Below are 72,089 nucleotides of genomic sequence, written 5' to 3' on the forward strand. Positions count from 1 at the left end.
TCTAACTTAAAATGGAGTTTTAGAATTCTAGATATAGTTCAAAATATGATGAGTGTTCATATAGTAACAGTTGGATGATAACAGTTCAATGTCTAGATATTAACGGTTGGACAATAATAATTTAATGTCTAGACAGTAATGATTGGACAATAATAGTTCAATGTCTAGATAGTGATGTTTGGACAGTAATAATTCAATATCTAGACAATAATGGTTGGACAGTAACAGTTGGATAATGACAATTCAATGTCTAGATAGTAACGGCTAGACAATAACAGTTGGATAGTCACAGTTCAATGTATAGACAGTAACAATTGGGTAGTAACAGTTCAAAGTTAGACAGTAGCACTTAGACTTTTACGTGAATACTATATGTAAGAATATAAAAGAACTGAGTCATGTGAACACTTGCACGTTAAGACACTAACTCTGAAAATACACATGATATATGTATGTATGTTATTATGAGGAAATGAACATGCATAGAAAGTAACATGTGTAATGAATGAATATGGATTCTCTATAATAATCGGCTTAAAGGAATCATAACCAAAAACTTCCTTGTGATTCAGGAGGATTGGATCTTCTGTTAAGGGAGGTCATGAGACAAGCAAAACAGGTGCGTGATTTTCCCTCCTATTTGCACTTATGCAATTTAAAGTTCTTATGGTGAATGCAATTATAATAAACACCATGTTCAATGTAAATAAAGTCCAGTATATTTATAAGATTAGCTACAGCTAATGACATCCGTGATAAGATTGTCAGAAAATAAATTACAAGATTAGCTATGGCTAATGGCATCCATGATATGATTGTTCGGAAATGAATTACAAGAGTAGCTTGGGCTAATGATGTCCATGTTAGGACGCCCGTGAACGATTGATAAGACTCGATTTGTAAAGGGTATCAGTGTTTGAATGACCTAGAAAATTGATAAATATAATTGCTAAAAATGTCTAGGTTAGACTTTGCAAAGTCACCCGGTGCATGCAAGTAAATAAGAGTATTCAAATTAAGAATATGCAAATGAGTGTTAATTGGGTTTAAATGATTTACAAGCAAAATATAAGTTGATTGTTAAAAATTCTTATGGATCCGATAGAAAATTTATACTTCATTCGTATACATTATATGAGCATATATATATTTCTTTTATCAACATAATGGTATATTTATTTATGTAACATGGCCATCAAATATCTAGAAGATCATTAGTTTAAAACTCTACTTTGTCAAGCTTATGTAAATATTTAACTTAAGCATAATGGAATTAACGTGTTTATTCAGTATGCTTTTGTGTAAACCTTGATGTATTTATAAAAATCCAACTTAGCATGTAGTACATTAGTTATCTTGTAATTAACCCTTTTGAAATGTTTAAAAACACTTTTTATATTGTAAATGCTCTTTTTGCATGTTAGTATTCCCTTTTGTTTTAAATTTTATGACATAATATGTGGGCTATGTATATATTGAACTTACTCATATATATATATATATATATATATTGTGTGGATTGTATGATGGGTTGGTTGATTAAATTGATAGTAGTCAATCACTTAGAATGTCCTAAATACAAACGAAACTCTGCCGAATTTTTGGTAGATTTCAAAAAAAAAAAACAATTACCCTAAAATTAAGAGCATATGTTGGGATCTTTCAACGTTGATCAAGTCATACAGTCGGGTTTGTTACATTATAGGGGAAAGGAGGTTGTCTAGCCAAAGCCTAGTGTTAATTATTGTATAAAGATTTCACTCCTCTGGTCTTACCTCCACTCTCAACTGATTTAATTATTGGTTTAGAATTAGTTGAATTTGATAGTCTTCTCTAACCATTGCCCTCACGTGAATTTTCACTCGCCCCAACCTCATATTCTCTTTTTAACTTTAAATAATCATTATACACTTATTTTGGAGATAAAGGTAGAAGAGTGATTGTTTTATCATCTTTTACAATAGTGTATTTATTTTTAAATCCATGATGAATAACCCTCATATCAAATTGCTAAAAACACCCTAAATGTAAATGACTAGTATGCTTTGAAACCACATCACATAACATCATTAGAATATCTACCAATGACAAAGGAAATCAGCACCTGTTTAGTGACTTTCACCTTACCACATTTATTCAACTAATGCAATCTATAAGGCTTAAGATGTTTCATAGTATTCAAATTTAATTTTCTAAACAAGAGTAGTACTAGCTACATTGGCACAACTGCTTCCATCAATTCCCATATTACATACCTTGTTTTAGATGCAATATCTGATATGAAAGATGTTCTCCCTTTTTTGATGATCTACATCTTTCTTATTGACTTATGCATTTAGAACACCCCTTATAACCAAATACCTCCCCCTGAATTGGATATGCAATCTCCACATCACTACAATCCTTTAAAAGTGGAATCTCATCAACATCAAATTTATCACTTTCATATTCAATATCACTATGCTTCATGATCATTATTTTCTTATTTGCACACTAAGAAGCAATGTGTCCACTCCCCAAACTCTTAAAACATTTTATATCATGATTACACATCTCCTTCTTAGCCTTAGATGGTTCTGTCTTAGCATACACAAAGGACTTTGTTTGGATAACCCCTTATCTTTTCAGATTTAGCCTTTAAACTGATAAAAAAAAAGATGTCAAAATTGATCTATGGTTGTTGCGATGTCGTGGTCGCACAAATTAATTACCCTAGCTTAAAACACAGCAAACAAGATAGTATAGAGCAAGTAAAGGGTTAATCCCACGAGGAAGGTTCAAGTCAAATTTTTATGCTAGATGATATGTAATTTGGGGGGGTTTGGACATTATCTAGGCTAAAGCAAAACAAAACAGAAAACTATTAAACAAAATTTAATTAAATCAAAAAATTATCAAGAGAACAAACCTTGGTCACAAAGCACACATCCACCTACAAAAATCAGAACTGATCATGGAAACAAAACATCAATTTATATTCTGAATATTTATCTCTTCTTAACATTGGTTAGTTAACGGAACTGCCGTATAACTAACCTTAACCATCAAACAATCACAGTGTCCGCACTAGTAATTTTATTCAATGGTAGCCTTAAGAACTAGATAAGTTGATTAATCAAGAGAACATAATTAGTCGCAGTCTATGTTTGATTTAATTGAATGTTCTCCCTAACATTAATAATGTAGATCTGCCACAATTATTAAACTCAGTTGATTCATAAGTTCATATACCACAACTCTGATTTTGATATCAAACTTAGCAATAAATTATCTACAATAATAACTTAGAGTTCGCTCTAGCAATTAAAATAAACAATCATAGGAAAAATAAGCATAGGAGAACAAACATATTCATCATATAAACTGAAAAGAAAAGGTAAAAGTAATCTTACAGTTCTTGAAATCCAAAGGTTTTTATGTCCTTGCAACCAAGAAAACGAGTTTAGCCTTGCATGCTTGTTGAACAACTAATCAAAAAGAAGGAGGAATGCATGATTTCAGGTTTCTTAGAGGAGAGGGCATTTTTCTCCTCTTGGTTGGCTGCCTCCCTTCTATTATCTCATTCTTTTTATATCTTAGGAAACCCTAGTCTCTATTTTACAAAATAGTTCTCCCTTAAGTAGATTGTTTACATTTAAGTACTTCAATAACTATTTTGCTAAAAAAAAGAGAAATAGCCTTACATGAAATCTTCAAGCTTTGACTTAGAGGAGCTAAATTGCTGAAATAAAAACTTGGACATCGGTTTAGATGCTTCGGAACGTAATTTGGGCTCGTTTCTTCACGAAACCTGTTTGCTGGCAGAATTTAGTTGTCATCTTTGAAAAATCATATCTCCCTAATATGACATTTGTTTTGGATGAAATTTGGAGCGTTGATAGGTTTTGGAGTCAGGAATCCAAAACAATTAATTTTGCACCAATTGGACTTCTTTAGCTCCATATATTCACGTTGCAATGACTGAAGGTCAACACTGGTAGATTGCAAGATATGACTTTAAAGGCTGTGATTTCCATGCTCTTCCTTATTATATTTTCTTGCCTTAGATTTCCAAAAAGGTATGGATGTTATCTTTTTAATGCCATTGGAATTACTTCATTTTGACCTCTAGAGCTCACGCTCTGCACAAAATATCGACTGAAGGTCAAATATGTCAATTACCTCCAATTTACTCCCTTTTGCATCTTTCATCCAAAAGTGCCTTCAAAACATAAAACAAAGAATATCAAGGCATTTTATATATAAAACATAGGCAAAACACTAGTTAAATGTGGGTGAAACTATCGAATAATATAGTTGCATCAGTGGTCTTACGCTACCCCTTATGTTGATTAGTCTCTTCACTTTTATTGCCATATGTCTTATGTCCTTGAACTCCACAACATTAGAAATGTCCTTATTTTGCCCATTAATAAATCTACTCATGATGGCTTATATATCCTCAACAATATTCACTTGAATCATTATTATCTCTATCTCCTTATAATATTCATCTATTGTCTTCAAACCTTGAGTCAGATCTTGTAGCTTTAGATATAGATCCCTATAATAATGATTAAGAACAAAACATTTCTCCATGAAGACTTTCATCTACTCTCATGTCTTTATAAGTTACTTTGTATTCCTTATCTTACTAATCATAATCTAATCTCACCAAATCAATGCGTAATCTATAAATTCAATTACCAACAACTTTACCTTTTTTTCGTTTAGAATAGCTATGACAATCAAAATTCAATCAACCTTTTTCTTTCATTCTAATTAAGTATTGTGATTGTTTTTACCTTGGAAATTAGGAATTTTCAGTTTAATAAAGTCCAAGTACCTATCCATATCATCATAGTTTCCTATGTTACGGAAATTTACCCTCTGAACGAATTTGCCTCTTTATCTTCTAAAATCCCTTCCATGTATCCTAAAGTCTTAGCCTTAAAACCTTCATCCCCAAATTCATCATCATCCTCCCCAAAATCAGCCTCCATATGCCTTCAGCCTACTATCATGATTCATTCTTCTTTCAGCCCCTACTTTACGTACATCATGATTATAAAAGTTAGAGACATCCTCATGTTTTTAAACCTTCTCAAGTCTGTCACTTATATCTCTTAACACCACTTGCAAATTTGTCAACATCTACATTATACCTTGAATCTTAAGCTTTACGTCATCCTCGAGAGGGGTTGGTATACTATTCTGATATGACTTATTTATAATTGCAAAAATTAGTTAGTGGTGATAAAATATCCTCATGCCTCTCATGTTTCACTCAAATATCAGGTTTTTCACTCTAATATGCTCGTTATGCCTTTTTCCTCTCGTCTAACATTCTTTTGGCTCTTGTAGAATTGAAATCAACACTAAATAGAACTACTTAGTAGCATAATCCAAATGATTAAATATGACTCCATAAGCAAGAAAACTATGAAAACAAGCAAAAACAAAACTATGATTACAGTCTTGCTAGTAACAGGTGAATTTGTAGAAAATATAAATGACTTGAATACACGAACAAACAATAGATGCCAAATATATAAAAATGATGTAACTAGAATCCAAATATGCAAAATATGATGATAGTATTCTAAAAGATATGAAATCAATAGAAATAATACAATTTTTAAAAGCTGACACAAATAGACTCTTTACGACAAGCTTGAACTCGAATCTGGACCCCAAAGAAAACAATGTCTAAATGATATATATACATATCGATTAGGACCCCAGTAAATATATCAAGTTTGAGCTAATTCTAAGTTAATTTGATCGAATTTTACCTTGTTTAGCTTTCAGCAACATAATCTAAAACTAATCTTTTGAACAACTTTTTTTTTTTCTTTTTTTTTACTTTAATGCTATTAATATGTTTAGAGATAGTAAAAAATCAAAATAATAGTTTTTTTTTTTTACTAAGAAGATGTTGCTACTGAATTGAAGAGAAGAATATTGGAACAAGTAGTTTGATGCGGAATAAGAGAAAAACAAAATTAACATAAGGATACAACTTGATCAATGGAGCTAGGCTCTGATATGAAATGATTTGAACCCCCTGAGCACTTAGTCACATAACCCACACACAAATGATACAACTCTCGAAAAGCCAAGAAATCAGGTTTAGAGTGTGACACATAGATTACCTTGAACATAAGCACCAACACTATTGCCATCTGAAACCCTCACCCAAAAAATAGCAATTCACGAACAATGTCGCACGTGTGCGGCGGCGCAGCGATCGTCCACCCTCAAGGAAAAAACATCGGAATATTTATTCCTGGCAAATAAGGAGAGACAAGGAATTCTTGTCTCTACATGTGAAAATATGGACTGGGAGTCGCCACCTAGTATTCTGGTTACTAGGAACCCTTACTGGTCTTTAGAGATCAGGTACGGAGACTGGTTGCGTAAAGGGAAGGTATTAGCACCCCAACTACGCCCTACCTAAGGTAGGCTGCATTGTTTTGTCTAATAAAATCTAAGTCATGTTGTGGTTTCCTATTGTCCAAAATATGCATTACATGTAATGTCATACCCCGGGTTCTATTGTTCAAACAAAAAAAGAATTAAATATCTGGAATACGCATTACGTGTAATGTCATACCCCAGGTTTTATTGTCCAAAAAAAAAGAATTAAATATCCGGAATATGCATTACGTGTAAAGTCATACCCCGGATACTAAGAGACAAACAAAATAAATTTTTTGTTGTTTTTGAAATATTGGCCAATATTCTCTTGACTTTAATAAACTGGTTATTAAAGCCAAAATGCATGCTAAAACATTTTTTTGGTGTATGAAAAATACAATATGAATTTTTAGCTTTGAGACACTTGGCCGTATGCACAAAAACATTTTTTTTCTCTTTTTTTTTTAATTTTTTTTGTATTTTTGTGGAAGTTTTTGACGAAAACCGGGTATTTAAAAATCAGATTTTTGTATTTTTAACAACATAAAAAAAAATACCACCAAATATTAATCAAAATGACATAAAAACTACGCGGAAAAAAGTGTAAAATGTTGAAACAAATATTTTTTGATTTTTTTAAAATGGGCCGGATCAGGCCCAAAAATATGGGCTGGGCCGAACCTGGCCCAAAGAATGAGCTGGTTACTGTGCACATAGTAACCGGGTTACTGTGTGTACAGTAACCAGAGAATTAATCTGCGGGTTACTGTGCACATGCACAGTAACCGTGAATTAATTAGCGAGTTACTGTGCACAGCACAGTAACTCGCTAATTAATCTTCATCTGCTGCAGAACTGCATGCAGATGAAGCTGAACAAAAAAAAAAAACGACGGGAAAGGCTACCTGGAGCGGTGGTGATGTTGGCAGCAACTGATGTGGCAGGGGTGGCGGCGGCGGAACTGGCTGTTCGCGGTGGCCGGCGGTTTTCCTTCTCTCTCTCTCTCCTCTGTTTTTTTCTGTTTTCTTCTCTGCTTCTTCCTTTCTCTTCTCTGCCTTCTCTCCTCTCTTCTCCCTTCTGTTCCCCCTTCTGTTTCCTCTCTTCTCCCTCCTTTTTTTCTGTCTCTCCCTTCTCCCCTCTATTTATAGAGCCCGTGAGCATGTTTTTTTCATTGTGGAGCCAAGGAACAGGTCATGCGGCGGCTGGTCGGGCGCGGCTGTCCAGGCGTGCCTCCCTTAGTTTCGGCGGTGCGGTCGGTGGTCGGCCAATGTCTTCGGTCGGTAGGCTAGAGGGACCGGCGGTCGGTGGGCTTGAGGGACCGGTGTCATTAAATATGCATTCTTTTTCCTTCTTTGCTGCTGTGTGTTCGGCGGGGAAGAAAGGGGAACAGTGCCGTTGAAAACGGCACTGTTTAACTTTTTTTTTTTTTTTTGTATTTATTATTTTTTTATGGGGACCCAAAAATGGGTTACAACAGTTGCCCCCCTCTTTACAATACTTACGGAGCAAAGATTTGTGCATAGTAAGTGTTGTAAAGAAAAAAATAACATTGGTCTTTCGAAACTGGTCGTCTCAAAATTTGATTGACCTAAAACTTCAACCGGACCCAAAGTCCTGTGTATGGTTGGGCTAAACTGAGATTCCTTTCGCCAATCCCCTTTAACCCGAAAAAAAAGAAGGAAAGAATGTGAAGTGTGGTCTCATTGTAATGGGTGACCTACCCAGATATAAAACATGGAGAATTGGTCGCATTGTAATGGGTGACCTACCCAGAAAAATGTTGGTGAGGGCTCAAAGGCGCACTTAAAATGGAGGTGAGGGCTCAAAGGCGCACTTAAAAGGAGGTAGGGTTAGAAAACGCACTACCAAAGGGATGAGGGCTCAAAGGCGCACTCAAAATGGAGGTGAGGGCTCAAAGGCGCACTCAAAAGGAGGTAGGGTTAGAAAACGCACTACCAAAGGGATGAGGGCTCAAAGGCGCACTCAAAATGGAGGTGAGGGCTCAAAGGCGCACTCAAAAGGAGGTAGGGTTAGAAAACGCACTACCGAAGGGATGAGGGCTCAAAGGCGCACTCAAAATGGAGGTGAGGGCTCGAAGGCACACTCAAAAAGGAGGTAGGGTTAGAAAACGCACTACCAAAGGGATGAGGGCTCAAAGGCGCACTCAAAATGGAGGTGAGGGCTCAAAGGCGCACTCAAAAGGAGGTAGGGTTAGAAAACGCACTACCGTAGGGATGAGGGCTCAAAAGCGCATTCAAAATGGAGGTGAGGGCTCGAAGGCGCACTCAAAATGGAGGTGACGGCTCGAAGGCGCACTCAAAACGAGGTAGGGTTAGAAAACGCACTACCGTAGGGATGAGGGCTCAAAGGCGCACTCAAAATGGAGGTGAGGGCTCAAAGGTGCACTCAAAAGGAGGTAGGGTTAGAAAACGCACTACCGTAGGGATGAGGGCTCAAAAGCGCATTCAAAATAGAGGTGAGGGCTCGAAGGCGCACTCAAAATGGAGGTGACGGCTCGAAGGCGCACTCAAAAGGAGGTAGGGTTAGAAAACGCACTACCAAAGGGATGAGAGCTCAAAGGCGCACTCAAAATGGAGGTGAGGGCTCGAAGGCGCACTCAAAAGGAGGTAGGGTTAGAAAACGCACTACCAAAGGGATGAGGGCTCAAAAGGCGCACTCAAAATGGAGGTGAGGGCTCGAAGGCGCACTCAAAAGGAGGTAGGGTTAGAAAACGCACTACCAAAGGGATGAGGGCTCAAAGGCGCACTCAAAATGGAGGTGAGGGCTCGAAGGCGCACTCACAAGGAGGTAGGGTTAGAAAACGCACTACCAAAGGGATGAGGGCTCAAAGGCGCACTCAAAATGGAGGTGAGGGCTCAAAGGCGCACTCACAAGGAGGTAGGGTTAGAAAACGCACTACCAAAGGGATGAGGGCTCAAAGGCGCACTCAAAATGTAGGTGAGGGCTCGAAGGCGCACTCAAAAGGAGGTAGGGTTAGAAAACGCACTACCAAAGTTGATGTTGAAACAATGATTGTCAATGTTGAAAAGCAAATGCATTATGATTGATATGCATGTATACTTACCTGAGAAATATAGGCCCCCATTTCTTCATGGTGTCTTTGTTTTCTCTCAAAAGTTGTGGTTGTTGGTAGTAAACTTCGATGGCTTTTTCCACTTTTGCTTACTCGGGTTACATATTGTGATCTTGACCTCTGGGAAGAGTTTGATGTCATCATACATCTTTGTCCTTCACCGTTTATCTCATGAGTTGCCAATTTTGCCCGACATTTTCTTTAGAAAAGGAATCATGGAGCCAGCCCTACCATGTGTATTTGATTGCCCCCCAGCTTGATCATGCCCCCCAAGTGTTCAACTTGGGTTTGGTTTGGGGTGAGGATATGTGAAAGTAAATTTGGGTTTTTTGTACAATGAAATGTTTTCATGCAAAATTTTTGGAACTTCCAAGTTATTCCAATCACAAAAATTATTTTGACATTGGTTCAAAATAAACTTGTTCTAAAAAAATTCAAGTGATTCCTATGGACAGGTTTCTTGAAGTGATGAAAGATTTTTGCTTTTGGTTAAAGATGAAGATGACATCTGGTTGGTCACAAAAGGTTTAAATGTCAATTTGAGGGTTATTGAGAACCGAATTGATTCAAAGCATTTATTTTATTTGCATGAATAATGATTTGACTCGCATGAGAAAGCATTGCATACCGATCCAGATTGCTTGCCTTTGATCGGAAAGGGCTTGATTAGGCACGTAATGTAGGCTTGGGCTTTTGGTTATGAAGAAAATGATATATGTAGGCTCAAAAGGTGTTTAAGGGACTTTAAGACTAAGGATCACAAGTGCTTATATCCCAAACTCTTTTGTTCATACATTCCTGGACCTTATAATTGATTTGTAAAATGGTCCACGGTGCCCCCCAGTATTGGGCTTGGGCTCTCTCTTTGTTTTTGTTTTCTTCATTTGATTTTGAGCATCATTGCATTTGCTTTGTTTTTTTGCTCAAAATTTTTGGATCCTTTGGATTTTTCTTCATGCCCCCCTAGCTTTGTATGGGCGCCTTTGATGATTGAGAATTTTCTTTTATGCCCCCAGTATTGTTTGGGCACTTTCATTGTTGAAGACTTTTTTATGCCCCCAAGAGTTATTTGGGCACTTTCAATCATTATGGATTTTTTTTTGCACTTGCCCCCCAGTGTAGGGGTGTGATCCTAGCCAGGGTTATTTTTTCAAGAAAATGTATTAGGCTCAAAAGGGGACTGCAAATGATATATTTCAACTTTGTGAAAGGATTATCAAAGATAGCCTTTCTTCATCTCAAATGCATGCATTTAGGATCGGTAAGCCTTGCTTTCATGCGAGTATGCAATGTGATTTATTCATGCAAATAAAACCCAGCTTTTGGAGTCACTTTTTTTTTTTTTTTTTTTTTTTGGTTTTTTTTCTAGGTGTATGGTTACCTCTCTAAGGAATCACCTGAATTTCCAGAACTCGTTTGTTTCGGACAAAACGTCAACATGATTTCTGTTTTTGTACTAAACTTTGAATTCCCAAAAATCCTCACATGCGATCATGCATAGTTTTGGAAGAAAAAGGGGAATGCACCACAAGATTTTGGGCGTGATGGTTTCATGCTTAAAGGTTATGCTCAATGTGTTATTTGCATGAAACAACAAAAATGAAGGCATGTGATGAACACAGCAAAACACATGATTTTATTAACAAGAAAGGCTCAGTGGACAAGGAAAGTCTTGTGGAATTTTTTAGCCAAATTACCAACAAAAACTAGAATAGGTTGAAACAAAAAATCAAGTTTTTCGGAGACATGATCAAACTGAGGTGGTTATTTTGGCAGAGAAAGAACAGGCTCCATTCTGCAACGGTGATGCAATTTCCCTTCAAATTGTGTTGAGGCTCTTGATCATGTGGGCCCTCAATGTCTTCAGGTTGAGTCTTTGTTGGGGCTTGAACAAAAATGATAGGTCAATTGGAAGGACCTTCACCAGAGGCATTTCTCCATATATGCTCGAGTAAGCTAGAGGTGAGTCAAGCTTTTATTCAGAGACTCCAACTCTTCGTGCAAATAGGCATCACGTTGAGCACGCTCTTCATCTTCCATGTTTCTTGCTCGAAGTCGGGTGTTGTAGATTTTTTTTTTTTTTTTTGGACCTATATTTCAATCTGACATGTATGCATGTTAAATGTATGAACATGTAATCTATATGACAAACTCGCCCTTCGAGGGGTGACATATGGTCGCAAATCTTGTATGATGAAACAAGAATCTTGATTCTTGCACAAACTCTACAATGAAAATTTTCTGAGCGACGGTTATTGTGTCAACCAAAAGTCTGGAGTTCAAGATGCTTCAAGAAGGGCTTGCTCGGATGCAAAACAATGTATACGGAGCATACATCCTAAAGGCTGGTTTTAATCTTTTTAAGTGAGACAAAAGGTAGGTTTACTATTTGGTCTCTAAAAAAAGGGACTCTCGTTGTCCCAGTGATCGCCCTCGTGGAGGCAATATGGGGGCTTGTAGGCAATGAGATGGTACGTGTACCAACCATTACCAGTCTAAGCACTCAACGAAGAGTTGGGGTTTACACAAACTTAAACCTTGACTAAAAGTCGTAAGGTAAGCTGCTAGTCCCCCTCCTAACCTGAAGCTTGTGTGTGCTTTAAAAAAAGTAACTATGTGATGCATGAGATAAATATGTATAAAAATTAAAGCGCACAACTAAATATGAACAAATATATAAAGAAAATGCATATTTAAAAATAAACACGCAAACCACAACAAAAAAACACAATCATCAGACAAAAACAAAGCTTAGTCCACAAAGTCCCCAGTGGAGTCGCCATTCTGTCGCACGTGTGCGGCGGCGCAGCGATCGTCCACCCTCAAGGAAAAAACATCGGAATATTTATTCCTGGCAAATAAGGAGAGACAAGGAATTCTTGTCTCTACATGTGAAAATATGGACTGGGAGTCGCCACCTAGTATTCTGGTTACTAGGAACCCTTACTGGTCTTTAGAGATCAGGTACGGAGACTGGTTGCGTAAAGGGAAGGTATTAGCACCCCAACTACGCCCTACCTAAGGTAGGCTGCATTGTTTTGTCTAATAAAATCTAAGTCATGTTGTGGTTTCCTATTGTCCAAAATATGCATTACATGTAATGTCATACCCCGGGTTCTATTGTTCAAACAAAAAAAGAATTAAATATCTGGAATACGCATTACGTGTAATGTCATACCCCAGGTTTTATTGTCCAAAAAAAAAGAATTAAATATCCGGAATATGCATTACGTGTAAAGTCATACCCCGGATACTAAGAGACAAACAAAATAAATTTTTTGTTGTTTTTGAAATATTGGCCAATATTCTCTTGACTTTAATAAACTGGTTATTAAAGCCAAAATGCATGCTAAAACATTTTTTTGGTGTATGAAAAATACAATATGAATTTTTAGCTTTGAGACACTTGGCCGTATGCACAAAAACATTTTTTTTCTCTTTTTTTTTTAATTTTTTTGTATTTTTGTGGAAGTTTTTGACGAAAACCGGGTATTTAAAAATCAGATTTTTGTATTTTTAACAACATAAAAAAAATACCACCAAATATTAATCAAAATGACATAAAAACTACGCGGAAAAAAGTGTAAAATGTTGAAACAAATATTTTTTGATTTTTTTAAAATGGGCCGGATCAGGCCCAAAAATATGGGCTGGGCCGAACCTGGCCCAAAGAATGAGCTGGTTACTGTGCACATAGTAACCGGGTTACTGTGTGTACAGTAACCAGAGAATTAATCTGCGGGTTACTGTGCACATGCACAGTAACCGTGAATTAATTAGCGAGTTACTGTGCACAGCACAGTAACTCGCTAATTAATCTTCATCTGCTGCAGAACTGCATGCAGATGAAGCTGAACAAAAAAAAAAACGACGGGAAAGGCTACCTGGAGCGGTGGTGATGTTGGCAGCAACTGATGTGGCAGGGGTGGCGGCGGCGGAACTGGCTGTTCGCGGTGGCCGGCGGTTTTCCTTCTCTCTCTCTCCTCTGTTTTTTTCTGTTTTCTTCTCTGCTTCTTCCTTTCTCTTCTCTGCCTTCTCTCCTCTCTTCTCCCTTCTGTTCCCCCTTCTGTTTCCTCTCTTCTCCCTCCTTTTTTTCTGTCTCTCCCTTCTCCCCTCTATTTATAGAGCCCGTGAGCATGTTTTTTTCATTGTGGAGCCAAGGAACAGGTCATGCGGCGGCTGGTCGGGCGCGGCTGTCCAGGCGTGCCTCCCTTAGTTTCGGCGGTGCGGTCGGTGGTCGGCCAATGTCTTCGGTCGGTAGGCTAGAGGGACCGGCGGTCGGTGGGCTTGAGGGACCGGTGTCATTAAATATGCATTCTTTTTCCTTCTTTGCTGCTGTGTGTTCGGCGGGGAAGAAAGGGGAACAGTGCCGTTGAAAACGGCACTGTTTAACTTTTTTTTTTTTTTTTGTATTTATTATTTTTTTATGGGGACCCAAAAATGGGTTACAACAAACAATAAATCTAGGATGACACCACGAAAACAATTGTTTTTTGATAAATCGATTCAGTTTGTTAAAGGGCTAAAATATGAGAGAAACTCACATTCACACACTTACAAAAATAGATGTGACAATCTAAATTATTATTGAGCAAAAACATGAAAACTAAAACTGAGGTTACAAATGTATTTTTATATATGTAATAACCTAAGCTAAACCCTAGAATACCCAATATGTGAACTTGTATAAGGCCCACTTACAACTATACCCAATCCTGTAATTAAACTAGCCTAAATATTGATAATCAAGCCCAAAACATGAAAATAAAAATTAAAATAAAGGTCTAAAGCATGCTACCATAAATAATAAAGAAAATAACATAAAAGTCTATTTCCTAGCCTAAATAGTCCCATTGGCTAAATAATCCTTCCTTGTAGCTCTAGGATCAATTTTGGACTTTAGGAATTCCAAAATTTGTTAGATGTGCTAGCATAAATTACAATGAGAAGAAGGGAAAAAAAGAGTCCAAAGGCACATCAAAGCTTTGAATACGACATTATCATTGCAATAAAAAAGTTCTAGACAAGATGAATCCAACAACATCGAGAAGGATCACTAACGACGACCAGAGTGAGCCGCACTCTCTCTCCAAAGGCAAATGAACAATTACAATGAAGAGATAAGAGAGATGAGAGAGAAAAAGAAAAAGAAAAAAACCTCAGAGACACACAAAAGTTTTGATTACGACACCATTAATATTATTAGAAAAATCTTAACAAGACGAGTCTAATGACAGCAAGGAAGGTCACTAGGGGAGACAAGAGTAGGCCACACTTAGGGTGGCTCGCTTGCATTTACACTAAGAGTGTGGTCCACTTTGGTTGCCCTTGGTTATTTTTCTTGGTGTGATTAGACTTTTTTCATTCAAAACCTTTTGATTGTATTAATGATATCATAATTGGAGTTTCGGTATGTTTACAAGGTTTCTTTCTTTCTTTATTTTCTTAATTTTCTTCTCTCTTAACTATTCACTTGCCTTTTGGATAAAGAGTGTAGCTAACTCCAATCATTGTTAATTATTATTTTTTATATTGTTGAATTTATTTTATTGAGATCTTTTTTATTATACCAATAATATTATAACTGGAGCTTCATCATACCTCTTGTGTTATTTTAACACACACACACACATATATATATATATATATATATATATATATATATATTGCGATCTAAAATTTATTTATTTCTTTTTTTCTCTCTTCTTTGCCCATTGTAATTTGCGTGAGTCCCATTTAACAATTTCTTAGAAAAATATTGCGTTTCTCATCAATAATTACTTTATTTTCCAATCATGATATATTTCGAACTTTACTTGTTGCTGCGTTATTTGGCCAATTTCTATTTTCTTCTGAAATCTTTATTTACCTTTTCTATCTTCCCTTCCTTTTTCCATCTTCCCTTCTTTCTTTCTAGGTGATAGTATACAAAACGATGCCCTCTCGATAAACACAGAGATCACTTTATTTTGTTAATGTCTCTCCCCACCAAACGCTCAGCCTCAGCCACAGCAAGCGCTTCCGCCTCAAATAATTTCGTTCCAATGAAGAAGGCCAAGTCCCAGGCCGCCTCCGCCTGTTCTCCTCTCGACCACAACAAAAACGGCCTCCATCACTCTGACGATGTCGTCTTCGATCCTTCTTCCATTTCTCTCGACGACGATCTCAATCTCGTCGACTACCGCACTCCTCCCGCCGCTGCTAATTTATCTCGCAAAAAGGCCACCCCTCCACAACCCGCTAAAAAGCTCGTAATTAAGCTCGTCAAGGGTAACAACTGCTCAATTCGCTTGCATGATTAAAGGGTTTTGCTTTTTATAAACCACTAAATTAATGTGGATAACATGTTGGTTGTGGAGAGTAGAATTTGTTTGGATATTGGGATCTCGGTACTGCATAGCTTAATTTGGTTGTTTGATTTCATTTTAGGAGTGAGCTAAGCAATTGTAAACGGAAAACCCTATGTTTTCTTTCTATTTTGGATCTGGGTAATTAATTGCAGTTAAATTAGCTTCTTTCGGAATTTGTTATTTATACAAATTGCTGCTGCTAAGGATTTGCACCTTGGTTACATGAATTCTTTGTAACTTGGAATGATTCTATATTCTTTAAGGTTGGTTTTCTACATGCACACATGTTACGTCAAAAGCTTGGAAATATCTAGTATTGATTTTTTCATTCGATTATATGTCGGGGTAACATCACTTCTAGTTCTCATTAACTAAGCTCTCCCTCTCAACACTTTTTCTTGAGCCCCCACTCATCTAGCTCAATTGTACGAGCTCATTTTCATGCATGAAAATAATTGCAGATTGAATGAATTTTAAGGAAACAATTTGTACACATTAATGCAGTTGATGAATTGGCGTGTCATTCTTCTTTAATGAGCTTTTTTCTTCTACTTCTGGTTTTCCTGTGATTATGAATGAATGGGATTGGATTTAGTAGCAGTATTGAAATCTAGATTCTGAAATTACAAATCGTAATAAAATTTTGTGCCAGGTATGTTCCACCTGTAACTGATTTTTTTTTTTTCATGAAGCTAAACCAACTCTGCCTGCAAATTTTGAGGAGGATACATGGGCAAAGCTGCAGTTAGCTATTAAGGCTATATTCTTGAAACAACCAGCTCCTTGTGACTTGGAGAAGCTTTATCAAGTATGTACTCCTATGTTTCTTTCTCCGTGTATGATCTCTACCCTTGTTTCAACTCAATGTAGCAATTTGTCAATGCGAATGTGGTTTTTATTGGTTTTGGCATTAATCATCCTTTTTTTTTAGGCTGTCAATGATCTTTGCCTGCATAAGATGGGGGGAAATCTCTATCTGCGTATTGAAAAAGAGTGTGATGCACACATATCTGCAGCATTACAATCCTTAATTGGTCAAAGCCCGGATTTGGTGGTCTTCTTAAAGCTTGTTGAGGAGTGCTGGCATGATCTCTGTGACCAGATGTTGATGATTCGTAGTATAGCCTTGTATCTGGACAGAACATATGTGAAACAAACTCCAAATGCACGTTCATTGTGGGACATGGGTTTGCAGCTTTTCCGAAAACATCTTTCTTTGTCTCCTGAAGTTGAGCACAAAACTGTCACCGGCCTCTTGCGAATGATTGAGAGGGAAAGGTACTTCTAAAAACTAAGATATTAGTCTTAACATATATTTCTGGTTTCTAGTTTTCTGTCAATGGGTTCCACATGTCTGGGAAACTTTAATGTCCTGTATGTGTATGGGGTGCTTTAAATTTCTTTCAAAGCTAATTCTACAATTAACTGCGCAACTTTTAAGAGTCAAGTTTGATGAACCATTGTCAACACATGTCTGGAATGCAGGCTCCTTGCAAGCTGTAACGTAAAGACATGCTTTCATTCTCCAATTGGATTATTGAATATGGAGTGACAAAAAATGAATTGTCAAAATAAGTGAAAACTAATCTGTAAATCAAATTGAAAGTAAAACATCCACTCTTTCCCATAGATTGGAATAAGGAAATTTGTTTTCTATTACGATATTGGAGGTCAATCATTGGAGTGGTCACAAATCTTGCAAATGAGAACTTTGTGACATTAGATTATTGGAGTGTTTTGAAGTATCATAATTTTTTTTGCCATCTTGGACACTTCATAGAGATCCTTTTCTTGTGATTGCAGATTAGGTGAAACAGTTAATAGGAAACCCCTTGGCCATCTTTTGAAGATGTTCACTTCACTAGGAATTTATGCAGAAAGTTTTGAAAGACCATTCCTTGAGTGCACATCTGAATTTTATGCTGCCGAAGGCATGACATACATGCAGCAATCGGATGTTCCGGATTACTTGAAGCATGTGGAGGTGCCTTTTGTTTCTCCTCTGATATTATTCAGGATTAAAGTAGTTATGAAAATCAATTTTAGTTTTAGCTACAGCTTTTATGTCATTTCTGTTACTTAATATTTGTTTACTGCTGGAAAATTTGGTGGGTCACATATTCCTGCAGTCAAGATTGAATGAAGAACAAGATCGATGCAAGATTTACCTTGACTCAAGCACTAAAAAGCCACTAATAGCAGCTGCAGAAAGGCAGCTACTTGAACGCCATACATCTGCTATTCTTGATAAGGTGCAAATGCCCTTTAGTTATACATAGCCTCCTTGTAAAGAGCAATCTATTTGTGTTGCTTGAATACTTATTTGTCTCCCTGATCTGTCCAGGGGTTCATGATGCTTATGAATGGACATCGGATTGAGGATCTTAAGAGGATCTACTCACTGTTCATAAGGGTCAACGCCCTTGAATCATTAAGGCAGGCCCTTAGCATGTACATCCGAAGAACTGGGCAGGGCATTGTCATGGATGAAGAGAAAGACAAAGATATGGTTTCCTCCCTGTTAGAGTTTAAGGCCTGCCTTGATTCAATATGGGAAGAAAGCTTCTCCAAGAATGAAGGATTTTGCATCACCATAAAGGATGCATATGAGCATTTAATTAATCTTCGTCAGGTTAGTCTATTACTCTGTTGGTTTGATCTTAATTGGTTGCAGTACTAGATCCTACTATTAACATGTAAAAGTAAGCTTATCACCTGTGTGCTGCATGAGATTACTGCAAAATCTTATTAAAAATTAAAAATATCATTAAAAATAAAGTAATTGAAAATTTCTAAAAGAAGAAAAAAATGAAATACTTTTTTGCATCCAATTTACAGTAGATTTCAGATAATCAAACCCCACAAAAAGTTGAGTTCAAATCTATACTAAGCTTTCACCATTGTCATGTTGGAAGAAAATGAAAGGACAAATAAAATAAAAGGTAAATGATGAATTAGGAAAGTAGGCAACACACAAGTGAATGACAATGCATACCTTTTAGAAAGACTAAGTGGACAAAAAAATATGAATGAAACTAGCTGGAAAATGGTAGGCTTGTTCAACTTTTTGTTACATGCGTCCACTGATTATGCATTGAACTTTCTTGTTAAAAGCAAATATTAGATCTTAAAAGTTATGCAGGTAAGAGAGGTAAAATGAGAGCCATTGAAATTTTCAATGAATGTCCTAACTCTCTTGCTGAAAACACTTGAAATGTAATAAAGGCAGGCTTAAACATATTTGTTAAGAAGTGTCACCAAGTTTCTTATCTCTTAGTTTGCAGATTTTCTGAAACTATGACAAATCTTCTCTGGGTTTCAGACATATCTGAAGTATTTGAATGGTGGAATTTTCAATATATACATACCTATCTGAAGTAGTTAATGGTAGAATTTGCAATAAAAATGGAAATATTAAAGTGATCAGAGTTGGATTAAGTTTTCTTTAAATTTAATTGTGCAGTTATTTGCACTTGCAGTGTCATTCACCAAAATGACATATTATGAATTGTCAGAATCAGACTAGCGTTCAATGAAAATTGATATTGGGATAATACGCTGGTCTTGTATCAAAGTGATGCATTAATAATATGCCTCTCCTTTCCAAAAAAGTCCCCTGATATGATTTACCCTGTAATATCTTTCTTGAGATATCATAGGGTGAGATTCTCCAAGTACTGTGTTCGGTATTGCTCTCAGCTTCATTTAGCTGCTTTTGGTTCTTAACACAGTGTTTGGTTAAGGTGCTTGTCTTGGAAAAAAGAAAAGCACTAGCCTCTTTATAAGGGCACCACTTTGTTTTTGGATCAAAGCAAGGTGCCCCTTTGTTCAACCAAAAGCAAAGCAACTTACTGTTGGGTCTGTTGAGTAAAAATATAATATTTTTAATACATAGCAGTTACCAAAATTTGCCATTTTTGGTGTCACTTTCATTTCACACCTCAGCACACTAGCCACACAACACAACTCGTCAATACCAAACAGGCCCTACAAATGCTTATTTATTGGTTGGCAAACATTATTGATAGCACTAGGTAAGTTAAGTGCTAAGGGCTCTTGGAGCGTTGTATACTTGAACAAAGCAAGGCACATGCCTACAATACCTTATGTATGATAATTTATCTTTTCCTTTTTTCTTCTCGGTTTCTTGGGAAAAAAAAAAACATCAAAAATCATTCTATCCTTTGCTTACAAATCTTGTTTTTCCTTTCTTGTTTTTCTTCTTCTTTGTTCTGTTTTCGTTCCTGGGATTTATATCTAGCATATTATTAGATGTTTTGCATGTATGCATACAAGCAATGAAATTTCATGCAACTTGTATTCTTTCTGTGCAAGGAGGTTGTACACTTTCATTATGCTCTCATGATGATTCTCTGACATCAGAAAATACCAATCATTACTCATTGTTTGGAATAAGACTAAGAGACAAAGCTATAGGATGCAGTGTGGTGATTTCTTGTTGAAGATATAAATAACATAACCTCACACTCCACACCAAAAGAAATGTATATTATTCTTGATAGTGCTTTCTATATTGTTCCTTTTTTTAAAAAAACTGTGTTTCTGCTTACAATTGATTTCATCATGGGAATGTGTATCCTTGAGGGTTCCTCTATTTATTGGAAAAATATGTTTGGCACATGCTTATTTATCTAATTATTAATGTCAATCTCAGATGATGAAATTCCATAAATCATTGTTTTTTAGAGTGCTATGAGTTTTTGATTACTCAGTTGTCAAAATTGATTCTATAGTGTTGTTTTCAACTTCAAATTGATTCTATAGTGTTGTTTTCAACTTCCTGCCTAAATATCCAATTTTGTTCTCCATTTGATAGAACCATCCTGCGGAGCTGATAGCAAAATTTTTGGATGAGAAGCTTCGTGCTGGGAATAAGGTTACTTCCGAGGAGGAGTTGGAGGGTACACTTGAAAAAGTTTTGGTTTTATTCAGGTTTATTCAGGTAGTCTTGGTGTTAAAGAAAGTATTTTTTCTGCTAGCTCAACAGATTTTTCATTACTATCATATTTCTGGTCTTTTGGGAAACAAAATGATGTTAGACAAGTCTATCTTCTTTTTTTTTTTATCTCTTTGTCTATGAAGGGTAAGGATGTGTTTGAAGCATTTTATAAGAAGGATCTTGCCAAAAGACTGCTGTTGGGAAAAAGTGCTTCTATTGATGCAGAGAAATCTATGATATCTAAGGTTAAGCATGGCAATTTTTACGAGTAAATGTTTCACCAAGTAAATTTTTTTTATCAATCAAATTAATATGTTTGTATTGTCATTGCAGCTGAAGACTGAATGTGGCAGCCAGTTTACAAACAAGCTTGAAGGAATGTTTAAGGTCTGAACTATTTATTTAAGTTCATTCTAGATTCTTGTTCGTTCTATTTTGCTCATTGAAACTTCTAAAGAGGATGGTAGCAATGCGAACATCGTGATTACATGGTCAAGCAACCTACAATTAAGATTGAGATTCCTAATATTGATAGCCATTGGAGGGTTACCTGGTCGTTAAATTCAGGGCCCGTGGGGATTACTCGTGGTGTGGGTAAGCTAGCCCGGACACCCCACGTGAATAAAAAAAAAAAGATTGAGATTTGATTTTGGAAAGCTAAAAAAAGTCTGATAGGATTGTGATACAATGGAAACTTTTCCTACAGCACTAGCACTATTGGAATGAAGTCAAATGACACCTTAAAGCTAGTTAATTTTCAACAAGTCAAATTCAGTTCGTTCAAGAACTAAAGAATGCAAAAATCTTCCTCATATTAAAACTGGAAAGTTTAAAAGTATTATTCATTAAAATTTTATTTTTCTTTCAAAACTTAGGCTTTAAATGTGTTTAAATAGTTTTGAGAAATTAACCCTAATGAATCTACCCTTGTAGGTTGAATTGACCCACTTAAAAAACTAATCCAAAACCTTTACTAGTAAGTTCAAACCCTTATCCAAACAAGTTTTGGATCTTATCTGAAAACTAAAGTATTAATTAAACTCAAACATAGAAATAATAATGAAAACAACAAGTCTAAATAGTATTTTGTTAATGCCGCATGTAATAGAAAGAAAAACAAGAAAAAATATCTTAATTCCCTAGCTTAAGTAACTTTTGGCCGAGATCTACCTTCCTAGATACTCTAGGATTGCTTAGCCAACTTTTAAAGTCCTTTTATGCTAGGAAATCTGATCTGAATAAAGTTTTCTTTCCTTGTTGGACTAGGATTTCCTTCGGAACATGGAATACATTCTTAGAAATTCATCTATGTAGCCGCGCATCACTTTCCTGCATTGACTAGGAGAATCAAATCATTATCATTTAAAGTCTAGGATTCAAATCTGACAGCCTCCTTTAGTTTCCTTGCATGACTAGGAAACTTCCTCCTTTATTGCTAAATATTCTCCTAAATAATAGGGGATAATAATAAATGAATTCTCTTTTCAATTTTAGAAGAATATTTTGTTCATCCTTGCAAGAAAAGAATCTCAATATTTTAATTAGTCCAAGGCAACTTTGGACCCCATGTGGCCCAAACCCATACTCATAATATAACCAAAATCAAACCTAGTACAAGCTCCCAATAAGCCTACTTTGCTGCCCAAATTAGACCTATACATGGGTTGACTTGATTTGACCAAATAAACCATCAAAGAGATTGGACCGATCCCATCATCATGCATAAACCAAGGCTAGCTAAAACTATCCCATTCCAAAAAGCTATCATGGCCGAATGGAGCACAAGCTAAATTCCAAGAAAAAACACAATTTTGGCCGAATGACCTCCCCATCAAACTCAAGCACAAAATTGAAGGCCCTTCATGAGAAATCCATGGCTGAACCGTATCAAGTAGTTTGTTTTTAGCCAATGTAATTTGTGAAGCTGTCATGCCTCCAAGAATGCATTCATGATGGGACACTAACAAGAGGTGGTAATATGAATTGGATGTGGCTAAGATTAACATGGAGCGAACTTTATATCCCTCTCACCCGCTTTCAGTTTTGCCACATTGCACTAGTAGTGTAAAATGTCAGCACATGTGCTACTTTTGCCTTTTTCACAAGCATACCTAATCCCTCTAACATATCATGCATGCACACCTAAAAATGGAATTAATAGAAGACAAACAGTAAATGTTACCTTTAATTCTAAACTATGAGGTAGGTGATCTTGTGACTGTAACACACATTTCTTGACTGTTGCACGTGTATATAATTTTGTTGAAATGGTGCTTGATTGGACTTCATGAGAGTGACACGGGGTCATGTTATTACTTCAAGGTAGTTGATACGAGTGTTAAGAGAGGTAAGAGTATGAACTTAAGAGTCAATTTAAATGTGAAGTACTTTAAATAATGAGAACATTTGTTTTCCTGGGAAAGAAAATTTCTCTTGCAGTTTGATGCTGGTTGCATACTTGGATTTTTGTTTATTGAATTTGATTTGTTGGGGAGCAACTACTGCTTTGAATTTCTTATGTAGCCCATTAGAAGTGTGTTCTATGCTATTGTAGGCTATTAAATCCTAATGTCTTCTCTTTTATTAATTCAGTAATGTCATGTGGGTGGGTTACCAATGATGAAAATGGTTACATATTTACCATTTTATTTTTCTTGGTGTTACTTTTTCAGGATATTGAACTGTCAAAGGAGATAAACGAGTCCTTTAAACAATCATCTCAGGCCAGGACTAAACTTCCATCAGGAATTGAAATGAGTGTACATGTCTTAACTACTGGGTAGGTTTAGACCCTAATAGTCTGTATTTGATTTAAATTTTTGTATATTTAGTCCCTTATTTCCAACAGAAGTTTAATTTATGTTTGGTTGGTTGCTCTGCAGGTACTGGCCCACATATCCACCCATGGATGTTAGGCTTCCTCATGAGCTGAACGTTTATCAGGTATTGCACAAGATACTGATTTTTTTCTCTCCGTTTCCACCTACTAAAATATTGAATTAACAAGTGCCTTATGTGTAGGATATATTCAAAGAATTCTACTTAAGCAAGTATAGTGGAAGGCGCTTAATGTGGCAAAATTCATTGGGTCATTGTGTGTTGAAAGCTGAGTTTCCGAAAGGTAAAAAGGAGCTGGCAGTTTCTCTATTTCAGGTCGGTCTTGTTTAGTTTTCAATGCATTGCTCTTTCGATGTCTCTTACTGTCATTTGTTTTTATTGATGCGATCTGCACAGGTGGATTTGTTCTAATAGCTTACCATCCTGTCCCTTCTATTCCAGACTGTTGTTCTGATGCTGTTTAATGATGCCGAAAAGCTTAGTTTTCAAGATATCAAAGACTCTACTGGCATAGAAGACAAGGAACTTAGAAGGACTTTGCAGTCTCTGGCGTGTGGAAAAGTTCGTGTCCTGCAGAAGGTAGGTGATGATTATATGCATCATGATTTTTGTGTGTTTGAGTTCTTACTAATGCTTATAAAATTGTTAAATGTTGGGTTTCCCTCGTCTCTTCCCCCTTCCTTATTATTATAGAATTTATGGTTTACAGCTGCCCAAAGGGAGGGATGTGGAGGATGCTGATTCCTTTGTGTTCAATGAAGGATTTGCTGCTCCACTCTATCGAATAAGGGTATGTCTGTTTCATACGTATCTATAGTAATAATAGCATGTTGTCTGACTTGCATAAGCATGGCTAATGCCAAGAGTGACCTTGTGCAGTCAAGTGCTGTGCTTTTCCTTAGCTGGATTTTGGATGTTTAAGCTAACAGTTGTTTGGGGATGCAGGTCAATGCGATCCAGATGAAGGAAACTGTAGAGGAGAACACAAGCACCACTGAGAGAGTATTTCAGGATCGTCAATATCAGGTTAACCTTCTCTCAAGTTCCAGTTTTATTAAAACAGTTTCTTATGATGAACGTTTAACAAAGTTGTGAACTTGCTGCTTTAAATGTTTGTAATAATTACTTAATATATTCCAGGTTGATGCCGCGATTGTCCGGATAATGAAGACAAGGAAAGTGCTAAGTCACACACTTCTTATAACTGAACTATTCCAGCAGGTAAATTTCCTTTCCTTTTTTTTTTTTTCCCGTTATTGTCATTGTCGTCGTCTTGAGTAGGGATAATGAAGCAAGGAAGTGCTAGGATGTAAGTTACAAGCATATCTTCTCAATTTTATTTTTTTTGTTTGGGGTGGTGGTGGTGACCCCTGACCACCCTCTAGATTCATCACTGGTCTTAAGCATACGCATAAGATTTATGTGACCCCTGACCACCCTTAGGATCTAAAGTCTCAGGTTACTATCACATTGCACCAACGCATGGTAGAGTTGGGTACCAGTCATCTCTTTATAAAACATCACCTGAATGTACCGTGATTAGTCGGTTTGATAGATGAACTGGGTGAGAAAAATGGGATGCCAAATTCTGAAACTCCCTTGCAGTGAATGGATGGATATTAATATTGATGAAAAACAATTTGTATGTTGCGAACAGCTGAAGTTTCCTATAAAGCCAGCTGATTTGAAGAAAAGGATAGAAAGCCTTATCGACAGGGATTACCTTGAGCGAGACAAGAGCAATCCTCAGATATACAATTACTTGGCCTAACACACTGTCACACCAATTGTGTCCTTGTAAATGGCACAGGAAACTTCTGTTCTATCCAAGGGGCAGATGTTCAATCCTGGTCAGATTAATGTACAGCATGTTTATTTTTGCTGCAATCAATACTGTAATTGTAAAGCGTATTCTGCCCCGCTTTCGACACTTCCCTGCTGCTATTTGATCTTTGAGTCACTCTTGAGACAAGGGGCGAAATTGATTCAAAAAAAAAAAACAAAAAAATTAAAGGAAAATAAGCTCCGCCAGTGGGTTATAGAAGTTTGGAGAGGTAAGCAGACAGACTGGCATTTTCACCAGCCATAAGAATTGGAGCATTCACACCGCAAAATTCACGATTAATGTTCAAATAGAGGTCAGTTTTTTTCTTATTTTACGGCCGTATTAACAGCTCCTGTGTCATTTAAACGCATGGTTCTCATGATGCCCTTTGTTTTTATTATATTTCTTTTTAGGTGCCTTTTATTTTATCATCTTACATCAATCCAGTCCCACACGTAGGACTCCATTATCAGTACAGTCCCAAACCTTGTAGCGCTATCAATTTTGTCCTAAACCTTGTTGATATTAGACTGTCATCCATCCACCAGTAACAAGTAACCTATTTTTTCCCATTTGCGTATGATCTCTCTGTGCTCGTTGTTTCCTCCCAAAGAGCCTTCAAAGTAGGTTTCAGTTAACTCATAATTCACAACTGTAGCAGTGCCAAGATATCAGTAGATTAAGATTTTAGGCGTAAAAAATGAATCTAGCTCCCCTTGGTTTAGGGTATGGTTGGTTGAGCTAAAGCTACAAATTAGGGCTTGGGGAGAATAACGAGAATTAATGAGTGAAAATAATGTTTGGATTAAATGGAATGGTTTTAATAAATGGATGGTAAGGCCATGTCATTATGTTCGAGATAATGTTATGAAGTCGATCACGAATCACTTGCGGAAGTCATGCCAGGTGCCCTCCACTCCTTGTTCTATCAAAAGCTTTTACAACAATCAATCATATGTTTCTATTGCACTTGTCACTGCAGCCATTGATTTTCACTCCTCCTGTCCTGCCCTCTTCTCTGTCTCCACCCAAGATTCAATGCTTCTAGCCGGAGAGAGAGAGAGAGCTCCGTTGCGTCTTTTGACTCTTTTTATTATTTTAGTACTTGTATGGAGAACGGAGATGTGGCCCAGCCCCAGTCAGATATATAGGTTCATCAACCCTATTTTTAGAGGCTAATTGCAAAAAAAACTCCCGCTTTTGCTCAACAATCAATTAGTTTCCTCTTTTCCACCCGCGCCATGCTGCGGGTACTATTTTAAATAGATTTTTTCTATATTATATTTTTTTATTAAAAAATAAAAAGATGATATTTATATTTTATAAAATAAATTAAAAACTATATGAAATGATATATATATATATATATGCTTGAAATTAATTAAGTAAAATACTAAGTCTTTTTCATAGTACCCATCCACAATTAAATGTGTTTAGGACTATATTAAAATCACTCTTTTACCTTTTATTTTTTTAATTTTTAAAGCTTTACTTTGAGGGGTAGGATGGTCTTTGCATGTGATCAATTTATCATTTTTTATTTGTTTGGGGTAGCACTGTCTTTTTATTTTTTAATAACATTACAATTACGATATTGCTCTAAATAATTGAATCACGCAAGTACATTTACTATGCAAATTTATTAGCCTTGGCTTTTAAGGGTTTAATTATTATTTTCTAATAGTTTTTTTGTTATTGTTATTTAGTCACAGTGGCATTTTTGTTTTAATATATAATTTTATGGACAATTGAGTTACTTCATTATCCTTGCCATTTAAATTTTTTAGCTTTGGCTTTAAGGGCTTTGTTGTAATTTTCATAAGATATTTTTTATTGTTGTTTAGTCATGCGGGTATTTTTGGTTTTGTGCACATAAAAAAAAAGTTGTTGAAGCATACTTGGCATGTGTCATAACATGAGTCGCTTCGTCGCCTTTGGGTGGCACATGACGTTGATAATGATGATTAAAATCAAGCTTCCACCATATTATTTGATGTCTTTTCCTATTCTTTCTCATGTGTCACATATATAAATAGTGAGGTTAGTGCCAATTGATTTTTCCTTCTTTTTTTTTTTTTTTTTTAATTGCATATGAACCATACAAAAAAATTATATTAGCCCTTTAATTATTTTTTTTTCTTTTGATTCAGTCCTTCTTTTTTTAATTTCTAGTATTTTCCTTAACTATTTTATAAAAATTTTATTGTTTATAATTTCATCTTTTAATTTAAATTGAAAGTGTATTGTTTTTATAAAACTAATTCATTTAGTTGATGTAGACTATAACCCGAGTTATTTGATATATATTTTTTCTTCAAAATATGCGTACTGCATCTAAATATTTTAATAAAAAAATAATATAGACCCACAGCCTAGGGTCGGCTAGCCTAGTAAATACTAAAAAATTTAAGCTTCCTTATCCCATAACTAATAATAACACGTTGCTTTCGGTACTTGCCGTCCGGCCTCTTGTCTTCATGGATTCAACTCAATCACATGTACTGGCGGCCAATGCCCCATGTGAGAAAAATAAAGCGGAAAGTGCAAGAAAGGTCCTTAAAAGGTCTGCAATGGACTGCCAAAGGGTCGATGAGAATTGAACAATCAAGTGCTAGGAGTGGTCCTTCAACTGCTCAGTTTGGCTGACCGACTGTTCATGCCCTGGATAAAAGGCAAATGTGTCTAGAGGCACAGAGAGGAGGCAAATGTGGCTAGTTCATTGTCACGAGGCATTATATATATTTAAGTTATATTGTAAGTAGATCTTGTATGTATAAGTCCATATAAGAGGTTTATTAAAGTTTATTTTAGATTAGAGTAAGAGTCAGCATAAATAAATTCATAATTAAATATGTAGGATTACACAATCTTGAGATTAATAAGACTTTTTAATACACTTTGTTATGGTGAGTATTATTTCTTTCTTGATTATCTAAAAAACTGAAAACAAATTATTGAAAAAACAATTGATTTTGTGATGTATTTTTATACTTTTCTTTGACAAAAAAATATTCATTGGGTATAGGTTTTTATTTCTAATAATATTGGTGTTTAAATATATGTTATTTTTGTATCATATTTCTATCAAATCTGATTTACATAACTATTTTAGAAAATTAATATTTTTAAATATAGATTATTTGACCACCTGTTTAAAGAGGTTTGCATCAACAAATAATAACAGCAACAACAAAAATGTTTTTGGAATAAGTTCAACATTTAAACATACGACCATTTTACAAAATGCTCTCTCATCTTTCCCTGTTTATATTAATCCATGCCTTTTCTGATCAATCTAGTTTACTAAGTAGACTGAAACATTTACAATCTTTGGTGTAGATTTCCTCAAGCTGTTGCACAATGAATTTCGAGTCAGCAAAATAGGGCTCTTTCTTCTCCGAAGAGGCAAGAAGGTTTGGCAAGTTTCCTGTTAACATCTTTAGTTGCTCAAATCTAGCCCAAGCAGACAGTTGAGACTCTTTCTCCTAATTAAGCGAGCACCTAGAAAGTTACAAGGATTACCTTTTCTATCAAACACATCAACTGACAGATGGCATCAACTGGCTGCTTCTTGTTATGCCCAGAAAAGTGCAGAATTGGAAGCCATCGTTCACAACAAAAACCATATCTTAAGAGATATCTGATTTTTCCATGAAAGGTGTGACACATACCCAATTATGGACCTACCAAAAGATTATCTCCTGAAACTATCCTGCAAATATCAACCATTGGCAAATAATACCAGAAGTTTACTGGCGGCACAAACTGATAAATTTAATTTCACTTGATCTGTTTGATTAGACTCATGATTCAATTCCAGCCTATATATATATATATATATATTTCAGTTCTAAAGCTCAACCATAGCACGAGTTCATACTCATCCACAGCAAAGCCTCCTTTCAACAAACACTTCATCCTTCATCTTATAGCTTCTCTTTCTCTTGTAGCTCTTGAAACTCCAAAGAAAAAATATTGAAAAAGAATGGCAAATTCACGCATAGCAAAGTTCATCACAGAGGCTGCACCACCACAATACATTAATGTCATTAGGCACAGAGCATCGAAGCTGCTGGATACAATTAGCGAAGAGGACAGAGATGTAGCTGCAAGTGGTTCTTCTCCCATGTCACCAACTTCTTCCACCATTGTTACTACTAGTGCTACATGTATTGCTGCTGCTAATTCCACGTACTTTCCCAAAGGGATTCAAAGATCTTTTTCAACCTTTGAAAACTGAAAACACTTTCGAGAACTGTTTCATTACTTGTGAAAATATCGTGTTTTTTTTTTATTCTCTCCTTTATTTTGTTTTCTAGTTAATGAAAGTGGGGATGGAATTGCTGCTATGTATATTGTCCAAGATATTATAAGTTGTATTAGGCAACAGAATGCCAGGAGGGTGTTGTAATTTCCATGTTGTACAAAGCTGTTAGTTGATGCTTGATATCGCTAGAAGTTGTTTTTTTTTTCATTTTTCCTGTTAAGAATATATTATCTTTTGTACTGGGGATTATGTGTATTGCAGAGGGTGCAGTATAGGAATCGAGAATCTCTGTAGATGGTTTAGAATTACAACAGGTCATTGAAGTTTTACCCTAAGCAGTATGGAATACATTAAAAAGGATCTGAATACAACTAGTTAGGAACCAATACTTAGTTGAGTTGAATTGTTGAATCTCCATATATATGAAGCTAAAAATTACTTCCAGACCATGGAGAGAACAGGTGTCAACGAGAAAAGAAGACAGGGAAACTGCAAAATTGAATCTGTATGTATGGACTTCTCGTCATAAATTTGATTATTCCTACGTTAAACGGATCAGAAAAGAGTTAGTGTACACACAAACTTGTCAAAAGAGTTAGTGCATAGACGCTTTATGATCAGAAAATTGAACTGACCTGTGTACACACAAACTTGGATAATACTTGATTATTTCAACATTAAATTCTTCTCTCCTCTCCTCAGTCTAGAAAATTTGAGACCAATTTTACGTTTTCTTGATGTTTCTTTCAGTTTCTCCATTGCTGCATGTAAAAAGAAATCAAAAGCTCAGTGTTCTTTATACAACATGTCAAGACATTCTATTAAATATTCAAAGAATTTCATAGTCTCCCCAACTACAGATGACACTAGCAACTTTTGAACAGGATCTCATCACAAAGATCTTTGTCGCCATATCCCAACTTTATGACCTCTTCCTTCCTCTACAGTAATAGTTAACAGAAATTGCAGAAGATTCTTAGAAAACCACTCCAAAATCATCATGAGTGTCCAATATCTTTGATACTTGCAGCTTTAAATAGTCACTTTAAAGTTGGGTTGTTGTGAGTCACAAGTCATTTAAATATTTAATTTTTAACAATAATTCACACGAACCATTAATAAGAAATTTTCTAAATCACTGTAAGAGAGAGGAATTGTTATATACTAACTCTAATAGTAATCCTACATGAACCACTAGTGAGAAATTTTCCCTGAACTCTTGTAGGGAGAAAAAAATTGTTTTACATTTTCAGAGTGCTAGCTCTTTTCTTTTTGTGTTTTATATATAATAGCATTGTTCTCTACTCACCTTTTTCACCATCCTCATGAAATAAGATGCACAACTTTTTATTTATAGGAAAACCTAAAAACCCAATAAATAAATAAAAATATCAATTTTTCCTATAAATAATATCATATATATTATTTCAGGCTAATTTTAAAAATTTATTCAATCAAGTCTCTACTTGATTTTTCTATATCTAGAATTTTAATTTCCTATAAAAATTGCATTCTAGTCCTCAATTTCTTAAACTTATTTATAATCAAGTCACACTAAATTAATTATCTTATTTTAATAAATTAAAATATGCAAACAACAACCATAATTGTCTAACGAAGGCTTTGCTACCATTGTTAGGTTTCCAAAAAAAAAAAAAAATATATATATATATATATATATATATATACACATACATACACACACACATGTATGTATGTATGTATATAATTAATGTCATGTATAACTAATTGATTGACTATAAAACATATACTTATATAATTCCCAATTTTTTTTTTAAATATATACATTAGATTTTAAGTTCAAGTTTTTTTTGTCTACTAGAAAAACACGATAACATCACCTATTCGTTTTTTCCCTTATGTTCACACCAATTTTGCTTCAATTTGATGCATAGGTAAGTAATCTAATTGAACTCTATCCAAAAACATTTTTGGAAAGTACATAAATTTAACTATTTTGTTTTATTTCTTATTAGAATTGATTTGGGTATTAATTTTTTTTTTTAAATAATACCCTCTCTTGAATAACACCACACCACTTTTTCAAGATTTAATCAAATGAAAAATAAAGTAGGGAACTTACAAAACAAGAATAAGAGGAGGATGAGGAAGAAAAATCCTAATCCATGGCATCCTGATTTCGTAGTCAAATTTATAATACATATTCTATTTTCCGTCTTATGAATTCTTTTTTTTCATCCTTAAAAAGAAAGGCTTATAAGTATTACCAAAAATACTACATAACTATACAATCTTGATATTATCATTAAAAATTATTATGTATTAATTTTACCCTTATTTAAAAAAAAAATAACTCTCAGGTTTTGGGTTTATATTTTCATTCATAGTGTTCTGATTTTTATATAAAATGATATCATTTTATAGAGAAGTTAATGGTTTCTATTAAGGGTTTTTTTTTTTTTAACAATAATCATTAATTAAAAAAATAAATCTTAAAATTAATGTAAAAAATAGTTTGGATGTGAAATTTTTAAAATCTTTTTTTTTTAATTAATGTGAATATCCGGGCCAGCTTTGGCGTACCTCAACTAATCCCTCGGGTCCTGAAATTAATGACCATATAAGCCTCCAGTGGCCATTATATTAGCAACCACATGGTTCGAACTTGAAATCATAGGTGAGCAAACCTCTTGTTCTCACGCTCTTACCACTGCACACATACTAGATGGTTAAAATTTTTAAAATCTTGATAAGACGATTAGAACTGTATTTGGAAACATCGGTCAACCCTTGTTTTTAACAAATTCAATTTATTTTTTTTGTAAAAAATATTTTTTTATATTTCAGATTGATTTGATATATTAATCTCAAAAATAATTTTTTAAAAATAAAATAATATCTCATTTTAATATATTTTAATATAAAAATAATTATAATTACAATTCAAAACATGATTTCGCTTTTCACTTTGGATCAAAGTCGTCTACGCTCAGAAGATGTGCTGTGCTACTTTATAATAATAATAATAATTCTTTTGCAAATTTTATCCATCAAAGGCAGAGAGAGAGAGAGATAGAGTCGGGGTCCAATGGGCGAAGAAGGAGAAAAGCAAACTGTACCTCCTCTTCCTCCTTCCGCGGCCGCTGAAGAAACTAGGGCTCCGGAACTAGAATCCGATCCTCCAACTCCATTCGATCCCAGTCGAAGTAAATTCCCTTTCTCTTCTCTTCTATTGTATTGTCTTGTTTTTAGGGTTTTCTTTTTTGTCTATCTATCTACCTGACTGATTAATTCACCTTGAGATAGTGATTGGTATTATTAAGAGGAAGGGGTTGATCAAAGAGCTTGCGGCGGTGTACCACGCTCAGTGCCTTTTTTATTGTCAGCAACTTTTGGATCTACAGAAAAATTGCCAAGAGGTCACTCCTTCCCTCCATCTAACTTTTTTGTTTTCTTATAGTTGCTCAATTCAGTTCTTATCACTTAAGTGTTTGTCAAAAAAACTTACTTGCAGCCATTTGTTGAATTAAGAGCTGCTACTGCTGCTGATGATTCAAGAAAAGAAACAATGAGGCCCCCCAAACGCCTCAAGAAGTCCCGCTGATAAAATCATACTGTTTTGTTTAATAGATCAACATTCTCTTGCTTGTTTTGTCTTTTGATAGATTACTCTAGGTTGGAAAGGTCACTGTCACTTTGATTTCACCAAAATGATGTTCTCCACTTATTCAGTGTAGCTCCTGCTTGCAAAGCCTTGTGTCCTCTGCCTGCACGTCCAACATCGTGTAGAATTGAAAAAAAAAAAAAAAAAAAAAAAACTCTTGTGGCTTCATTGTTTCTCTTCAAGTTTCACCTATTTTCAATGTTTCGATTATTTCCTATTTATCTTTTAGCTGCATCACCCGAGCTTGTCTGCTTAAAAACTGGGTTTTTGCACGTGTAGTGGCTAGTTACTCAGCCTTTGTTCCCCAGATCCAACCATCTCATACTACAAGTCTATATGCTACTGCAATTGGTGCTATGCTGTACATACAACATTGGGTTCAGTCAATCACAAGTGAGGCACATGTATCTCTATAACCCGTACTGTTTAGAGGGAAAGTAGTATAAATCTTTAACAAATGTTCTTCGTGCTGTGATCAATATGTTGTTATTGTCATCATAATGCCCATCAAATACATTGGCTATGATATATCCATTACTCAGGACAAGAATGGTGCTATGCTAGTCTAGCATCTTTGATAATCTTGGTGCAGTAACCTTATCTTATTTTGTGGGTTTTAGGAATGATTAGTTACTTAATGGTAGAGCAGTGTTATTGTTGACTGATTTGTGGTTCCAATCCATACTTGGACTGGTGTACTTTGATGCGAATTTGCAAACTCGGACTTGGTGTATGGCTTGTGCTAGGCACAGTTTTCTTGCCATGCTGTTTCTGGCAATTCGTCAGTGGCAATGCAAGGGAACCGAAGGGCCAATTGTATACATATGAGAATCGTTCGAGCATCAGTAGCTTTTCTATTTTTATCTTCTTTTTTGAAATGTCAAACCGTTCAGTCAACAAGCCATCTTCTTATAATCAATGAATGGAGTTTTTGTCTTGATGATGGTTTCTTTAAGAATCCATGATCAATGACTGAGTAACTCTAAAAAAATGGATGCCTATGAGAAGTTGAGAACAAATATTAAATGATGTGGTTAAAGAAAATACACTAAAAATGAATGAATCCTCGTTGAATCAATTATATATTTCTATCTATTTTTGCGATGAAGAGGTGAAAATGACTTGGCAAAAAGGCATGAAAAGTGTAAAGAAAAGCTGTGAGTTGCAGATGACAAGGGGACAAGCTGCTCCTCCCCTAAAAAAAGAAAAAGAAAAAAAAAACCTTTGCTTAAAAAGATAATTTACCTTGGAAGATTTCTCTCTAGGCTCCTCCAAACTTCTATATACCTAAAGAATGATCACAAATAAATTCAAGATACCATAGCTTTCTGGAAACAAATAAGCACATAAGCATACACTAAATGCAAAAAAAAGAAGATCTCAAAATTGCATAAAAAGGGATGAAATACTCACAACATCAAGCAAAGAACTATCCTGGTTACCATTCTCAAGCATAGACAAAAGATCCTTCACCATACTCTTTATCAAACAACCCTTTACTTATAGGCACTGAACAATTGGGAAAATCTCATTAATTAACAACCATTGCTAGCAAATAAATTATTCCAAGTTCATCTAATTTAATGGAAACTATAAAAATGGTTGGCTAGCAACAATTGTCTTGTTCAAGAGAAAGCATTATTCTCAAGTTTATGCACTCCATATAAGGAAAATTTAGTGGAAGGAGATTATATGGGTCAGGGAATAATCTAGGTAAACCCTGGAAGATAAATACAAGAAGACTGTTAGATGGGAGGAGATATAATGTATTTCAATAAAAATCTAAAAAAATCTTGTAAAAAACCATAAAGATAATCAAATAACTAAGCCAAAGAGATGGGACCCACATGCTTCGCATAATAGAAGGCCTCACTCACTTGGACCTACAATGTCAAACCTATTATATATAAATTTGTAAGGCCAGACTCTCACAACTAGTCTTTTTGTTATTTTGGTGAAACGTATACAATATATCATCTATAATTTTTTTAAAAATAGCATAGATAAGGCATCAATTGTCTACTTAGATATTAATCATTAAAAATGTGATTCAAAATTTGAGTTGAGGTTTCTTGGATCCAACAAAACTATTTTTACTCATTTTCATCTAAAAAACACTTAATAAACATTTTTGGAACCTTAAAAACCTAATTTTTAAACTTAAAACAACTTTAAATCAGATAAAAAGAGTAAAAATAAATCATAAAATAATCTCTTTACAATCATGATTTACTTTTATGGGAAATTCGAAAGTTAAAAGACATTTAATAGCACTTTTCTTGTAAAAAGGAACACGTTGACACTAAATTTGGTTTTTATGTTCACAAAATTTGATCATCTGACTTTTTTTTCTCTCATCCATCATATTTCGATGACTATCTCTCTTCTCTCTCAAACTCATGGATTGAAATATAAAAAAAATAAAATTTTGACCTATAATGTAAAAGTTTCATATTACAAGGACCAAATTGAAAAAGAAAAGATTTTGGAGGAAAGAATATTTTTAAAAGAATGAGTCTTATGAATAGTTTAAAAAAGCTTGTATTTTTGTCTCACTAACATATTTGGTCCTCACATAGTTTAAATGTTTTTGCAAAATGGAATATCAACTCAATGTCATGATACTTTTTTCACATACGATAATCTCATAAAAAAATAAAAAATATTATCAAGTCTAAGTCTCAGTCAATATAATATAAAAAAATAAATTTGTTTTTAAACAAAAGGTTTGACAACCAGAGAAAAAGTACTTCAAAAAAAAAAAAAAAAGGGAAAAAACTACTCACGTGCGAGAGGAGGTATAGTATTTTCCCCATCTCATTTAGATTTCTTTGTGATTGTAATTTGTAATTGTTGATCCTACATATAAATGTAAATTATAAGAGAAATTAATGAATATTGATGAACAAAGTTTTTATTGATGATTAAATCATTACTTTAAAAAAAAAAATCTCAAATATATATTATTGACTATAAGATTTATTCATTTATTTTACCTAAAACTTTATAGATATAAAAATCCCAAGTTTTTCCATTAAACGACATATTATATAGATTGTTATATTATGACTTTAATGATATTCGAATATATCTGAACCAAAATTTAAATATATTTTTAGATTTTTAAATGCACTTTTGGTTTCTTTTGTATAAGGTGAGGATTTTAGAGATTTAAGTAGTAATAATAAATAATTTAGAAAAATAATAATTGTTGTTGTTACCCATTTTTTTACCCGAAAAAATAGAAAAAACAAAATCCAAAATACAAGAGGTTACACATAAATAAAGCCTAGAAGATTTTCCAAGTTGGTGGAGAATGACCAAAATGACAAGTGGAAAATTTGGAAGACAAGAAATGTACAAAGATCAACAAAATTAGCAGTCTAATTCTAATTGACAAAAGACTCATGGGTGAAATGTTTTTATTTAGGGTAAAGAAATACAAATTTAGAGGAAAAAGGAAACAAAGAGGATTTTAGAAGGCTTAATTGAGGACTTAATTGTAAGAAAAATCAATTTTTTGGAGTCAATTTAGATGTTAATTGAAAAAAATTGAAGTTTAGGGGACTGAAATTGAACTTTGAAAAGTTTATTTGGTCAAATAAAGGGCTCAATTGTAAAAAAAAAAAAAATAAAGTTTGATAGCCAATTAAGGGTTTGATTGAAGAAATTCAAAATCAAGAATCAAATCGTAAAGGCATGAGATTTCAAGAGTTGAAATTGACAAAATCAAAGGTCAAATTAAAAAAAAGATGATGATCAATTAAGGGTCCAAATGCACAAATCATAAACCAAGGACCAAGATAAAAGTGATGCTAAACTTTTGGTCTAATAATTGAGTTTAACAGAGGTGAAATTTCATGAAATTAAGAGTTTGTGAGGCAATTACTAGTTCAATTAAAAGCAATTGGAAGAATAAGGGCAAAGATGAAATATGTCATATCCCAAATTAAAAATCCTAATTTCTAGATATTTAACCTAGATGGCGTTTTGTTCACCCACTATTCATCTCCTTCCATGGTAGTTTTGGATGATCAAGTTGGCACCTTCCAAAATCTCATTGTAGAGTTATAGACCTCCAAATGGCATGGGTTTTTTTTTGCAAATGGAAGAAGAACATCCCCTCTACAATCTCATTTCCATGAAATTGGACATTTACATCCCAATTATTCCATAAAAATCTCTAACATCTTGTCCCTGATCAATTATCATTGCATTTTTAGATTCTAGGCTAATCAAATTGGCACTTTTAAGCGAATAAATATAGAGCTACAAACCTTTGAATAGAGTAAGAATAGATCCAAATGAAATGTGTTCATCTTCTCTACCAGGTTCAAGTTGTCTTCAATTATGTTTACATTGAAGTTTCTCTACCGAAACCTCGAAAGTGATCAACTCAGTTAACTTTAACTGAGATATCTATTTGTGCAAAACCACTTATCCTTTTCATATGTTCACACTTAGAAACTCTCAGAGAGTTCTTATCAAGGGACATAAATATTCATCCAATATCAGAATATGAGAAATGCATGCCTTTGTCTCCAAGAAAAAGAAAATCATCTAGGCAAAACCACCATCCCCAAAAACCAATGAAAGACAAAGGTTTCAGCTGTTAACATTTGGTTAGAGCTCTCTTATTTTGATCAAATGATTGAGCTTTGACCAATAGTTAAGGGAATCCACAAAAAAATCTAGAAAAGCCTATAAATACACCTAGAAATCAAAGAAAGAAAGAGAGAATGAAGAGAAAAACATGAGGATATACTCGATGAAAAATGACCCTAGTGTGAATGTTTAAAGAACTAACATAGAATGTTTAACAAGCTTTAAAAAGAATAAAAAGTGGAAGAGAATTAAGAAGGAAAAGAAGAAGAAGGGAAGTATTAGCCTATAGCCAACAAACTTGGAGAAGGTATAATCATGTGAAAACTCAAGGGTGAAGTCCATGTGACCTGCTCATTCATGCTTTTTCAATGCATAATATCGATTTTGAATATTTTTTTGGCATTATTTTGTGTTTTAGCATTTATATGGATTGATGAATGAAAATGTTATTTTGATTGATTAATCTTGTTTTGAAGTTGTTAATATTGTTGGGATATTTAATAAGTGTTTATGTGTTTGGTTTTGACGAAATATAGTAGTTTTGGAATCTGTCAAATGCAGTGGTAGGTGTCTAATGGCTTTTTCTTAGTTGCTAAGGCATGTTCTTGATTCTTGAGTTTAGTTCGGGTCTTAAGTGTTTAAAAAGCCAGTTTTAGATTGAGTTTTGATGTTTTTGTTAGCTGATAATAGGGTTGCATTTCTAGAAGTTGAAATCTTATACATATTATTGATGATTCTAGGTTATTTGTTATTATTTTTTACTCAAACTTATTTGTTTATGATAATGTGGCTTATTAGGGCTAAGAGAGTTTTGGTTTGGAGGTCTAAAATGTATTTTCTTGGCAACATGGGTTCATATTTTTCATGTTCATTTGAAGAACATTGTCTTTAGTGCTAGTTTTAGGTTTCCTTTTGATTTGATTTTGGTTTCTACAAATTCGTATATCATTTTAGTGAATAGTCTAGGATTTTCATGCATCAATAATATGTTTTTATAGGTTTTAGTCATAAGATTTTGGTTTTGAATCAAAACTTATTTTGACAAAAATCATGATTTTTTATCTATGCTTCATTGCGAACAAAACCTTGCTTTTTTATTGCTTGGAATCTATTATGGTTTGATGTTTACGTTGCTAAGTTTGAATTTGAATGTTTCTCATAATCTTCATTTTCCTTGGTGTTTGATCTGTTTTCGTTACAGAATTTTATGTTATTTGTGTTTTTTTTAGTTTTAATTTTGTTTCGGTTTAAATCTCTATTCTAGTTTAGTTTTGGATTAAATCCTGGTTTTTGATCCGATTCATGATTGAACCAATGTTTTCGGGTTGACCTAGTCGGGTCACAACCAGACCAAATATTTAAGGCTTTATTTGGTTTGCCACTGTTTTCATAAAAAAAAAAAAAAAATTTGGCTTAAGGGCATATTTGACAAACATATCTTTTAGCCTGTTTTGATAGTTTTGTTTTAAACAAAAATATAGTTTTGAAAAATATGACCCCTAAAAAAATTTAAGAAATAATTTTTATTTTTTGCAAACGGCCCAATCCTTATAAAAATTGCTTTTTATTTATAAAAAAAATGAGAGATTTTAATGCTAGACATATTATTGATGAAAATTTTAATTTATAAAAATGAATAGTCAACATCCTATGTTGGACCTATTAGTAGGCTAATATTTAAATATCAGGAAATTGACTAGAAAATTTTCAGGATTATTTTTCATCATAATATATGAGTTGTGAAAATTTTTTTGCCTTTCAAATATATAAACCTTTCTATAAATTTTTTTTTAAGTATATACAAGTTCATAATAAATTTAATATATCAAATTTATTTATAAAATTAAATTTTTATTTCAAATCATAAATATTCCATAAAATTTATATGTAAGACTAAACACAATGATTAAGTACGGACAATTAATTATTTTCCTGAAAATAGAAGGATCAAGTAACAGTGAACACAAAACACATTAGCAAATCGCAAAAGATGCCAAAAAATCTTGTCAATAGATAATAATGAATGGCAGCACCGTGCACTGCTGGTAGTGATTGACACTCGTGATTTATTAATGAAAGTGGCTTGTCAATTTAGTGGTCGTTTGGCACTGCGGTTGCGGCTGCGACTGATAATAAAAGCAAGACTGAGGTGTTTGGTAATCTCAAACCACATTTTTATTTGGCATGGGACCCACTCAAAACTGAGGTTGGACCTTAGTTTGTGAAAAGTAATTCACACCTGCTTTTCACTCCATGCTCTCCTCTCACCGACAGTTTTTTCATGTAACAAAAAACAACTAACAGCTTTCCCCTCTGTTTGATTAAAGTAAAATCCATAAAGCCATCCTAGCGCAAGCTATGTTCAAGCACTTCTTGGGTGAAATGGACTGGCCTTTCGTGGGAAAGATTGAACCTTGTGAAGTGGAATCAGCTCTAAAAATTCTGCTATCTGTAAGAATAAAAGAGGTGTTGGTGTTTGAATCACAATTGATAAGGTAGTTGTCTGTAGAAGTGAAAGAGGTGGAGAAAGAGACGAGAGAGAGCAGTGTCAAGGAGAACAAAAGAAGTGTTTTGGTTTCCATTGAAGTAGGTTTTTTGAGGTTTCATCAAGAGAGATTAATGAAATTGTAAATTTACTTGTGAATAATATTTTTTGTTTTTTTTTAAATTAATTTAAGATGAATTAAATTTACTCGTACTGTAATCTCAATTTTATTCCTGATAATATTTTACTTAATTTTATTGCACGCTTAAAAAATCATGAAAACTGTAGTTCTTGTTGAATGATTTTTGTACGTAATGAAATTGTAATTTTTTTAAAAAAAAATTGTGTTTTACTTGAAAAACTAGTATTTAATATTATTTAATAACACTACATAAATTAGAAAGATATCGCATGATAACGTAGCATTTGTGGAATTTGATCTCAATTCCAATAATAAAGATATTACAATTTTTATTATTTAATAACACTACATAAATTTAGAAAATTCAATTTTTGTTGTTGTGCGCTTAAGAAACCATAGAAAATATAGTCCTTGTTAGATAGATTTCGTATATAATGACATTGCACATAGTTTAATGGAATAATAAAAAATATTTGATATTAATATTATTTATTTCATGATGTAATAACAATAGTTAAATCTACAATATTTAAATTTAAAAATTAATATTAATATATATATTTTTTAATTATTTTATAACCTCAATTTGAAATCATTTTTTAACCAAACACATTAAACTACTTTTTGTTCAACCTCAATTTCAACCACAGTTTTAACCAAACATATATTTTTTCAAACCAACCTCAACTAAAAGTACTTTTTATAAAACAACTTTTTTAAAACCACAACTACAACAGCAACCGCAATACTAAACACACCCTTAAGAAGTAGCTCGGTGTTTTCTAGAAGAGTAGACACGCGCTTACGCGCTTATTGATGAGATGAAGAAGAATAATTATTGTCTCTAGGGCCTTAATATTTCACAACTAAAGGCTATTCATTCATAAGAGTAATAATGAGCAATACATTAAGCGTTGAAAAAATTATTGAGCATAGGTTTATTGTATTATAAATCTCATGTAAATATATAATTTTGTACTGTTAATGATACTGTAACACTTGAAAAGCATTGTTTTTACTGTTTTTTAGTTAAAAAGTATTGTAATGAGCATTGTTTTCCCTGTTTTTTTATGTCAAAAACTATTAGGTTTAATAAAATAACTATTATGTATTAATAATTTATCTCAATATATTTTTTTTAAAAAAATAATGGTTATGTATTAATAAAATAACTAGCATATTAGTCTGCACTTCACAACAAGTTAATAACATTTTGTTTTTCAAATATAAAAATGCTTTAGTTGGATTAAAAATATGAAATGTATTTGTACAATCACTATCTTCAAAAAAATTATTTTCTACAGTAGCACCACGAATAGTGTATAACATAGCAACACCCAATACACCAACAACTAATTTCTTTCCCTTTAATTTTTTTTCCTCTTAAGATATTTTTAATTTTAATTTTTTCCTCTTTAATTTTTTTTCTTTTTCTTATTTAATTTTTTTTTCAATGAGGAAATAAATTGATGAAATGTTTTTTTTATATTGTACAAAAGTTGGTTGATAATAATTTTTTTTTTATATATAATTTGAGATTGAGTTGAATTTTCTTATTAAAGCCTGTTTGTTTTTGCATTTCAAAAACGCTTTCAAAAAATTTAAAATTTTTTATTTTTTTATGTGAAATTAATATTTTTTGATATTTTTGAATTATTTTGATGTAATGATATAAAAAATAATTTTTAAAAAAATAAAAAAATATTATCTTAATATATTTTTTTTAAAAAATTATTATTGACTTATTGTGGAGCTCACTTTACATATTTTTTATATTTAAACTAAAAATTGTTATTGGCTCGCGCGAATCAATATACTATTACGGAAGCGTAAAAATACAAGAACGAAGTTGGTATACACTACAATTGACTTTGGCCGGATACCCCCAGTATAAATCCCATCCCATCATCTTCTATTCTGCTCTCACTTCTCACTCGTAGCTTTGTTCTCCCGTCTTCACTCATTCTCTCCCTCATCTAGCAAGCTCATACTTTTTGCCCTCTTCCAAAACATAATCCTCATCGTCTCTCTCTCCTCGTTTCTTAACCTACGGCCTTGAGTTCGTGTTAATTATATATGGTGTGTTTTGTTGAAGAAACTAGTTGCTGGTTGAATGGAGGGAGGGATTCATACAGGGACGACAGACGCCTCTGCTTTTAGGGACTGCTTCTCTTTAGCGTGGAAGAACCCTTATGTTCTCCGCCTTGATTTCTCTGCCGGGATTGGTGGCCTTCTCTTTGGATATGACACAGGCAATTACTCTTTCTTTCTCATGCAGATAATTTCTGACATTAGAAAATAATTAATTTTGTTGGCATGCCGGAGTTATATCCGGTGCTCTTCTCTACATTACAGATGACTTCAAGTCTGTTGACAGGGAGACTCTGTTACATGTACTCATCTTCTTCTTTTTTTATTTTTTATTAACATAGGCTTTACAAATTAATTTACAAGTATTTTAATTAATTTTATAAAATCTAAATTTAATAACTATATAAATCTTTTCATAATTCTAAAATTTATAAAATTCAAACTAAAACTAATAACATCTGCTCATCTTTTTCTTTCTTTTGTACATCAGCTTGTTGAGACTCTTTACATTGCCAATTATTTTCTAAAACCACCTTTTAAAATTATTTTCTAAAACAACATTATTTTTTTTATATAAATATATTAAAATAATTATTTTATTTTTAATCTTATTATATTAAAACAATCCAAACAATAATTTTTTTCAAAATACAAATATAACTCATTCTTTTTATGTTATTTTTTTAGTGGGCATCATATATTAATTTTTAAATAATTTAATAGTATACTAATCATAGTTATTAAACCCTGCTAAGAAGTTGACCCGGCCAAGGGACCGGGTCCCGGGTTTTATGGGTCAACCCGGAAATATATATATATAAAAATCTATGTAAATATAGGTCATATACATTATAAATAATAAAGTTTAAAAGAATATTTTTTAAAAAAAAAATTATCTCATATTAAAAAGATATCATGTTAAGCTTTTAAGTTGAAATATTTAAACCAAAAAAATTTTTTATCCCACATTGAAAAAATATAATTTCTTTCATGAAAACATGGAGTATATTTATAAAAAGGTTTCAAATCTCACATTAAAAAGATACTATATTATCCTTTTAAGTTGAAGTATTTAAACCAAAAGGTTTTTTTTATCCCATATTGAAAAAATATGATTTTTTTCTTGGGAACATAAAGTATATATACTAATAGATTTCAAATTTCATATTGAAAAAACATACTTTTTTCATGGAAACATAAAGTATATATATGAAAGGGCTTCAAATCTCACATTGAAAAAATACTATATTTATTTTTTAAGTTGAAATATTTAAACCAAAAGATTTTTTATCCCACATTGAAAAAACATGATTTTTTTCTTGGAAACATAGAGTAGAGTATATATACTAATGAGTTTAAAATTTTATATTTGAAAAAATAAATCAAGTCTTGTCCGGATTCGCCCAAGTCGCCTGGGTCATGAGTCAACCCGCTGAGTCTCACGAGTTTAGCCGAGCTGTTATCACAACTAGTCTTTTATTAAACGAGGATCGGTCTAGCCATCAGGTCGCACAAATCGAGCCAGGTGTAATAACACTGATACTAATAACTCTATTAGTTGGACTCAATAACGATGCGTACAAGTGTTTGTCTAGGCTTTTGTGCTGAACTTTCTAGGCTATGTAATCCACATCAAAACAATTTAATATCTGGATAGTTTAGTCACATAACAAAATCATGTGTTACATTTAAAATATATTTATATCTAGATAGTTTCGTCACACAACAATTTGTGAAAAGAGAGGACAAAAAAAAACTAAATAAATTTAAAGACATTAAAACTTTGATGATGACAATATTATTATTATTGAAAAGATCTCAATGAGATGAGTCCAAAAACATAAAAAAAAAATTGTAGACATTGAACGGAGCAGGCCAATGAACCATTTAAATATGTCGGAGCTCACTTGTATTTAGACCTTTTATGTAGTCTACTTTAATCACCGTTGGTGACCTTCCTTGATGTTGTTAAAGTTATTTTATTGAAATCTTTTTAATAGTATCGTTGGTGTCATCATTAGAGTTTTGATATGCCTCCAAGATTTTTTTTTGTCCTCTCTCCCCTCTACTAATTAATTTTATGTCTTTAAAATCATAAAATTTAAAAGAATTAAACTTGTAAATCAAAAAAATTATCCATAACTCTTTAAATTATATTGCTTTTTAAATTATTTCTTATATCATATTATTTTATCTTTTTTTTCTATGCTACAGTTCAAAAACACTTCAAAAACTTATTCAAAAGAGGTTTAAATGGGTTGGCTTTTAAGAAAGTGACTATCAATGCCCCTCCTACCTGTCTACCCCGTTAATTCACCATTTCTTTCTTTCTTTTTAACTAATGAAAGTTACGCTCTTTTCATTCATTTGTACCCATCATTTATCATTCTTAAGCTAATTTCTGGCAGATATCCGTTTCCAGTTAACTTAGCAACAACCCTATATACCGAGGTCTGAAGAATGTTTTAACAACTTGGAGATTCTTTACTTTGCTGAACCAATAAAACCCATAATCAATCCTAATATACTCAAAATTCAAGTTAATTGGATTATATCGAGTTAATCTAATATCTACTAGAAATAACATTAGTAACATACTTCGACCAATTATATATGGCGCATCCTGACTGTAAATTATGACCCATAAATAGGAGAGCATTGTGAGTATGGCAGTTGCCGGAGCAATCATAGGGGCAGCAATTGGTGGATGGGCGAATGACCGATATGGGAGGAGAAGTGCAATCCTCATAGCAGATTTCCTATTATTCACTGGAGCTGTTATCATGGCTTCTGCTCCTGGCCCAGCTCTTCTCATCATTGGTAGAGTTTTTGTTGGACTCGGTGTTGGGATGGCATCTATGACTGCCCCTCTCTCTACATTTCAGAGGCTTCTCCTGCAAAAATCCGAGGTGCCCTTGTCAGTACCAATGGATTTCTCATTACTGGCGGCCAGTTCCTCTCTTATCTCATCAGCTTGGCCTTTACCAAGGTAAAACTAAAACAGAAACTCTGTGAATTTGCCCATTACCATGCAAGCTTATTTGAAGTTGGTTTTATACCCAAGGTTGTAAGAGAGATTTTTCACTAGACATGTTTATTTGATACTTACTTGTACATCACATGTTCTGTTTGGTAAATATGACAATGCTATAACTTGCCATGCTTTTTCTAGGCACCAGGAACGTGGCGGTGGATGCTTGGGATTGCAGGAGTTCCAGCTCTGCTGCAGTTCAGCCTAATGCTTCTTCTTCCAGAGCCCCCCCGCTGGCTATTTCGCAAGGTTCTCCTTTTATTTTTCTCTAACATTTGCTTTCCTAATTCTTCGTAAGAAATTCTATTTTTCCTACCTCTAAGATTTTACGTACTGCAGGGAAGAGAAGAAGAAGCCAAAGCCGTCCTCAGGAAAATATATCCGGCTGATGACGTTGAAACAGAAATCCAAGGAATCAATTGACAAAGAAATTCTGGAAGAAGGGGGTTCTGAGAAGATCAATCTCATCAAACTATTGCAAACCAAAACAGAGAGAAGAGGACTCATTGCAGGCGTTGGCCTTCAGGTTTTCCAGCAGTTTGTGGGCATTAATACAGTCATGTATTACAGTCCTACCATAGTTCAGTAGGCTGGTTTTGCTTCTAACCAAACTGCACTCCTCCTCTCACTTGTCACTGCTGGGTTCAATGCCTTCGGCTCTATTGTGAGCATATACTTCATTGACAGGACAGGAAGAAACTCCTAATCATCAGCTTGTTTGGTGTCGTAATCTCTCTTGGACTTCTATCAGGAATTTTCCGTGAGACTATAACTCACTCACGATCGTTATAGCAACTGAATCAAGCTTTGCTGCCTACACCTGCCCAGATTACAGTTCAGTCACAAATGCTGCTGGTTGGGACTCCATGAAGTGTTTGAAGGCTTCACATCCAGATTGTGGGTTCTGTTCTTCAGCTTCTGATAAGGTACATTACACCTACCACTGCATTAATCCTACCCATAGCATGGCTCTCATTAACCAGTAACCAGCTACACTGCAATAAAACCTCAATTCTAAAATACGGGATGTTCATAAGCTAACAAAACGTTCAACAATTTGGACCTCCTTGATATTGAATCGCTAAGCTCACTAATAAAATGAAGCGACCGACTTGAAACACGGTATCCTTCCCGCTACTGAAGAATGAGAAACAACTAGTGTCTGAGACATGGAAACAAACAGAAATACTTTTGTCTCAACTAATTCAAAAACCCTCCTTCTAAGAAATCCGGCCAGAGTAATCTGTGGCCAGGATCATTGTTGTCTTATTGCAGCTACTGCCAGGATCATGTTTGATCTCAAATAGCACAGTGAAGGATCTTTGCCATAAGAGCCATATGGAATGGAACACAAGATGTCCAAGCAATGGGTTGCACTAATTGACCTGACACTCTACATCATATTCCATGGATTGTCAATTCTGAGATCTACCCTTTGAGGTTTAGAGGGGTCTGTGGAGGAATAGCTGCCACTGCAAACTGGACCTCAAACCTCATCGTTGCCCAGTCCTTCCTGTCCTAAACACAAGCAATTGGGACATCCTGGACATTCCTAATTTTTGGTGTCATATCTGTTGTGGCTTTGATCTTCGTCCTAATCTATGTGCCGGAAACAAAGGAGCTTCCAATCGAGGAAGTTGAGAAGATGTTGGAGCTTAGAACCCAGCACTACAAGTTCTGGGAGAAGAGTTCTGGCCCATTAGAGAAGAGCCAAGAAATGTGAGGAGTGGAAGGATGGCATCCGTTTGAGATTCGAATTAGGGCTTTCTTAGGGTATGCCTTGTTTACAATCTAGCAAGGCATATAACGTGTCTTACCAGTTGATGTCTTCATGAAAAATGGAACAGTCCTAAATTTGAGTCAATAGTTCGAATGCTGATCAAGTCTGTCTTAACATATTCTCTTTCTTATCACAAGGTTAAATGCCGCTGTCCATAAACTTCTATTTACATCATTAGCACTCGAAATTACGAAATAGCTAATCAAGTCTTATTTATAAATTTATTTTTATATTCTTTTCTTTTCTAATATGATAGAAAATAATAATTATTTAAATATATCCATGACTTTCCTCAAGCATACCCCATTTTTTTTATTATTATTTCTTATAAATAAAAATAAATTAAGTATAAATCCTATTTGCTTGGCATACTGATTATGAACCACTCATATCTTGAGATCTAACCGGAACAAGAACTCTTGTTATTCAACCAAAATATTTCATTATCACCTTCTATACCAACTCTTGAAATAATATAACACACTACTTAATTATTTCCATAGAATTATCATATTTTTACACTAAATATACCAATAACATTTATTATTTCATTTTTCACGTTAAAAATCGGATCGACTAACTTACCTTTTAATATCAAACTTTAAAGTGGAAAAGAATGGGAAGAATATTTACTTGATTGTTCTCCCCTCCTTTCTTTTTCTCTTGTTTTTCCTAAATTCATCTCCTTCTCCTAAGTTTAATTCCTCCCGATTTGAAAAAATCCCTCTCCCAAATCTTTCAATTTTCCTTTTTACCTCTTAATCTAGTGGTTTTGGTGAGATTTTGTGGAAGAAATTGAAAGAAAAACATGAAAATTTGCTCCCTTTCTCTTTTTATTGTTGTTGATTGTACTTAGCTTTCTTAGCAAGCCAAGTTGCTATTTATATCATGGGAAAAGTCTTTAAAGTTATTATAATACCATTATAGTTTATTTTAAGAGTTTCTCGGGTATCTTGTTTCAGTCTATTTGATAACTAATAATACCCAAAAAGTTTTTAGTCCTTGGAACCCGAATTTTAATTATATGGCATCACTCTTAATATTTATTTTATTTTATTTTACTTCAAGGTTTTTACAATTATTATTATTTATATTACTGTTGTTGTTGTTATTGTCGTTGTTGTCATTATTATCATTATCATTATGACTATCATAACAAACTTTTATTATTACCACAAATTATTAATAGTATTATTAGTAATATTATTATTATCATTACTATTTTCTAATACCAATACCAATACCAATACCAATACCATTGCTATTATCATCATCAGCATCAGCATCAGCATTATTACAATTATAATAAACTAATATCATTGCCACTATTATTACCATTATCAATACTATTAACAACATCATTAATATTATTATTCGTATCATTATTATAATTACTAATATTATTATATCATTAGTGTTGTTATTGTTGTTGAAAAAAAAAAAGCTATAAATTTGATTTGAATGATAAAAATTAAAAAACCATAAAAAAACTTTGACAAAAAGACCAAGGAAAAAAAACAAGAAATCAAAAGGACCAAATTTAAATATTTATTATTATTATTGAAAAAAAATTATAGAATTGATTTGAAGGATAAAATTGAAAGTATAAAAACTTTGACAAAGGGAAAAAGGAACAAAATAAGAAATCAAAAGTTAGAAGGACCAAACCTAAAAATATTATATATACAAATAAGAATTGAAGGATTAAATTGACAAATAATAAAAACTTTAACAAAAGGAAAAAAGGGACAAAAAATAAACAATCAAAACTAAAAGGACCGAATATGAAAAAGCAATAAAAAGAGGGACCATAATGCATCTTTTGTGTAGGAGAGAGAAATGAAGGAGGGGCAAATAAAGGGCAACTGGCAATAAACTGGTCACCTTTAGATAACATGCACCAACCATAAAGAAAAAGGACACAATGGAGAACAAAATGAGACGACATTATAAAATTTTCAACCACCGGGAGGCGTGACACGACCAAAAGATTGATGTCTTATCCCAAGTGCAGAAGTGTCGAAGCAATAATAACATGGCAAGACCGGGGTCGAATCACAAGGAGGTGAACTAAATAAATTACAAATAATATATATATATATATATAATAAAATAAAGAGTTTATGAGAATTTTATGGGATATTAATGTAAGTATTAAACAATGATAAAACAATTGTCAAAGTTAGAGGATCCACTAATGGTATTAGAAATAAGTATAGTATAAACTCTTTTTATTAATTAACTGGAAACCACACGCAAAGGAGGTTCCAATCGGATGATTTATCATTAATAGTTCATTATAAATTTTTTAACATGATCATATTAATTATCTTATTTAAGTAACACCATACTTTTAAATATTATCAGGAATTCATAATGTTAACTTATGTTAACAACAAATCAAGTTCCTTTCATAGCATAGGTGTAGGTTATACCATACGGTTGGCTATGAAAGTGTCAAGCATTTGTTGTACCAAGTGTTATTCAACACAAATCTAGATTAACCATTTAACAAGCAAGGTATTAAGAATTAGTAAGATAAAAAGATAAGACATGTTAATAACAAACTTTCTTAGATATTGAAGTCAACGTTGAGTTTATATTATACCTATTATAACACCATTAATGAAACATTTTCACCTTGATATAATAAACTTAGCTAAATATAATAAAGAAGATAAACATAAATAAATAACATAAGAACATAAGTATAGTAAAAGAAATGAAAAGCATAGACAAGAGATTAAGGAAAATATAACATGAAATAAAACTTAAGCATTATAAAAATATAAAAAGAGAAATAAAGAGCATGGTTTTGATTTGAACAACCAAGATGCCTAAATGCATGGCAAATTGCTCCTTTTATAGGCCAAAATTTGAAACTATTGATTTGATGACTAATTTTTGAGTAAGTGGTCAACTCTTGACTTGGTGAAAAATCTTATATTCTTGTATATACAAAACGTCATTGCTAACATCAGAATTAGAATCAACTATACCATGAAAGTTCTAGGAAATTGTCTGATCTTTCCAGGGAAAAAAATTGAGGTCATTTGGACTTCTATAACTCGAGATATGGGCTGAACACTGAGCAGTGTCTGGGCTGCAGGACAGATTTAAACTTCTTTGTTGTTGCTATAATTTGTACTTGAAAACAATCTTTTTAAATCTTGGACTCATATAAAATTTATAGGCCTATGTCTTACCTTTCTATTCATATCAAGCAGATCTAAATCTAAGATCTACAGCTCAAGAAATGACCCAGTTATCGAACAATGTTTCAGTTTGGACTGCACCAACATCTCTTTTCTAAGTTTGACCCTCTCTTTGTCCTTTTAATTTCAGTATTTAAACTCATCAATCAATCCTTTTATTTATTTGATAGGCTTGCATTTAAGATGAACATTTACCATAAATTAAAAGTATCTTATATTATTAGATATGTTATTATAAAACATGTTTCAGTTAAGGAGTTATTGATACTTCAAGTGCAAAATGACGATATAAAACCTTGATAAAAATGCACTTTTAAGTACTAATTAAGGCACCGCATACCCTGGCCAAAATATACGGCACCTCCTTCGCATTGGCGCTCTATGCATGCACCCACTTTTTGAATTAAAAAATATTTATTAAATGTTAAATTAATTCATCACCATTGACCAACTTAGTAATTATAAAAATAAAACCTTGAGGAAAAGACGTCAATTCCCCTATATACAAGATCCTTTTTTACTCCAAGGACAATTGTGTAATTGTACTTATCCAACAATGTTAGCTTTTTTATTATTATTATTCTAGGGGTATTTTAGTTATTTTATTATGCATTAAAAGATGAATCAAGAAAAACACCCCTAAACAAATCAATAATGACAAATAAACCGTGTGAAAAGAAAAAAACACTCCTAAATCAAAGACAATCAATTTTTTAGCCAATGACATATACATCACTCCCTTATTCTTATCAAGAGCGAAGTGTTTCTATGGCTCTTGACCTCAAACTGTTTTATGTAGTATTAAATCATTGGCTCATGCTCTATTGTAGATTGGATAAATTTTTGTTAACGTAAAAAAATATCCAAGCATTCTCAACTTGTTTTATAATAAAAAAAACATTTAATCATGAACTCAAAATATGATATGTATTGGTTGATATTTTTTAAAAAATATTAATACAACGACATATTGGATGTCATTTAAAAAACAATATTGAGACAAAGACATATTGGAAAGACCTGAATTAACTTGTCAAATCTGCAATCCAAGTCATAAAATCGTGATAACCTAAAAAGAAGCAAATCAAAATAAATTATAAAATTCAATTCCTAATCAACCTAATATTGATAGTTGAAATTGAAAAAATTAAATTAAAAAAGGATAAAAAAAAAATCCAATTTAGCTCAGATTAACCTACCAAACCCGCAACCCTAGTTATGAGATTAAGATAACCCTATAGAAAGTAAATAAAAAAAAATATCATGAAGCCCAATTTTCAACCAACTCAATATTGAAAGATGTAATCGAGAAAAAAAAATCAATTAAAAAAGAACAAGAAAAAACAACCAAAATCAACTTGAGCTAACCCCTTAAACTTGTGACACAGGTCATGAGAACATAATAATTTCATAAAAAGAAATTAAAAAAAAATAACTAAGCTCTATTTCCAATTGATCTAGTGTTGAAAGTTGAAATTGAGGAAAAAAGAAAAAGCTAAATCCGAGAGACTAAGATAACTCCACATAAAGCAAATTGAAAATAATATGAAGCTTAATCCCTTACAATCTAATATTAAAGAATGAAAATGAAAAAAAAAACTAAAAAAAAAAAAAGATTGAGTTGTTGTAAGGTGAAATTGAAAAAAAAAACAATTAAAGAAAGACCAAAAAAAATAAATTGAGTCAACCCATATCAACCCATCAAACTCGTAACTTGAGTCATGAAATCAGGATAACCTTATAGAAAACAATTAAAAAATTTATGAAGCCCAATTAAAAAAATATTCAATTAAAAAAGGTGCATAAAAATAAACAGATTCAACCTGTCAAACTCGCGATCCGAATCATGAGATCAGGATAACCTCATTGAAAACAAATCAAAAGAAATTTTGATGTTCAATTACCCTATGCTAAAGGATGAAATAAAAAAAAAATCAATTAGAAAAAGTTGTGAAACAATGATCGTAATCAATTCAGGTTAACTTGTTAAACTTGTTGATACGGTTCAGCCTTGTGATATGATCAAGCAAGGTCAGATTCGGATTTTGGCGTAAACATTTCTACCATTCAGTTTAACGTTATTAAGCATAACTTGAAATCCAACCGTTGGATCAAGCTGAAACTTTATGAGAAGATTCCAGAGGTGTTTTTCTATGTTAAAGTACATTTTCAGGAGAATCCACATTCAAAAAGGACTTCCAATATAGGTCTGAACAGGCTATACGAATTTTGTTATTTACTTCCTTTTGACTTGTGGACTTCCTATTTGGTAAGGATCCTTTTCCTACAAGGATGTGGGACCTTGTTTTGGGAATTTTCTAGTTCCATAATGATCTTTAATGAGCTGCAATATAATCTCCAAGTGTGGCAAAGATTCATTAATGTTTCAGAATCCTTTTCTTATGCATCCTAGCTACACAAGGAAAGAAGGGCTAGTGGTATTTAATGACAAGTTAGTTATTTTTATTATTTTCCTTCATGTTTGGGCTTAATTAATACTTTGTTTTCAGTTCGGATCCAAGGCTTGTTTGGATTACGTTATGGGCTTTTCAGTTTAAGGTTTTGTGTCAGTTTTGAGTGGACCTCATATAAGTCCACATAAGGGGTCCATTAGGGTTAATTTTTCAACTATTTAAACTCATGTAAGCCAAAATTTCGATAGCTTTGATGATTATTACTTATGGATTTTTTAATTTTAACGTGTGAGAGTGATTCTTGCATTCTTCAATTCTTGAACTAACTGAATCTGACTTATCGAAGATTAACTGGCTTCATGGCATCATTCTACTCATTCTCATAGTGTTAGTGCCTTGAGACAGGTTTGCATTGTGTCACACTCCTATCAGACCTATTTTGCCTTTCCGGGATCATATCTCAATATTGATTGTGGGTTGCGTGACCACGTGATCACGAGGTTCACATCACTTGTGATTTGGGTCAAGAGACTGAAATAACTTCATAAAAAAAATAAAAGAAATCACAAAACTCCATTTCCATATTGAAAGTTGAAATTGAGAACGAAAAAAAAAAAAAACTAAATCCATAAGACCAGATAATTTTATAGAAAACAAATTGAGAACAAAAAAAAATTACATAGCCCAAATCCCAAATAATTTAATATTGAATGATGAAATTGAAGAAAAAAAAGTGAAATTGAAAAAAAAATCAATTAAAAAAGGACCCAAAAAATTGAGTCAATTTGGATCAATCTATCAAACCCGCAACTCAGATCATGAGATCGGGATAACCCCATGAAAAATAAATAAAAAAATATACGAAGCCAAATTAAAAATATATTCAAATAAAAAAGGAATAAAAAAACAAACATAGTCAACCTGTCAAAAAGCAAATAAAAAATATATGAAACCCAATTTCCAACCAATCCGATTTTAAAAGATGAAATGAAAAAGTTCAATTAGGAAAAACAACCTAAAAAACCCAATTCAAGAGTCAACTTAAGTTAACATGTTAAACTTGTGACCATATTAATGAGATTAAGATAAATTTATATAAAGCAAATAAAAAAAATTACAAAGCTTCACTTTCGAGAAATTTATTATTAAAGATTGAAATAAAAAATAAACTTCATAAGACAGGTATACAATCCAATAAAAAAAAAAATTATAAAGAACAATTCATACAATGAGACCACGGTTAAAGGAAAAATCATCATTTTGCCATATACTTGTTCGCACAGTATCCAGATGTTATGTCAAGTGAATAATGAGTAAGTTGTTGTAGTTTTATTCTATTTGTATGATGTTTATATTGTTGCAATGTTGCTTAATGTTGCCTGTATTAATTGATGGAATTATTTTTATTATGCAGAGGGGAAAGCAAAACTAGCTTTTCCATAATTGGAGATAACCACTCCACAACCTCTAACCCCCCGGCCAGCAAACCACATATCCATACCTGTTAATGGCCTACCTTTCCCCGGTGATCGACCCCTATCTCCACATTTCTATTGCCAACCTGTCCTCGACAACCCTATTGATAACAATGTCCCCGACTACCCCTCCACCTCCAGGCATCCCTTGTAAGAGGTCTAGCATGCGATAACAAACAATGTGTACTTATTTAATGAGATGAATATTTTTAAAATTATTGGCCTATATGTCTTGTGAATTCTCGATGCATCTTCTCTTTATATATCTTTTCTATAGCAAGAATGCAAAGATATTTTCCTTAAAATATATCACATTTCATTAATTCTATATTGGACAATTCCTTTTGTATTTTATAGTAATAGCTTTTGTATGAATGTTGTATTTATGTTCACATCAAGCTAAAAGGCAAGTATTGAAACCAAAAAGTTATGGTCCTCCATAATTAAATTTCAAGGGTATGAATTTTAGGGTGATGAATCATATCTTAATTACTTGTATACTTTCATATAGTTCATGTTGCATTCAATAACTGTTCGGTTTTTATTCTTGATTAGAGCAATATGTAGTAGGATCAAAATATAACATTCTCTATATAAGATAACTTAATAATATCAAGTCTAAAGATCTCTTATACAACCATCGCGTGAGTCATTCCATAAACACAAATGATGTCTCCATACATAATTCTCATGCGGGCCAGTTTAGTGTACATGTCATTTGACAAGCATCTATATATTAGTACTAGGTGTTATAAGTCATTTTTAGGTTATTCCCCAAAATTTACCTTTTTCCTTGTAAGAAAAAAAAAACAAAAGAAATAATAACAAGAAGATTGCTAATTTGGCAAAAGCAGCCGAGGAAGGTCCCTGTTTATACAAAAGAATCAAGCTGGAATTTTGGATGAAATTTGGAGCCTAATAGTACCTTATTGTACCCTAGTGATGCGAACCTCATGATCACGTGGTCACGCAACCCACAATTAAGATTGTGATCTGATCCTAGAAAACCAAAATAAGTCTGATAGGAGTGACACAATAAAAACCTGCCCCAAGGCACCAACACTATTGGAATGAGTAGAATGGCACCATAAAGCTAGTTAATCTTCGATAAGTCAGATTCAATTTGTTCAAGAACTAAAGAATGCAAGAATCACTCTCACACATTAAAACTGAAAAATTCAAAAGTAATAATCATCAAAGGCTGCCAAAATTTAGGTTACATATGTTTAAATAGTTCTTAAAAATAACCCTAATGGATCTACAATTATAGGCTGATCTGACCCCATACAAAACTGCCCAAAAAACCCTAAATTTAAAAGCCCATAACCTGATCCAAACAAACCTTAGATCCTAGCTCAAAACAAAGTTTTAATTAAGCCCAAGCATGAAAGAAAATAATAAAAATAACTAATTTATCATTAAATACCGCTAGCCCTTTTTTCCTTATGTACCTAGGATGAATAAGGAATCCTTATAAGAAAATAATTCTGAAACATTAATGTATCATTGCCGCACTTAGAGATTATATTGCAACTCCTTAAAGATCCTTATGGAACTAGGAAATTTCCAAAACCAGCTGCCACATCCTTGTAGGAAAAGAAACCTAAACAAATAGGAAGTCCACAATCCACAAGTCAAAATAAAGTAAATAATAAAATTCATACAGCCTCTATTGACCAGTATTTCCATGCCTTCCCAAACATCGATTGACCTAACATTTTAACCCAAGGTAGGACAACATCTTTGGAGAGTCCACGTAAGATTTTAGCCCAATCCAACAGTCGGATTGAGAATTATGGTTGTTGCTATAAACCTGGACTATTGCGCATTTCACCAAAATTTGAATATGACATTACTTGGGTCGTATCACAAGGTTAAATCGTATCATCAAGACTAGAGAAACAATGTAGATTCTAGGTCAAATTAAATGATTTTTGGACAGATCTGCAAAAAAATCAAGTTCAGAGATATAATTAGACTTTTAATAGGTCAATTTGATTTAAACATGGGTCAAATTAAAACTTTAATTATGTTTAAGAATTAATTTAGGTCTAATTAAAATATTTAATTAGGTGCAAGGATGTAATTATACTTTTAATGGGTCAAATTAATTTTTTTTAGGGACTTAATTGGTGAAAATTAAGTTTGGGAGTCCAATTCGGGCTTAATTAAGAAGATTAAAATTTTAAAGGACCAAACTTAATTTTTACGAAGTCAATTGATTGAAATCAATGGTAAAATTATATGAAAATTGGTCACGCAACTCCCAATCAAGATTGAGATCTGATCCCGAAAAACTAAAATATGTATGATAGGAGTGTGACACAATAGAAACCTACCACAAAGCACCAACACTATTGGAATGAAATAGAATGACGCCATGAAGTCAGTTAATCTTCAACAAATCAAATTCAATTCATACAAGAACTGAAGAATGCAAAAATCACTCTCAAACGTTAAAACTGAAAAAATCAGAAGTAATATTCATCAAAGGTTGCTGAAATTTTTGTTACATGTGTTTAAATAGTTCTTAAAAATTAACCCTAATATATCTACCCTAATGGGCTGAACTGGCCCACATACAAAACTTACCCAAAAACATTAAACAAAAAAGCTCATAACCTGATACAAACAAGCATTTGATCCTAGCTGAAAAATAAAGTATTAATTAAGCCCAAACATTAAAGCAAATAATAAAAATAATTAATTTATCATTAAATACCACCAGCCCTTGTTTCTTTGTGTAGCTAGGATGAATAAGGAATCCTTATAAGAAAAGGATTATGAAACATTAATGAATCATTGCCATATTTAGAGATTATATTGCAGCTCATTAAAGATTCTTGTGGAACTAGGAAATTCCCAAAACAAGCTCTCACATCCTTGTAGGAAAAGGATCATTGTCAAATAGAAAGTCCACAAGTCAAAATGAAGTAAATAATAAAATTCATACATTATCTTCTGACCTATATCGAAAGCCCTTGTCGAACTCCAATTCACATTAAACTTTACCCCAAGATAGACTAATACCTTTGGAATCTTCTGGTAAAGTTTCATCTCAATCAAATAGTTGAATTTGGAGTTATACTCAATAGCGTAAAACTGGATGGTAGAAAAGCTTACACCGAAATTTGAATCTGACCTTGCTTGGGTCGTATCACAAAGTTAAACCATATCAACACCACAAAACTTATAGGAGGAGGAAATTCTAACTGCCACTTATGTACTTAATAAATTAGCCTAAAAAAAGTTAGAAAATACATCATATAAATTATGAAATGGTAAAAGACCTTATTATAAATACCTTAAAGTTTAAAGGTGTCTTGTAAAGGTAATACCTGATCCTAAAAGGGTTAAGATGGGACATAGAACTATGGATTTTATATTTATCGGATATGCATATAATAGCAATGCATATCAATTTCTTGTATGTAAGTCAATTATTGGTAATATTAATCCTATTATTATTATGGAATCAAGGAATGCTATATTTTTTGAAGATGTGTTTTCATGGAAAAGAGCACAAGAAAATCATTCCCTTAAGAGAACGAATGAGGCTAGCTCAAGTAATCATCATCAATCAGAAGATGACAAAATTGAGTTTACAAAAAGTAAAAGAATAAAAACAACTAAAATATTTGGTCTTGATTTCTTAACATACCTGTTAGAAAATGGACCTCGAGCTACTTCAAGGCAATGTCCTGTACAAAAACTTCCTATTGAAAGGAGGCAATCAATAGTGAAATTGAATTCATTATGAATAAATATACATGGAAACTATTGTAACTCATTCTTGAGTTCTTGCCCCAAATTTACCTTTTTCCTTTCAAAAAAAATTACAAAAAAAAAAAGCAATAATAATAATAAGAATGCCAAGTTCGCAAAAGTAGGCTAAGGAAGATTTCAGATATATAAGAATATCAAGCTGCAATTTTGGATGGAATTATGAGCCTAGTCACCCCTTAGACTAAAAAAACAATATAGATTCAAGATTGAATTAAATGGTTATTAGAAGGATCTACATAAACATTAAGTCCAACGACTTACTTAGATTTTTAATAGGCCAATTCAATTTAATCATAGGCCAAATTAAAATTTTAATTATGTTTAAGAATTAATTTGGGTCAAACTAATATTTAATTAGTACAAGGACTTAATTATACTTTTAAGGGGTCAAATTAATTTATTGGGGACTTAATTGGTGAAATATTAAGCTTATAAACCTAATTTGAGCTTAATTGAGAATATTAGAATTTTAGATGACCAAACTTAATTTTTTCAATGTCATTTGATTGAAATCTTAGACAAAATTACAAGAAAATCAAAGTTTAAGGTCAATTAAGGGTTAAAATGAAGAGATTCATTACAAGTGATCCTTTTTAAAAGGCATTAAACTATGGGGACTCAATTTGTTTGAAAAAAAGGGTGAAATTGAAGTAAATTGAAAGTTTCATGGCCAATTGAGGGTCAATGTGCATAAATCCCAAACCAAAAACCAAAATAAAAAGGGAGCTGAAATTCAGGGTTAGTATTGAAGTTCGGCAAGGGCAAAATCACATAAAATTAAAAGTTCAAGGTCAATTGGGGATGTGATTATAAGAAATCAAAAATCGAATGACTAAATTGAATAAGAAAATCAAAACGATGTAGCTTCACTAAAATAAAATGGTGCGTGTTGACCAAAACGGTTTGTTTTGGTACAAAACGATGTCATTTTGACCAGTACAGGAACAAAAACAAACAAAGGCCAGATGACGTATCGTCTGTCTACTATTCATTATCTTCTACATTTTGCACTAGAAAGGTTGTTTGGGTGGCTGCTTTTCCAGAGCATTTAATGTTCTGTCTCTCCACCAAATTGGACAAATCATGCACCATTATGATGACCTGACATTATACTATACCCCAGGATAATTCATGTCAGCTGATTACCCTTACATCTACTGCAATGCTGCCCCAAAAAGGCTAACCCGATCATCCTTCAACAGCTGAATTTAGCAGCTCATGATGATGACTTTGAGCCAATGGTTGAGATCTTTCCCAACTGAATCAAGAACCAAGATTGGTCCCCTATAAAGACAATAAGTGCCTCTTCCAACCTTATAAATAAGAGTAGATTTTGAGTATTGAGGGGCAAGAGAGAAAAGTACAAAGTGAGCAAAAAACCAGTTTTTTCTTAGCCTTTTTAATATTGTTTTCTCTTCACCACCTCTACAACTGTTTTCTCCGCCATCAATCCCGGCAACTTCAGCCTCTACACCATGATCAATAGCGGCCCAACACCCTTGTAACTCCATCTTCCCACTAGTAACAAGAACAATCACGCGAACACCTAATCTCTTCTTCCAACAACACCAGCCACTTCTGACTAGCCTCTTCATTGCCAACTTCCCCACCAACAGCTCTACCGTAAGCCGCCAGAAACAACCCATCCAACCCAACAAGCTTCTTCGCCCCTCCTCCCCCTGCACTTTTTTGTTTGCATGCAGGACATGAATTAATTCACGTCTAATAATTGTTGGCTTTTCGCGAGCAGATGTAAGCTGGGCTCCACACATTTAGCTCAACCCATAAGGTTGGGCTGGGTGCAACCTATTTAAAAAAAAAAACAGAGAAAAGAAGAAAGGATTGTTTGGCCTGCAGTCAGCCAAGCCCAATTCGACTGGGCCTTAGGCTGGGTTTAGCCCAAATAATAAAAAATTATTAATGATAATAAAAAAAATTCAAAAGATCATTTTAAAATTATGTGTGGGTCTGTCACGTATGTTTTTAATAATTTTGTCTACTATCAAGCCGTAAACTTACCTGATGTCAAAATATCTTATCTTTTCAAAAAACAAAAAATTATTTTCAAAAAAACAAAAATGATTTTTTTGTTTTCATGCATATTTTTCTATTAAGAAAAAGATAAAATCACATTTTTATCATGTTTTAAGAAATGAAAAAATGGATATCTTAACTAATTCATGATTATCCATTAGAGTTTGGTCAAAATACCAAAAATCCTATAATAATTAGTTTGTTGTTCGGAATGTTAGGAATTAGCTATATCTGAAATAAATAAGTTTGGATCTAAGAACGGTTAGGTTTAATCTAGTAAGGTGGAGACTTCCTCACAAAAAGAGATCTACCTTGGACTTTAGACGAGACCAACGGATAGAAACATGACTTAGAAACATAATAGATAAGCAATGTAGCTTACCTTAGATAGGATCCACTAAAGGTAATACGTCTTCCCCTTGCACAACTAGTCCCCTTGCCCAAATTCTCGTAGGCCATTAGGTTTTCTAGTGACCATAATATTAGGCGACAACTTCTGAACTCTATAATCATAACCTTATGATTAAACCCCTTCCTTAACTCCCAAGAGGCAATTCTGTCATTTGATGTCATGCATGTCACGACAGAAACTAGTGGATCTTTCTTTCAGAATTAAAACTTTAGGTCATAAGCAGAACTTCAAAAGAAAGATGAAAGCCGGTGAAAAGATTGACAAATATAAATTTGGATTATTGTTAAAGGTTTTAAACAATAAGAAGGTTTGGACTATTGACACATAATCACTTGTGTTAAGAATAATTTTCATACAAATGTTAACAATCATTACGGTTATTAACAAGCTCAAAATACTTCAAATGGATGTAAAAATAGCTTTCTTAAATAGTGACTTTGATGGATAGGTTTACATGGAACAACCTAAGAGGTTTGTTATCAAAAGACAAGAAAAGAAATTTTATAAGCTTGTCAAATTATTGTATGGTTTGAAACAAGCACCTAAATAATGAAAAGAAAATATTAATAAGATTATGTTGTCAAATGAGTTTAAAATCAACAAAGTTGATAAATAAGTTTATATGAAAAACACAGATAAAGGTTATGGCATTATATGCATGTATGTAAATAATATGTTTATTTTGGATAGTAATGACCACATGGTCAAGTCTACTAAGAAAATGTCAACTAACAAGTTTGACATGTAAACTAATGGCTTTAAATTGTAAGAACTTGGTTAAAACATTTAAAATGACTTTAAATAAGGGTGAACTAAACTAAATGGTTAAGGACCCACAAGGTAAGAAAATTATGAATTTATAACATGGTGGTAAATCTTGACGGAAGGAAATACATTAACAAAACTAAAATAAATAAGCTATTAAATAGGGAAAAGAGTCTTGGAAATTTTTTGGGAAGTATTAGAAAAATTTATCATAATTCAGTATGTAAAGATAATAGGGATTCAGGAAAATTACAGAAAATAACAATAAATTGTTAAGTGATGGCATTTTTTTAAATAAGAGCGAAACAGCCCTTCCGTCTTTAAATATATTGGATGGCGTCATTAATGGCCAAGAGAGATTGAAATTTTATCTTCCTTCCTATTTTGAGTGATTTGCTTTCTAAAATTAGCGCTTTTAGGATGTGAGAAGTGGATTATAAGGAAAAAGCACAATTAATAAAGGATTTGGGGGAGAGTTTGAGAGAGAGAGAGAGAGAGAGAGTTGGAAACTTGATAAAAACAAAAAAATAATAATAATAAAGGATTTGGAAGGGAAAAGAAGTGAAGGAGGAGAAACTTGCAAAGAAAACCATACCATTAAGTGCAAAGTAACTTGGTAATGTATTCCTCACCAATTAATTCTTGTTGTTTTGAATTTGGGGCAATTTTAAGAGAAACCCCTAACTTTTCAATTTAGGATTCTTTAATAAAACTTAGGGGAAAATGTGTTTGATTGAAGAATTGTTATAGTGACATGACATACTTGTTACTATGAGTATGATGAATTAGTTAAAATTGAAGAAAAATCAAGAGGTAACAATAAGTCTTAGGGTCAGCCATGTTGGATGTGTTGGGGAAAATTAAGGTGGCAAAAATGTGTTGTGAATTAAGTATTGGTATTAATCTTATAATTTATGTTATAAGTATTGTTATAACCCAAATTTTGACCATTTTTATTTTAATTATTATTATTATTTTATTTACTGAAAAGGGTAAAAATGATGATAAAAAAAAATAATGATGATGAAAAACAAGTAAAATTAAGAATGAATTAAAATTTGGGTTAAGGGCAACATGATTGGAAGTTTTGAGGTTTAATTAAACTTTGAAATCAATTTAATCAAATCAAGGTTTTAATTGGAGAATTGATAAGTTTTGAGACTTAATTAAGCTTGGAAGTAATTTAATTACTCCAATCAAGGGTTTAATTGGAGAATTGATAAGTTTTGAGATTTAATTGAGCTTGAAATTAATTTAATTAATCCAATTAGGGACTTAAATGAAAAAATATCAAAGTTTGGGGTTTAATTGGGGTCCAAATTGTGAAATTAAAATCTAAGGACCAACTTGAAAATGGCGCAGACATGTAAAGATCCAATTATATTTTAACCAGGGGGTTGATTGCAAAATTAGAAGAAATACAAGGACCAAATTCGCAGCCAGCAAAACGGGGTCGTTTTGCAACGACTGTTCACTGTTTACTCTGCAACAGCTCTGCCTTTAATGGTAGAGACGTTTCATCCGGTGGCAGCCAACTAGGACGTTTCTTCATTGAAGGCGTCGGTTATGGAGCATTTAGGAGGCCAGCCGTTACCACCACCGAGGCTACCGCTGTCTCTATAAAAGCTGAGCAAAGAAGACCTCGCGGGAGAGGAGAGACAGGGCGAGACAGAGAAGAAAAAAAAAGACCCGTAAACCAGAGCACAAAAGACACAGAGAACAAAAAACCCAGAAGCAGAGTGAACAAAAAGGAAGTAAACAGAGAGCTAAACCCATCTTTGGTTTAGTCCCAGAATCCAATCACACACAACCGAAAATCAGAAAAAAAAAAAAAAAAACAAAACAAAACAAAAAAAACAAAACAAAACAAAACAGAGAAAAAAGCAGAGCAACACGCAGAGAGTAAGGAAGGAAAAGGGCAGCATACACACAGACAAGGATTGTCCCTGCCATTGTTTTATCCCTGCAACAAAAAAAAAAAAAAAAAAAAGACTCAACAATTGACATCCACAGTAAACCGGCGTCTTCATTGTAAGGTTCTTTCATCCTTTCAAATCTACTGGAACACGAAAGCAATCGGTGAACACAAAAGCAAAGGAAAGCAGAAGAAGGAGCAGAGGAGAAAAGGTGGTGTCGGCCAGCCAGAGCTTCACCATCGTCTTCATCGCCTCGCAGAGCAGGTACGCCGTTCCCCTTCATTTCTTTTTTTCGTTCAAATTGAGTTGCAATTACACTGTGCGAAGGTAATTTAATTACCTTCGCACAGTTCAAGGCACGCGTGAATTCACTTCACGCGTGCGCTTTGATGCAACCCAGCCGAGCCGACTAGGCCTAGCTCAGCCCATATGGGCTGAGCTGGGCCCAGCCCTAAAGAAATTATGTTGGGCTGGGGCTGGCCCAGCCCGGCCCAAAAAATATAGATAATAAAAAAAAATAAAAAGTGTAGACAAAAATTTTGCATGTCTTAATTTTTTAGGCCACGAATATTTACCAACGCCAGAGTTGGATTTATTCGTGGTGGAATTTTTAATTGGAATTATTTGTGGTGGAATATTTACCAACGCCAGAGTTGGATTTATTCGTGGTCGAATTTTTAAATTGGAATTATTTGTGGTGGAATATTTACCAACGCCAAAATTGGATTTATTCGTGGTCGAATTTTTTATTAGAATTATTCATGGTGGAATATTTACCAACGCCAGAGTTGGAAATATTCGAGATCAAATATTCATTGACGCCAAAGTCAAGAATATTATGATCAAACCATCATTTTAAAAAAAATAAAAAAAAGAAGAAAAAGAAGAAAAATACACATGCATTGATTTAAATTTATTTCTTAGGTTTATTCATTGAAGTAAGAGTCAATAATATCATACGTTCTTTTACACAAAACCAACAAAAAAATTTTAGCAAGTTAAGATTAAAACAGCAATGCAGCTTACCTCAGGTAGGATGCGCTAGGGGTGCTAATACCTTCCCTAGCCTCAACCAGTCTCGTACCATAGGATCTCTCTTGACCAGTTAGGGTTCCTAATAACCATAATACTAGGTGGCGACTCCTTAAACAAGACCTTTTTTTCTAAAAGAACAAGAAACCAGAAATCTATTCTTTTTCCATAATCGAGGATTATTTTTAAGGTCGCCGCGATGTCGGGTGTGACAAGTATGTTAAGGAAAATGATTTACATGTTATGGGATGAGAGGTGTTGAATTCATATGTAAATGTGATAATTTGAGTGTTTGGCATGTAAAGAAAGAAGTATGGAATATAATTTTGAATACCAGCAAAATTCTTAAAAGTATTGAATTTGACTAAGTATGGATTGTGATAGTTATTGGATTATGGAATTTCATGTATATGTGATTGTTAAATTCTATAATAGTTTGAGTTTGGTAATGTGCTAAGAAAGAGTGAAATGTTTAAGTATTAAATGGAAAGTTGTTAATACGAATATGGATTAGTGAATTTGAGAGACATATTGATTAATGTTATATCTCCTTTTAAATTAAAAGAGGCATCAGGAGTTAGGCCATCTGTTGGAGGAGCTGGGTCTACAGGAGTAGCAGGTAGTTGCACTACACCTTGAATTTCTTTAAATTAAGCATGTATAATTTATAATTTTTTCTTGATTGTTTTAGTATTGCTAAATTTTAGGTTAAATTAACAATAGTGGCACTAAGTCTAGTCTTCAGCCCTATAAAGTTATTCTTGTTCAATGTCAAGCTCAGCTATTTTAATGTTCATTTGCACATCAAATTCGTTAATGTGATCTTGTCAATTCTTGAACTTCTATCTCAACAAACTCAACTCTCCTTCAGCCTCTAAAAACTACTATTTTAGCTTCCTCAATTCTTACTCCTGGATTTCTAGCTCGGACTATACTATGGAGACCTATTCTTTTTGGAAATTTGCTATATCTTGATACTCCCTCGTATCTTATTTAGCTGTCTTTCTAGCTTCTCTTTCATTACCAGCATGTGCTTTGTACTAAGCTTTTAAGCTTCTTTCTTCCTCAATAATGAGATTGGCCAACCTATTCTTTTCTTTCTCAACTTTCAACCTTCTTTTATTATTATTATTTTCTTTCTTTAAAGAAGCTATCAATTCTTTGTCGGCATGAGCTTTGCCTTTGGAAGTCCTTTTTAAAGTGACCAACTCATTTTTTAACATCATATGCTTGTTCAATAAATCGTTATACTTGGCTATTCTTTCCTTCAACTACTCTTGGATTCCTTGTGCAATTTCCTTAGACTTATCGGCCATGTCCTACCATTCACTAATCATCTCTTGATCATTTTTTCCTCATTCTAAGTCTTGTATAAGTGCGACTATCTATTCATCCTTTTCCCTTGACTATTGGTTCAAAAAGACCTTCACCTTTTCTTCTTCAAAAGCTGATTTTCTAAGAACTTTTGCTGACTCTTGATGTTACTTAGCTCAATTATTAGCTTGTCCAACTCATCTCACAACTCCTTTTCATTGATAACCTTTTTTTCTCTTAGATTCCCAACTGATAAATGACTCGTCTTTGCTAACCACCATTAGGTCTTGCACTTCAAAGCTTTCAAGTACCTCAGATAACCCATTGTGTCTCTAAATTGAGTAATCAGGGCTAACTGAGTATTCGACCTCATCTTCACCTCTGTGGATACAAGTTGCTTCCAATCATGTTTGATAGCCTCTAATTCGACCATAGAGTTAGAATTCTTAAATAACTAGGTATATTCATATCAACCCCAAGTTTTTGGCACATGTTGAATCTAGCAACCAATAAGGGTGAATAGCTAATATAACTGTATAGTCCAATCAGAGCCTGTAATTTATCTCCACAACTCATGATATATAAGAAAATTTCCACCCAAATTTTTCTCCATCTGAAGTCTACAAGAGACAGCCTAATATTTCTTTACCCATGCTCTTTCATCCAAACTACTCAAATCCTCACTCATAAAAAGCATTAAAGACCTCATATTGAACTACCAAAAATTATTAAAAACCTCTCTCATGAGTTTCCAAATAGCTTACTACCCACATGAACAATAAAGGAATACAGCATTGCATTACTCTCTTTCCATGTAGCCTATGATGGTTCAGTGATAGGAAAATTTTAGCTAAGATAGATGTAGCAACAATGCTCTTTTGTTCATTCATACTCAATGAGGCATTAGCGCTTCAAAACTGATAATCCTAGTAGATTCTAAAGGAAATAGGACTTACCCAAAGCTGCCAAAGGTAATATATTGGTATCTCTCTTCTCCTAACTTCCTTTCATCTTTGTCCATCTTTGACTTACATTCAATAAGCTTCCGTTTAAACCCCCTCATTACTCATCTTATATTGGTCAACTTCATTTATGTGTAGTAATTTGCCAACTTCGGTAGTTGTGTCTCTAATTCTTTGTTTAAAATATACCTTACGATGGTCGTTTGGGAAATTCAGGATTTGAGCATACTCCTTAATAGTAGGGGTCATGTCAATTTCTCTAAAGATGAAGCATCTATAGTTTAGGTCCTAAAAGCATAATTGGGCTTTTGAAATTTGCACCAAAATCTTCATCATATGAGAAATTCCCAAATAACTTCTTTTAAATAGAGTCTCGTCCACATAACATGTAACTGATGTCATAACCAATTTCTTGGTTATTCCCTAAAATTTACTTTTTTTTCTTGTAAAAAACAAAAGCAATAATAGCAAGAAGGGTGGCAATATGGCAAAAGCTGCCCAAAGAAAGTCCCATATATATATATATATATAAGGATTAAGCTACAATTTTTTGGACAAAATTTAGAAACTAAACGTATCTTATTGTACCCAAGATTAGAGAGACAATACAGATTGAAGGTTAAATTAAATAATAATTCGATGAATCTGTATAAAATTTAAGTTCAAGGATATAATTAGATTTTTAATAGGCCAATTTGATTTAATCATGGGTCAAATTAAAGTTTCATTATGTTTAAGAATTAATTTATGTACAATTAAAATATTTAAATAGGTGTTAAGACTTAATTATGCTTTTAATAGGTCAAATTAATTTTATTAAGAACTTAATTGGTGAAAAATTAAGTTTGGGGCCCAATTTGGGCGTCATTGAAAAGATTAGAATTTTAGAAGACCAAACTTAATTTTTACCAAGTCAATTAATTGAAATTAGGGATAAAATCACAAGAAAATCAAAGTTTCAGGTCAATTAGGGGTCAAATTAAAGAAATTTGCAGCCAATGATCTTTTTGAAAAAGAGCTAAACTTTAGGGACTTGATCTAGTGGAAGACATGGGTGAAATTGAAGAAATTAAAAGTTTAATGGTCAATTAAGAGTAAATTTGCATAAATCCAAAACCATGGACCATAATAAAATAAAAAAGGCACTGAAATTCAGGGTTGATGTTGAAATTCTACAGGGGTAAAATTGCATAAAATCAAAAGTTTGGGGTCAATTGGGATGCAATTAAAAGAAAAGAAAAGTTGAAGGACTAAATTGAACTTTGGTCAAATCCCTAAATTAAAACCATAAAATCCAAAATGATATTTCATTTAAGTGAAACGGCATGTTTTGACCAAAATGATGATGTTTTGCCAAATAGTAACCAAAACAAAACAAGACAGGTGACTTTTTGTTTGGTTATTGTTCATCATCTTCTTCTTTTTACCCAAAAGACCTACCCGAGTGGCTACTTTTCAGGGGCATTTAATGCTTCTTCTCCCTATTAAACCAGGCAAACCATACACCACCATGATGGCCTGACATTATACTACACTCCAGAGTAGGCCATGCCGACTGACTGTCGTAATAGCCATCATAGCACCTCTCTAAAATGGTCAACCCGACCAGCCTTTAGCAGCCAATTTTCACAATCTATGATTGCACCTTTGAGCCAACAATTAGGATCATTCCCAATTAAATCAATGGCCAAGATTTTTCCTAGATGAAGATAAAATGTCTCTCTTTCACCCCTTATAAATAAAGGTGGATTCCAGGCATTGAGTATCAAGAAATTGGAGGCTAGAGCCGGGAAAAAAATAGCTCTTTCATCCAGGTCTTGTTGTTATTCTTTCCATCAACCTTTCCTTTCTTCCTCCATCGCATCTCCTCAGCCGTCACTGCCACTAGCACAATGCAAAACCTCCTAGCATGGCCACTAACCATCTTCATGTCAGGTAACTCTCTCACTCGTGTGCTAGTCCCACCCCTCAAACATAGGATGCAGGACGTGAATTAATTCATGTTCTACAACTACTAGCTTTCACCGATAGTTATAGGGATGGGTTGGACCCATTTCAGCCTATCCCAAACAGTTGGGTCGGGTCCAACCCAGCATTAAAAAAAAAATAGGGTTGGGTCTTATGTAAACCCAACCTGATCAAATTGGGCTTAGGCTCCAAGCCCAGCACTAAAAAAAAAAGAGAGAGGAAACGGTCTATTGGGTTGTCAGTAGGCCCAACCCAACCTAATCGGGTCCAGCCCAAATAGCTGGTTCAATCTCAACCCACTTAATTAAAAATATTAATATAATAATATTAAAAAAAAAAAATAATTTTTTTTCAAAGGGTATTTCAAAATATTTATGGGTTCCCTGCATGTTCTTCCAATAATTTTGTATAATATTGAGTTGTAGACTTACACCGTAAGATACGAACCCAGTATTAAAAATACTTGGTTTTCTCCTAAACTTTAAGAAAATTCAAAAAATTGAAAAATATTTAAACTAATTTCTTCTTTCCAAAAAAACAAAAAATATATATATGTTTTTGTCTGCATGCATATGGCTAAATCCTAAAAATAAAATATGCATATTTTCTAAAAAAGAGATAAAATCATTTTTATCATATTTTAAAAATGCAAAATGGATATCGTAACTAGTTTATGATTATCTGTTAGGTTTTAGCCAAAATATCAAAAATCTTTCAACAATTATTTTTTGTTTAATTAATATTTGAAGTGTTAGGGATTAGTTATAGACTTTAATATTTGAGGGTATAAAATTACATTGTAAAGTATCAACTCATATATTAATGATACAAAGTGCAAAATAAATATGATGCTAAAATTTAGACCTTAGAACAATTAGGATTTTAACTAGATAAGGTAAGGTAGAGACTTCCTCACAAAGAGAGATATGTCTTAGATCTTAGAAAAAGACCAGCGGATAGAAACACGACTTAGAAAAACAATCAAACAACAATGCATCTTACCTTAGGTAAGGTGCACTGAGGATGATGCATCTTCCCCTTGTATAACTAATCCCTTACCCAAACTCTCATAGACCATAGGTTTCATGGTAACCATACCCTTATAATTATACACAAACCCCCTTTTCAACACTCTCTTAGGAGGCAGGCCCACCATTCAATGTCATGCACGTCACGACAATTGACACAGGTTTCTCCATGTTATTTATAAAGCAATGACTTGAGTTGTACGCAATAATTCCCTGGTCCTGGTCCTTGGATAATTTCCCTCAATTAGTTACACCATTTTAGATTTTTGCCTATATGCAGAAAAGGTTATAAAAGTCATAGCCAGTGCAGTGGTTAGGAATTTCAAAGGTAAAGAGGTTGTGTAGGGTGGCTAATGGTGGTGTATGACGGTAGGGTGGCTATGAACTAGAGGGAAGAGGAGAGGTGACAATGAGTGATGCTTGTTGTAGTGGGTTTTGGTTGGACTAGGGAAACTATAAGGGAGGCCTTTTTAAAAAAAAAGTTTTTTTTTCTTTTTTCTTTCTTTCTTCTTGGTTGAGACACTCATATTTATAGGAGGTGAAGGGGGTCCTTAGGGTCCCTTTCAGGCTTAAATCATGGTGCCATTAATTTGCTTGGAAAAGATCTTAACCACTAGCCATAAGCCAACAACCTGGTACTGCAAAACCAGGTTGTTAAAGCTAGCCAAGTCAGTATCTTTAGACAGGTTTTGTAGCGGCTATAGGGTTGAAACCCAATGGGGACAAGGCTAAAGATGTAGTACAATGTCAAGGCGTGAGGGCGGTCTATTTTTTGTCCTGTGTGAGGGAGAAATTATGGAGAAAGGGCACTCCAAGGAGGAACCTCAACCATGATTCACTAGTTCTTTTAAACAAGATGATTAATAGTGTCGGGCTACATGTCATCTAGCTTTTATGTTTTTTTGTCTTAATGTTAGACAAAATGGCATTGTTTTATACCAAAACAAGTCCTTTTGGTAACCTTAAGATCAATTAGGTCATAAGTTCTCCTTTTGATTTTGACGCCTAATCTTTCAATTTGCTCAATTGGAACCTTAATCAAATTCTGATTTTAAGAATCAATTCAATTTTACCCTTGCGAAGTTTTAAGAGGTTCCTTTGATCTTAGCATCTTTTTCAACTTGCTTCATAGTCTTAGATATTTTCAATTTCATTCTCAATTAACCTTTAAACTTTTAATTTCTTTAATTTCACTCCTATTTTTAACCAAATTTGGTCCCTGAATACGAGCCCCTTTTGCAGAGAGATCCTTGGTCTTGAATTTCTTCAATTTGGCCCATAATTGACCCCCCCCTCAAACTTTGATTTTCTTGCAATTCTTCCCTTGATTTCATCCTATTGAGTTTGTAAGAATTAAATTTGACCCTCCAAAATCTCAATCTTCTCAATTAAGCCTGAATTAGTCTTCCAAATTTAAATTTTCAGCAATTACATCCTTAATAAAATCAATTTGACTTGTTAAAAGTCTAATCAAGTCCTTGCACTTAATTAATTCTTTTAATTTCGACCAAAATTAATTCTTAAACTTAATTAAATCTTTAATTAGATCTATGATTAAATCAAATTAGCCTATTAAAAATCTAATTATGTCCTCCTCATACTTAATTGTTATGCAAATTCATCTAATATTCATTTAAGTTAATCTTGAACCTAGATTATCCTTCACTCTTAGGTCCTTTTAATGGTGCAATTGAGTTTCCAATTTTGTCCAATATTCTAGTTTGCCTCCTTCATGTTTTTAAATCTCTTTTGAGCCCATTACTGCTAACCAAGATGCTAATCCTTTTTCTTTTTTTTCTTTTTTTCTTTTTCATTTTTTTATTTTTTTAAGAGAAAATGTCAATTTGAGAGAACCCAAAATTGGGTTATGACAATGTGTATTTGATGAAAGTCTGAGTCATTTGAAATGTTTGAATAATTCAAAAATGAAGTTGAAATATAAATTGGAAAGAGTTAAGATATTTCGATCTTATCGAGATGGTGAATACTTAAGTCTAGATTTTCAAGATTACCTAAAACAGAATAAGATTCTCTCATAGACACCTCCTAGAACACCACGATATAATGGAGTTTTTGAAAGGAGAAATTGCAGCCTGTTGGATATTGTATGATCCATAATGAGCTATACAAACCTTTCATCTTTTTTCTGGAGTTATACCCTATAAACTATTGGTTACCTTTTAAATAGGGTTCCATCAAAATCTATTGATAAGACTCTTTATAAGATATCAAATGGTAAAAGACTAATCTCACCA

At 33.3% G+C, this 72,089-nt stretch overlaps 1 protein-coding gene, 1 non-coding gene and 1 pseudogene across 3 annotated transcripts; all 3 read left to right on the top strand.

Moving 5' to 3' along the window:
• The first annotated feature begins 15,325 nt into the window (after positions 1-15,325).
• On the top strand, positions 15,326-25,588 carry LOC118050752 (cullin-4). Of its 2 annotated transcripts, XM_035061196.2 has the most exons (17): positions 15,330-15,763; positions 16,536-16,651; positions 16,775-17,121; positions 17,647-17,827; positions 17,973-18,095; positions 18,188-18,475; positions 20,681-20,806; positions 20,947-21,048; positions 21,137-21,190; positions 23,476-23,582; positions 23,686-23,746; positions 23,825-23,956; positions 24,083-24,220; positions 24,351-24,431; positions 24,587-24,667; positions 24,782-24,862; positions 25,299-25,588. In XM_035061196.2, exons 1-17 carry the CDS (start codon positions 15,469-15,471, stop codon positions 25,410-25,412), a joined length of 2,427 nt encoding a protein of 808 aa, XP_034917087.1. In that variant the 5' UTR covers positions 15,330-15,468; the 3' UTR covers positions 25,413-25,588. The 2 variants fall into 2 exon arrangements, 1 of the variants encoding a protein (XP_034917087.1); XR_004687922.2 differs by lacking the exons at positions 24,587-24,667; positions 24,782-24,862; positions 25,299-25,588 and having other exon boundaries at positions 15,326-15,763; positions 23,825-23,924; positions 24,038-24,220.
• Positions 25,589-32,749: 7,161 nt separating this feature from the next.
• LOC118050754 (uncharacterized) lies at positions 32,750-34,242 on the top strand. Its single transcript, XR_012169574.1, has 3 exons — positions 32,750-32,921; positions 33,022-33,134; positions 33,230-34,242. It is a non-coding gene; the product is annotated as an uncharacterized protein (transcript).
• Positions 34,243-42,526: 8,284 nt separating this feature from the next.
• LOC118050755 (probable inositol transporter 2) lies at positions 42,527-47,753 on the top strand (annotated as a pseudogene).
• The last annotated feature ends 24,336 nt before the right edge of the window (positions 47,754-72,089 follow it).

The sequence above is a fragment of the Populus alba genome, chromosome 4, assembly GCF_005239225.2.
Source record: "Populus alba chromosome 4, ASM523922v2, whole genome shotgun sequence".
Classification (NCBI taxonomy): Eukaryota; Viridiplantae; Streptophyta; class Magnoliopsida; order Malpighiales; family Salicaceae; genus Populus; species Populus alba.

Coding starts and splice junctions, on each gene's coding strand:
- LOC118050752 (XM_035061196.2), top strand. CDS start 15,469: ATGTCTCTCCCCACCAAACGCTCAGCCTCAGCCACAGCAAGCGCTTCC. Junction 17,828..17,972: donor ATTACTTGAAGCATGTGGAG/GTGCCTTTTGTT, acceptor ATATTCCTGCAG/TCAAGATTGAATGAAGAACA. Junction 18,096..18,187: donor CATCTGCTATTCTTGATAAG/GTGCAAATGCCC, acceptor TGATCTGTCCAG/GGGTTCATGATGCTTATGAA.